Source organism: Puccinia triticina, chromosome 14A (genome assembly GCF_026914185.1).
Source record: "Puccinia triticina chromosome 14A, complete sequence".
Classification (NCBI taxonomy): Eukaryota; Fungi; Basidiomycota; class Pucciniomycetes; order Pucciniales; family Pucciniaceae; genus Puccinia; species Puccinia triticina.
Window position 1 is genome coordinate 1,389,618 of NC_070571.1, and position 72,089 is coordinate 1,461,706.

The following is a 72,089-nucleotide window of genomic DNA, read 5'->3' on the forward strand; positions in this document are numbered from 1 at the left end:
TATCTCAGCGCAGCATGGGAGTTCTTCCATGATATTGGAACCAAAATGTTCACATGCCCTCAAAGATTTATTGTGTACCTTGAATGACCACAAAAACCCCAAATGTAGCAGCCACAATGTGATCAGTTGCCAAATATCACTAATTTGGCAGTTTCTTGGTGTTTCTGCCACTATATCTCAGCGCAGCATGGGATTTTCCCCATGATATTGGTATAAAAATGATCAAATGGTCTCAAGGGATCATGGTGTACCTTGAATGACCTCAAAACCTCCAAATTTAGCAGCCACAATGTGATCAGTTGCCAAATATGACTAATTTGGTAGTTTCTTGGTGTTTCTGCCATTATATCTCAGCGCAGCGTGGGAGTTCTTCCATGATATTGGTACCAAAATGTTCACATTCCCTCAGAGATTCATTTTGTACCTTGAATGACCACAAAACCCCCAAATGTAGCAGCCACAATGTGATCAGTTGCCAAATATCACTAATTTGGTAGTTTCTTGGTGTTTCTGCCACTATATCTCAGCACACCATGGGAGTTCTTCCATGATATTGGTACCCAAATTTTCACATGCCCTCAAAGATTAATTGGGTACCTTGAATGACCACAAAACCCCCAAATGTAGCAGCCAAAATGTGATCATTTGCCAAATATCACTAATTTGGTAGTTTCTTGGTGTTTCTGCCACTATATCTCAGCACACCATGGGAGTTCTTCCATGATATTGGTACCCAAATTTTCACATGCCCTCAAAGATTCATTGGGTACCTTGAATGACCACAAAACCCCGAAATGTAGCAGCCACAATGTGATCAGTTGCCAAATATCACTAATTTGGTAGTTTCTTGGGGTTTCTGCCACTATATCTCAGCGCAGCATGGGAGTTCCTCCATGATATTAGTACAAAAATGATCAAATGGACTCAAGGGATCATGGTGTACCTTAAATGACCTCAAAACGTCCAAATGTAGCAGCCACAATGTGATCAGTTGCCAAATATCACTAATTTGCTAGTTTCTTGGTGATTCTGCCACTATATTTCAGCGCAGCATGGGATTTCTTCCATGATGTTCCTACAAAAATGTTCATATTCCCTCAAAGGGTCATTTTGTACCTTGAATGACCACAAAACCCCCAAATGTAGCAGCCACAATGTGATCAGTTGCCAAATATCACTAATTGGCTAGTTAATTGGTGTTTCTGCCACTATATCTCAGCGCAGCATGGGAGTTCTTCCATGATTTTGGAACCAAAATGTTCACATGCCCTGAAAGTTTTATTGTGTACCTTGAATAACCACAAAAACCCCAAATGTAGCAGCCACAATGTGATCAGTTGCCAAATATCACTAATTTGGCAGTTTCTTGGTGTTTCTGCCACTATATCTCAGCGCAGCATGGGATTTTCCCCATGATATTGGTATAAAAATGATCAAATGGTCTCAAGGGATCATGGTGTACCTTGAATGACCTCAAAACCTCCAAATTTAGCAGCCACGATGTGATCAGTTGCCAAATATGACTAATTTGGTAGTTTCTTGGTGTTTCTGCCATTATATCTCAGCGCAGCATGGGAGTTCCTCCATGATATTGGTACCAAAATGTTCACATGCCCTCAAAGACGCATTGTGTCCCTTGAATGACCACAAAACCTCCAACTGTAGGAGCCACAATGTGATCAGTTGCCAAATATCACTAATTTGGTAGTTTCTTGGTGTTTCTGCCACTATATCTCAGCGCAGCATGGGAGTTCTTCCATGATATTGGTACCAAGATGTTCACATGCCCTAAAGGATTCATTGGGTATCTTGAATGACCACAAAAACCCCAAATGTAGCAGCCACAATGTGATCAGTTGCCAAATATCACCAATGTGGTAGTTTCTTGGTGTTTCTGCCACTATATCTCAGCGCAGCATGGGAGTTCTTCCATGATATTGGGACCAAAATGTTCACATGCCCTCAAAGATTTATTGTGTACCTTGAATGACCACAAAAACCCCAAATGTAGCAGCCACAATGTGATCAGTTGCCAAATATCACTAATTTGGCAGTTTCTTGGTGTTTCTGCCACTATATTCCAGCGCAGCATGGGAGTTCTTCCATGATATTAGTACAAAAATGATCAAATGGACTCAAGGGATCATGGTGTACCTTAAATGACCTCAAAACGTCCAAATGTAGCAGCCACAATGTGATCAGTTGCCAAATATCACTAATTTGCCAGTTTCTTGGTGTTTCTGCCACTATATCTCAGCGCAGCATGGGAGTTCTTCCATGATATTTCTACAAAAATGTTCATATTCCCTCAAAGGTTCATTGTGTACCTTGAATGACCACAAAACCCCCAAATGTAGCAGCCACAATGTGATCAGTTGCCAAATATCACTAATTGGCTAGTTAATTGGTGTTTCTGCCACTATATCTCAGCGCAGCATGGGAGTTCTTCCATGATATTGGTACCAAAATGTTCACATGCCCTCAAAGATTTATTGTGTACCTTGAATGACCACAAAACCCCCAAATGTAGCAGCCACAATGTGATCAGTTGCCAGATATCACTAATTTGGCAGTTTCTTGGTGTTTCTGCCACTATATCTCAGCGCAGCATGGGATTTTCTCCATGATATTGGTATGAAAATGATCAAATGGCTTCAAGGGATCATTGTTTACCTTGAATGACCTCAAAACCTTCAAATGTAGCAGCCACAATGTAATCAGTTGCCAAATATGACTAATTTGGTAGTTTCTTGGTGTTCCTGCCACTATATCTCAGCGCAGTGTGGGAGTTCTTCCATGATATTGGTACAAAAATGACCAAATGGCCTCAACGGATCATGGTGTACCTCTAATGACCTCAAAACCTCCAAATGTAGCAACCACAATGTGATCAGTTGCCAAATATCACTGATTTGGTAGTTTCCTGGTGTTTCTCCCACTATATCTCAGTGCCGCGTGGGAGTTCTTCCATGATATAAGACACCTTACTCAAATCTGGTACAAATGTTAAATCAATCCCAGGCCTAGTAGAAATTTATGATATTGGATATGATGAGTCATATATACAAGCCATTAAATATGAACAAAATTGATGTAGCATGATATATTGAGACTGACTGTTTTTTTTTTTTTTTTTGGAAAGTAGATTTCAACACTTCTGCAAGGTTCAAGTGACAATAATTCATGCCTCCCCATTCCTCCTCCCCCCTTCCCCTCCCTGCCTGACTTAACAGACTATTTTTTCTCAGGAATAATTCATATGAGTATGTAAAAATGACCTATTTGATCTGGCAACAAAATGAAGCTTTTACTATGGTTGAAAACTAAGAAAGGAGGAAATCAAGAGAAAGAGAGATGATAGAAGGGTTATAATGTTGCAGGAAGGAAAAAAATTAAAGGGAAATTTCAAAAAAAAAAAAAAACGGACATACTTCGCGCACTGCGAAAAACACTTCGCGCACTGCACAGTGCGCGGATTCCCAAACACTTCGCGCACTGCGGGTAAAATACGCAACTTTTTGAAGATTTTTTTTGACCAATCAATAGACAGGCCTCTCATTGGCCTCTCTGAATTTTTTGGGAGTTTTTCGAAGCATTCTTCTATGTTAAAAAAAATCATTGAAAACCAGAAGAAATGTAGGATTTGGGCGCCTCAAAAACAAGGTTCCCATAGCCCAAAAATTTCAAATAATTTATTGAGTACTGAAACATGTAAGAACAGCTACTTCAGAAGTTTTCAGCCACTTTGTGCAAGCATACGGGTCTGAAAAATAACAAACTTCACCACATATTAGCACATTGCATCTAAATTATCCTGATTTTTCAGACCTGTATTCTTGCAAAAAGTGGCTAAAAACTTCTGAAGTAGGTGTTCTTGCATGTTTCATTACTCAATAAATGATTTGGAATTTTGGGGCTATGAGAACCTTGTTTTTTAGGCGCCCAAATCCTACATTTCTGCTGGTTTTTAATGATTTTTTTAACGTAGAAGAATGCTTCAAAAAACTCCCAAAAAATTCAGAGAGGCCAATGAGAAGCCTGTCTATTGATTGGTCAAAAAAAAACTTCAAAAAGTTGCGTATTTTACCCGCAGTGCGCGAAGTGTTTGGGAATTCGCGCACTGTGCAGTGCGCAAAGTGTTTTTCACAGTGCGCGAAGTATGTCCGAAAAAAAAATGATCAATATAATACGATCAATATATGCCATATTGATCAATATATGCCTTCCCAAATTCATCCATGTTTGTAGTGTATATCATCAAACCAGGAAAAGATGAAAGCTACCCAATACAAGAAGCTTGTGGAGTCGCTGGAGAATAACCAGCTCCCTGCAGGAAGAAGGGTCATTCTACCATCAACCTTCATAGGTGGTCCACGAAACATGACGGAGCTGTATTACGACGCGATGGGGATTTGCAACAAGTTCGGACCCCCTTCATTGTTCATCACTATGACAGCCAATCCTGCTTGGCCAGAAATCCTGGCTTGTATTCCGAAGGACGACAAGGCATTTGATCATCCGACGATCGTCGCACGAGTTTTCAACCTGAAAGTCAAGGCGCTCATTACGGAGCTTGTCACTAACCGCCGCTTGGGCCGAGTGCTGGCGTTCATCTACACAATAGAATTCCAGAAGAGGGGTTTGCCCCACCTCCACCTGATGTTGACGCTCGACGAGAAAGATCGTCCTATAACGCCGGAGGATGTTGATCTGCTTGTAACCGCCGAAGTTCCAGACCCTGAAGAGGAACCAGCACTGCACGCACTTGTTTCCCAGTTCATGCTACATGGACCGTGCAAAGGACGAGGATGCTGGTCTGGCAAAGGATGCAAACTGGGATTCCCGAAGCCTTTCACTCCTCGCACAGTGACCTTAGACGGTGCATACCCGGCTTACAAGAGAAGCAAAAGTTGTCACAGGATAACTAAATACTCCAACATGTTCGACAGTGGAGCTGTGGTTCCGTACAACAAATTCCTTACGTTGATGTTTGAGTGTCATATCAACGTCGAGATACCTGTGAACACGACTGCAATCAAGTACTTATATAAGTACATAACAAAAGGTCACGACAGAGCGTACATGGCCGGCAAAGTAGAGGACGAAACTAAAGCTTTCATTGATGCGAGGTATATCAGCCCTCCAGAAGGTGAGTTGATCGTGTCAATGTTAAGTCGAAGGGACGCTGATGAGCTCCTTTTAGCCTGTTGGCGTTTGTTTAAGTTCTCCTTGTCGGACCGCTCACCAGCAGTAACGCGTCTCGGGATTCACGACAAGAATGAGCAGTTAGTCTATTTCAAGTCAAGTGGGGGCGCTGAAGGTCAAGTAAACTCGGGTAGAGCGACCCAAACAACTCTGACGGGTTATATGAGATTGAACCGTGAAAACGCCATGGGTGCAGACAACCGGCCTGCAAGATTGCTTCTTTACGCTGATATCCCAACGTATTTCTGGTGGGATAAAGCGAAACGCGAATGGATTCCGCGGAAATCAAAAACTGACGCCGTAGGGCGAATTCACGCTGTATCATATCTGGCGGGAGAGAAGTTCTACCTGCGGGTTCTTTTGCTCCACGTCAAGGGAGCCACCTCATTCAGACATCTCAAGACGGTGAATGGTCGAAAACGGAAAACATATCGTCAAGCCTGCAATGACCTCGGCTTACTCGTTGACGATGTACTATACGACAGTGCGCTCTCGGAAGCTGCACGAGTACGTTCTGGGTACCAATTGACACAGATGTTTGCAATCATATGTGTGCATTCACCGCCTTCGGATCCAGCAAAACTTTTCGAGGATCACTTCGAAGAGTTCACTGACGACGCGGTTCGGCTGGATATGGCCAAAAGGGATAGTCGACAGCTCAGGCCTGAAGAACACCGCGTGTTGAGCCTGTTTCGCTTGGAAGGGATCATGGAAAGTATGAACAGTAACCTCGCGCAATGCGGGCTCAAGGTCGAAAAGGAAGACGAAATGGTTTTCGCTGAAATGAAAGCCGAGCGACTCCGACGACCAGACGGATTCGATGTCAGGTCTAAATTAATCAATAACGAGAACACCTTCAACTCCGAGCAGCGGACTATCTATCACAAAATCAGATCGTCTATCAGGACGAACAAAGGCAGACTTTTTTATCTTGACGGGCCTGGGGGAACCGGCAAGACTTATCTCCTCAACACACTCATATATTACTGCGAATGTGAAGGGTTTGGAAAAACAATCGTTGCGTCGTCAGGCGTCGCAGCTCTCCTGTTAAGAGGCGGTCAAACAGCACATTCGGCCTTCAAATTACCAATTGACGTTACAAAAGACACAGAAATCAATCTTCAAGCTGATACAGTCCTTGGGAGGGCGTTGATCAACTCGAAGTTCATCATTTGGGATGAAGTCGTTACAATTCACAAATATTGCATCGAAGCGGTCGATCGAACGTTGCGGAGTTTGTGCAACTCCACACATTCGTTTGGAGGAAAAACCGTTGTGTTTGCGGGTGATTTTCGCCAAATTTTGCTGGTGGTGAAGTTTGATGAATTCCCTAAATCTCACAAAGCAACGATCAAGTCTTCAAAGGTGTGGAAGAAAGTTGAAGAGTTACATCTTACTGAGAACATGCGATTAGCAACCGCGCTCTGCGGTAGTTTGGCAGCTCAGAATAAACTGTTTGTCAAGGCTTTGCTCAGCTTGGGGGAAGGGAAACATCAAAGAGACGACTTCGCAATTGTCAAGCTCAAATATATTCCAACCATATTTTGTGAAAAAGGACCACTGGGAACAAAGGCTCTCATTGAATTCGTATATGGCGGACTGTCGACCATTACGGACTCACCCCTGGAATGTCGACTCGAATGCTTCAACGAACGATGCATAATTGCCCCTCTCAACCGCGACGTCAAGGAACTGAACAATACGATATTGGAAGGTTTACTTGGAGACGAATCAATTCTCCGGTCCATAGACTCGCCGGATCCCGACGGCTTTAACAGTCTCCCGGAAGAGATTCTCAACAAGCTGTCCCCGCCCGGCCTGCCTGAACATGAGATTCGAGTCAAGGTGGGTATGCCAGTTGTTATTACACGAAACCTCCGGATCAACAGCGGTTTATGTAACAGTTCGAGAGTGCTCGTCACGGAAGTATCCACAAACTTCATTGCAGGGATCCTCATGTCTGGCTCACACCAGGGTGATGGCGTTATGCTTCCGCGGATAAAGTTGCACAATAAGGGAAGTCCTCGATCGGGTCAATCCTTTTTCCGCTACCAATTCCCCATCAGGCCTGCATTCGCTATGTCGGTCAACAAAAGCCAAGGGCAAACTTTGCGTCGTGTTGGTGTGTACCTGCAAACGGATGTGTTTGCCCATGGCCAACTATATGTTGCCCTTTCAAGAGTTTCGAACGTCGATGACCTCCTTGTCGCTAGACCTATTGGCCAAGATGGTAATATCAATGTTGTGCACAAGTCAATATTCAAGCTGAATGTATCAAGACGTGAGTGATCTGTGCGATTGCTGGTTGAAGCTGGGTAGGGTACCTCCATTTGTCTTCGCCTTGTTGACTTAGGAGTTGGTTTTGGTCTGCCGCAGCCAAGATTGTAGCTACTTCCGCGGGTATTTAATATGAAGGTAGATGACTCATCGTGACAAACGATCCAACGTAAGCCAATCGGCCCCGTCGTGAACATACGTAGGAGTCAACCGCTTGACATCTCTTTCTACTTCCCTGTTGACCTATCCTCACGTTGTGGTTCAGTTCTCTTGTCATATTTGACACCCCTGTCAAATCCCATAGGATCTGAATTCGTCAAGCGTTCATGTGAGCCATTGGTGGCGTGGGGGTGACGTGATATTTGATCTTATTGGCTCATTTTGGCTGTACACAGCTGGCCCCTAGATCAAATTTCATCGTCGAAGGGCTCAAGTTACTCGCTTTGTGCGACTCTTTAAATTGTATGACACTTGATCTGACGCGGGACCCACTGACAACGTGGCGGGGTTGACCGAATTTACTAATGCTCGTAGAATTTCTGGGGAGTCTTTCTGCTACTCTTTGGGTTAGCAATTGTTATTGCTAGATGCATCTCCACATGAATACCCTGGGTACTACATACGCCAGCCGTGTGCATAGCTGCAAGGTCATGTTTCGGCTTCGCAAAGCCTTTGGCGAGCATGTTACACAACTGCCTGCTCTTGTGCGGATGTGCCTAGCTGTTTCAGGAGATCGTGTATAATCATCTCGCAAAAGATGTTATCGTTTGATGGACCTGATGGTCAAACCGAGTGGCACTCTGGTGAGCAACGAACGGTGCGCATGTGCCGCATTCTTCAGCTTGGACCTAAGGTGGCGCGGGCCGCGGCTGCTCACCTCAACATCCGTGTATGAGCTTCATGAACTGATGCCCGATCAGGCCTGCTCACCCAACATCTTTCGAGCGATCTGCATGAACTGACGCGGCCCCTCATGAGCATGCAACCCACCCTGTGGTGCATCGGGGAGGAGAAGTTAACCCAATACCTGAATCGGAGGCCGTGTCACGCGGACCCCAGCAGCAAAGGTGTGCTGTGATCTTAGAACTGACGGACTTGAGCGGTTGCGAGGAAACGGAATACTGAGTTGTATGCGAATTGCAGTCATACATCCAGCGGATTGGTTGCAGGGGTGGTGACTCAATCGATGGACGCGCCGATCCGGACGGCGTGAATGTGGACTATGCGTTTTAGCTCATCACTTTAATATGTAATCCGCCGAGGACTGCGTTACCTGGCCACAACAAGGTTAGGTAAGCATCAACTGAACGGGTCCATAAGTGACCCGCGGTGGGTGGAAATGTGAAGTGATCCTTTCCTTATCTCCTACTTGGTCAGGTCACACTCAGTGTTATCTCAATCATCTCGAACCCAACTCAAGCTTAATAATATGGGAACTTCGTTTGAGTCTGGTCATATCGTGGTGACGTACAGCGACTTCCCAAGGACAGACCAATTGAATTTTGTCGGCGATTTTACCCCCATCACGAATGTAGGTTGACAACTATTTACCATGCGATGTCATATTGACCTTTGCTTCAGTTCGATAGTCCCATTGGTCAAGAAGAGGAAGTAGTTAATAGCCGCGCCAAGTGCGTCAATCAGACGAGCGGCAGATCATCTCAATTGGCGAGAACGTATACGTTAAACTTGGTTCCATGGATGTTCAAGGGTGTGAGCTTAGACGTCGGGACAGCTTATAGGGCATCGGGAAGGTTGGTAGGGGTCGATCGCGTTCCTGATTTCCACTACGAGACCGCGGTACCATTGCTCAGCCAGATGGACGACATGAACAGTACAAACTCACCTGTCTTCATCAATGCGACGGGGACTATTTGCGGCGTCAGAGCTTATCGGTCAATCTATCTCGACGAAGGCGTTATCAGCGAGATCACATTGGAGCACAAGGCAAGCATGGTTATTGTTAACATATCCATACTGGTGGCTGACTGTCCAGTACATTTTAGATACCTCCGTTCAAGAGCTTCATTGCTCGATATTTAGTGGACGAAAAGAATGTGAAGATTACATCTCGTGATATTTTCCAGTCACCTTGCCGAGCGTGGTTCGTGGGACAATTGGACGGAGTCAGTCCGATAACTGGGGAGATGATCATTAAGGTGAGACCCAACACTGGTAATAAATGCAAAGATGTTGACACTGGGTGTTAGGTCACTTCGGGCCGCATTCACGGGGGAAACTCGACTGGGGCGGAGCGTCAATTGTAACTTTCAGGTTACTGACTTCGTCTTGCCACCCATTGTCATTTTTATCTCACCGTTTGTTGAGAGCATACTCGGCGTCGCAGCACTTTCGAGCTTTCTAGGCTTTGTTTTGACTGGCTGGACTCATACAAAGAGTTCCTGTCAGAAAAGATGTCACTCACTTGTTTCGGAAGACAAATGTTCCCGCTTCTGTCTTCCGTTTCATAGTGTGAGTGATTCTCATTGGCTATGAGGTATCCAATTTTGGGTACCGGGGGTGTATGTTTTTCTGCAAAAACAAATTGGCTAGGGTTGGCAACGAGCGATATGGTTGAATTGCCGTCGTTTTTCCTACTGGCTTGGCGAAGTGCACCATTGGACACTGTTTCAGCTGTAACATCCAGTCGATGAAATTTGGAAATAGGGACGATGGTGATTCCACCTTTTTGAATAGTATATGGTGATGTTAGCTTCAAATGTTTACGGTTGTCATGCATGTAAGGCTGGTTTTGGGATTAGGCGCTGTCCAATATTGCTATTGGATTAGCTGAGCGCCGCACGGGTTCAATATGATATGTTGTGTCTTGGAATTGACAAGGCTCGCCTGTGCCGGTCGAGGCTTGTTGGGAAGGGCCGTGCCAACCAGGCGGTGATGACCACCACCCTGGTCCGGCTACGACTAAAACAGCCATTGATGTGTGGGCTGGCTCTAGGCGAAAACGCGATTGCATGTGTATATAAGGGTTGGAATTACTGTCTCATGAATAACCAACAGACCATTCCAACGAGACTGAACATCACACATTACAAATTCACCTGACATATGGATTTTATTCTGAACAATAACGCTATGGGCCTGGAGCTCGTCGAGGAGCTTGGTGCGGACGAATTGCACTTTCGTGTGGGCGTGAGGTTGGACAACAAGGTGAGGGGATAAACTGGATGATTGCGCCACTTGACTAACGTTGATACTTCTAGCATGATTGGAGTGGACCAGTAGGGGAGGCTTATCATTCGTATCTGGTCAAAATCAAGTTACAGAATCGACGTGGAGAAACATCTGACGGAGCCGGGAGAGATAACAATGTTAAGATAATCACGTTATCTGCCCCATGCCTGTGTGACTTCGGGAATAAGTTGACGCTCAACGATTGGTATACCATATGCGGTCGTATTGGGTCGGACTTCAACGGTATTATAGAATGGGTGTTCAATCCGCTGATGGCGAAAAGGTCAAGTCAGATTCAGTTGGCGTTGAATCCCGTGCCGCTTACCATTGCTGGTCGCGGATCGATTCGGCTTATCGAAGAAATTTGGGACCGGAATGTTGGCCAAATCGAGAATTATGAGGTCGTGGTTGAACACGTTGTTGGGGTGAGTAATTGGTAATGGAACAATAATTGTTTGCTGACATTTGCTCGTTAGGAAAACCCGTTTGGTATTGTAGTGAGGCTGGTTGTGGCGAGGGACAAGATGCCGCCGACTTTGGATGGGACTTATGTTCCTGGTTCGCGGATTGCCTTTCACGGGATACTGATTGACAGTGAAGATGGTGAGGAGGATATCAGAGTTCAGGTGAAGTTGTGTGTTACTCGACTTGGACATGCATCTGGGCTTACTGGGATTTGTTGGTAGGTAACTGGCTAGCGGGTTGGTTGGACACCGAGCTGTTGGAGGCCTGTGTTGATTGAAGGTTGAATCTCCGCATGGAATTTAAGCTGGCGGTGATTGTTGTGGGTCAAGGAAGGGTCGTCGAGCCGATCTTACATGGGAGGATAATTTGGCTTTCGTTAATTGATATATCATGTGATGGATCGGACGGGGGGGTATTGGTTAAATGGGCTCTACTCTCAAGGGGTGTTCTTCATGCGCGGGGATCTCGCTGGGGCGCGGTTAGGTCGATGACTTCACTGCCGACGCTGGCGTCTTGTCTTCCTCCGAGTTAGCAGGAAGACGTCTCCTGCGCGGCGGCATTGCGGGTTTTAGTGGACGCTGGGCGCCCACCGCTTTTGGTCGCAGGGGGAGCTAGACGAGATCTTGTCATGCTATTGGATTACATTGTTGTGAAATTTACATGAGTGGTTGGTCAAGAGATGTGTTGGGCTCAGAGTAAAAAACTCTTTGAAATTTTCTGGGCATCAAATGCATATTGCGTTGGAAGTGATATTTGGTGTCGAGTGCTCGTGGTTGGGTAGCGCTCGGAGGAGAATGCCGCGGGGACTGTCTTTCAGGGGTGGAGGTTGTTCAATGTGATGGGTCGCGGGTGGCGGTTCTCAAGGGATGGGGGGGTCGTTTTGGATTTTTTGTTTGTTTAGTCGAGCCCCCCTCGGGGCGCCAACTGGTGTGCACGGGTTGCCGTCGGCTGGGGTGTGTTTTCGGACTCGCTGTCGGCAGGCGCGGGCGGGCGGCGGCCGGCGAAGCCATCACTGTATGTTGTCTTGGTTGAGTATTGATTTTTTTTTGGGGGGGAGGGGGACTTGAACACGCAATTGGGGGAGGGAACCAACCTGGTTGGATCGATCGGCATGTTGGCGGAAACGAGCAGATCTTCTGTGCCTTCCCAGGTCGTCATGCTGGCGTAAGCGACGACGACGGGGTATTGGTAACGTAGGTATGCTTGGCAGGGGTGCCGGTGGTCGGCGCAATACACCATTGTTCGCGTGACTTTGACCTCTTCGCCGACTTGCCCATTGTCGATGACGAATCCTTGGAGTCGGTCCTCTGCGAATCCAGAAAATAGCAGACGAGTCCCTTTGTAGTAATTTTCTATGCTGCGTCCGGGGTTGGATACGGTGACGTCTTTGGTGAGCCGGAGTGGAGTGTCTTTGGTGAGGGTAATGGTGAGCTCGGGGATGTCTTGGGCGTGGACCGTATGTCGGGGAATCCGGTCTCTAATTGGTAATCCGCTGATTTCAGAGAGCGGGATTGCGCTGACCGTTGATGGTGTGCCGGGGTTGAGGCATGCGATGGCGGAATTCAGTATCCAGACGTCGCGCTGTTTGCAACAGAAGACGCCTCGCTGCGCCAGATAGTCTCGGAGGCGCCAACGGATGTCTATGGTCGTTGTCGTTGGGACGTCGCCGTAAACACGGCGAATAACCGTTTGGTGTGAAGGCAATAGCCATAGACCATGATCGGAGTGTGGGGCAGGCCTGGTGGGGTTGGGGCGTTCCATTCTGGGAGGGGGGATTCGACGGGGGGGCTTGGGTACGCGTGGGGGGGGATAGGCTAGGTCTTGCGGGCCGAGGGTTATTCCCTGGCGGGCGGTGGGGGGAGCGGGCGTGGCGGTTGGGTGGGGGGGTGGGGATCCAGAGGGCGTGGTTCCCTTGTGGGGGCTCGCGTACTGGCTTGCCGTTGGTGTTGCGGGCTGATCGCTGCCGGTTTGCCCTTGTCGTCTGGGCGGGGGGGGGGGGGGCCTGTGCGGGCGGCGTTTGAGAGCGGTGTGGCATGTGGGGGAGGTTTGCTGAGGGAGGCGCTGCCACGGGGCGGGGCGTTGGGTGCCCTGGGAGGAGAGCGTTGGTCCTGCTGGTGGGGGCACGTGGTGTGATAACACGTGTGAGTCTCTGAAGCCGGGGCTTTGGGGGCTGAGCCTTTGGAAGTGCGGCGGCGAAGCCGCCTTGGGCGCTAGTGCATGCATAAATCATAAAATCATAAAAATATTTTGGTGAGGAAATTTTGTATTACATAATCAGACAGTCATATCCCCGGCAAAAAAGATTTTATGATTTTATGATTTATGCATGCATAAAATTATGCAAACCAACTTTGAACACCATAATTATACTATTACACTGACATTGACATACTGCCTGTTCAATTGAGGTAAAGATTTATACAGCCAAAACTTGTACAAATATGTGGGGCTTGTCAAAACGGCTGGAAGCTCTAAGTTTCTGGTATGAAGTGCATGAAGTTTGTGTTTGATCATTGAATACAACATATTGAATGTTTAATTCAGGCAAGGGTTTGAACAGCTTTAAATTAAGCAAATCTGAATGTCTGGCCAAACACATTGTGAGCTCTGTCTCCTAAAAAGACTCCATTTTTTTGCCAGAAGAATCTGCTTGATACCAAAAAGATATAAACTCACAGTAAAATTACTTTTGATCACATAAATATATTCATCACACCTGTACAAATAATTTCTCAGACTAATGATCAATGTGTAATTTCATTGGTTTCAACCAGATTGCATTCTGGATCATCTTATTCTTGCAAGTAGGAATCCAATCCATGGAAAATATAATTGGTGATTACATTTTTCCTTTCCTAAATTCTGAAATTAACTTGCATTCTGATATGATAAAGAAAAAAAAGCAAACTGTGGTAAAACAGGCAAAGATGTTACAATATTCAATTCAATTGCCAAAATTGCAGATAAAGCACATGATCCAGAGTTTTCATTTCCCAAAACCACAGAAGATGGACTGAAGGATTATATGGAATCAGTGGAATGGTTTTATAAAACAGGCAGTGTTTTCCCAGAAATTGGTAAGTCAAATGAATGTTCTAATTTAAATTACTCAGCCAAGATATCTTGATTTGTTAATATTGTAACATTTCCTATTCATGTTTGAACTTTAATATGAAATTAAAATCAATTCAATTGTTCAGATAGTTCTTTTGGGCATGATTTTATTACCATGAAGAAAAGCTTGGCCAAAACAAGGTCTTACTTCTTTGAAGGGATTGAACCAGAATATTGGAAAAGTGCTGAGGTGAAAAGTGGATTCTTAGCAAGTATTGAAAAGCTGGAATCATTCAGCACACTAATTGGTAAAAGAGTGATGCATAGAATAAAAAAAATTGAAAACAGGAATGAAATCACCCTTCAAATGCAAAGCTTTATTGAACATGATGAACTTACTAGATGTTCAAAAAAACCATTTCAAGACAGCAAAATGGATCCAGATGTAGTTGAAGCAATGTTTTCTGATGAGCTAAAATTTCAGAGTGTAAACTTGATTGATCTGTTCTATCAGATTGAGTCTTTTAAAGAAAATGGTGAACCATATTCTTTTGTGAATCACAGCATTGCTTTAACACTCCAAAACAATATATTTGAAATTCTCAACTATATGTACAGGCAAGAAATTATATCTAAGCAAAGTTTAAAGAATTTTTATGAAAAGACAGATATCATAGGGATTGCTGTTACCTGTATGTATTCAAGATATTTATCCAAGCATCAAATTCTTCAGGAGTTCACAGGATCTCAAATTGTTCAAGGACATTTCCCAGGAATGGATGATTTATCACATTTCAGGAGCTTCTTTGAAGGTATGATAAAAAGCTCTAATTTTTAGTCAAGAAAACCTTGCTGATTTTCATTCTTCCCTAATATGATGTTTTCTCAAAAAAGTTCTTGAGGGAAGAAATCTTAGATACTTAAAATTCCAATACATCAAGGAGGTTGTAAAGGGAAAATTTTGCACTCATGTCTGGCAACATGATGTGCCATGGTATCCATTGGTGGCAACTGATTTTCTATTTGAAAAGTTGGAAGAATTGGAATCAATAGAGGTATCAGGATCATCTACTTTTAATGAGAATGCAAGCTTTGTTTCAATAAAAAAACACATTCAACACTTATTCAATGCATTCCAGCATGATGGGAATTTTGGATGGGATTCACAGAAAAGGATTGCTGCTTGTCATTTTATTGAATTTATTCAAGACACATATCATGTAGATGTTCTTGAACTTGAAAAAGGACCATTTCTCAATATGAAATTAACTTTGATGTCATCCAGCATCCAGTTGATTCATGGGTTGGGAAATATGATCAGGTACTTGAATCATAGATTTTATGAAATTATTAATGGTTTCAGATCCCTTAAAGATCAAGAGAAAATTGCAAAGATCAAAGAATACTGTGGAGAAATCTTGAAGTTTTCAAATTATTTTCACCGCCTAACTTCTAAAAACAGGCAAATCTTCTTCCAGACTGATTTGGGGATGGAACAATATTCACAGATTTCTGAAGTTGAAGAACTGATTGAGATGATTGAAAACAAAATCAAAGGGTACAATGATGAGATGAAAAAGAAAATAGAAGAAGACAAGCTCTCAGAACCTTTCCTGCAGCTGTTTTTTTCTACTATCTACAAAAACAAAAATTCTGAATAAAGTTCCAAAAAATTGCAAATCTTTTCATGTTAAAATTTTGTTTTATTCAATTTTGATAGTTTCTTTTAATTGTAGGCTAATCTAGTCTATACTATCATTTTTTTACACGGAACTAGTCCTATCCCTCAAAAATCATATCACTGAAGTTAGATTTTAAGATATTTTCCAGCTCGTATCCTTTTCCTCGTATATAGATATTAGGGGGGTTCACGTTAGCCTGATTTTGAAATCAGTCTAAAAACCTTGCTAAAAATTGATGTCTGCTCATGCAGGTCTATGCAAGGAATAGAGTTCTCAGCAAGACCTCCCCTGTAAAGGCCTTGCTGAAGGGAATGCTTATGCAGTATTTTTTTTTAAGTTTATGCAGGAAGCGTGCATGAGATTTGAAACCATCCGTGACCAGCAGCCAAAATCAGGCTAACGTGAACCCCCCTTTTGTTTTCTATCAGCTTCAAACAACCAAATCAATCATCTCTAGATCATCCATACTGGATGACTTCCCGTGGGCTAAAAAGCCAGATCTGTCAGGCCAGGTTAAACCTTACTGGCTGGTGAGAACTTGATCTCAATCACTTTTCACCAGCCAGTAAGGTTTATATCTGTGAAATTTTAGTCTGTACGGGGGGCGTAGATCCTACGGGAAGTCTTCCTAGCTTACTATGAAGATTGGAAATCAATTGCTGCTTATGATATGAATCTTACCTTGCTTAAATACGCTGTATAAACTGATTACTTAGATAATACTGTCCAATTATAAGCTGGCTGACAGAAAATGATCAGTTCTTCAATCAAGAACCAGCTCAGAATTTTTTGTTGCGCATACATAAGTCTCTCCTTTGGATGGTCCCCACAGGGACAGTGTCCCCGGTTCACAATTGAAATTTACAAAACTTTACAACAAACTTTACATTTATCAAAAAAATTGTCGAATTGCCCTGATTGGAGGACTTCCCGTCAATCTGGGAACTCAGATTTTTCCAGATTTTGCGGGGAAATCTTGGCTCGATCTTACCAGATCCTAGATCTGCCTAGATTTCCCTGCGAAATCTGGGAAAATCTGGGTTTCCAGATCGGCGGGAAGTCCTCCATTGATCAGGATTACCTGCTGTTGTGCATCTTACCAAATTTTATAATTCTGTTCAATCCCCTGGGCAGATGACGAGGCCCCGCCGGGGCAGGCCCAGATGGATCCACATGACCCCGCTGCATCGCTCGGCTTGGTCTTGCATTGGCTCAGCTCGACGATGGACGAAGTTGAACTCCAAGATATCTTTGCCATCTCGCGCCGCGCATATGCCCAACCGTGGACCAGAGGCAGGAAGGCGCTTTCGGCCGTCCTCAAACAGCTCCCAAGCGCCAAAATGTACTGGCCGACTGGAGAAGAAAGCTCACGTGGATATATACTGCATGTCGATCGAGCGGAAATATCCACTCCTCAAGAACGCGTTTGGCTTTTCGGTTGGTTTTAACTTACCGGTATTCATACCAGGGCAGGATGAGTAAGTAGATGCACATTGTTCGGAACAATCCGGCCCGACAGCATAGAGACCTCCTTTTGTCATCAACCAGCCGATAAATACTACTACCGTAACATATTGACGTTTGCGCCTGATGGAACGATCTTTGGTGGCTACTCCATGTTACCCGGAGACTGGGACGATGGCATTGGCAGTACAACGGTCGATTACTTCTACAGGAACTTACTCGGACGGACTCCAGCTGGATATCGACTGATCAGCGATGTCGGATTACCCAACACATCGAAGGAACTCCGAAACCGCATCCTAGCCCCGATCCAAGGACGCAGCCAGCTACCGGACCCACCGCGCGTAATATGTCGCATCAGGCCGTTCAATGAACAAGTCCAATCAGCTCAGCATGTTGCAAAATGGAGCAAACACTTCATCCTAGACTCCTTCGAGAGGCTCAGACAACCGTTGCGCATGGATGAACGTGAACTGCAGGCTGAGATTTGGCAAACTGCGGCTCGTTTGCACAAATTCCGCTGGCGCTTGGCCCAGACTCGTCGGACCCAGGTCATCTATCAATCGGTTTGGAACGAAAACTGGCTCCCAGAGGTTGGGCTTGACCAGAGTGCGATTTGTGAAATTGAACCGCCCTGCCGCGTCCGTCGATATTATCACGCTCAAGAATGGTTCTAATTCTATCAGTCTTATTAAAGCTTGCTTTAAGTGTGTTTACATATAGTCTTCGCTGAATAAATCGCCGAGTGAACTACCTTCCTGCTTTCTACCATTGCTATTTGCGTGTCAGATTGTATTATTGTTCAACAGAAGGCTCTCGACTCCTGCGCACGTACATACTTATAGTGGGCATGGGTTGTGTCAACAAAAGCCATGCAGAAAATCCAAATTTCGGCTAATCAGTTTCAAAAGCTGTTTAAGGACTAGGAGAGGCATGCTCTTGTGTAGCAGACCAAACTCACAGCTTCCGCCTCTCCATATCCAGCATTCATAAAAATTTGAGTTGGTGTGACATCGAGTCATTCGCTGTTATTGACAGGTCTAAATACCAAAGGCACAAGTGTCGACAAAACATCACTTCCACTTCCCCGTTTTGTGCTGCGGCCCGGCCACGATGAGCTTAAAGCTTTTTGCCTGACCATGGGTTGATGTTCATGCTTCAAGCTCGACAAAACGTTGCTTTGGTAGCTTATTAACAACTCGGACTTTCTCCGCAGAAATTAGTAGCCACAATGAAGCTTCCAAAATTCTCCCTCAAGCTGCTTTTGATCACTTTCAGCAGCTTGATATTTCTTGGGGTATGTAATCCAATCAGGCATTCTCTATGAATCACATCTCAGATTTATGTAAGCTGGTTCAAGTTGAATTTTTTTTCCTTGTTCCCAATAGATTTCACATGCAGCTATGTTGCCGGGCTCAAGCCTAACAGAGGCAGTCAATGGTGCAAAAGTTGAAAAAGTAATTGTAGAGCCCAACCTCATACTTTCAAGTTCTACCAAGACAGATGCAGAAATGGTAAGCCTATTGACTCTGCTTATGCTATCAGAAATTGCTTCCTATTCCAAGAAACAAGACATATTTGCTAGAGTAGCATCTTGCTGCCTTTGTGGTTGATTTTCTTGATGAATGAATGGTTTTTGAAGCCAAAATGTGCAATTTGTCTAAGCAAAATGACCAGCAAAAGTAAGAATTGGACTTTGCCTTGTTGTGGCCACTGCTTCCATCTGGTTTGTGTGGGTAAATGGCTTGAGATAAAACCTTGCTGTCCGCGTTGTCTAAAAAAACACATTGTAAGTCTCAGCCCATTCTTTCAGTCACTGCTTCCTACTTTAGGGATTCACAACAAAAAACAATTAAATGATCTCCATTGTTTTTCCATATTGACTGATTTTTATGATGGGCTTTCCAGCCAACATGTGGATCTTGTCAAAGTTTCATAAAAGGGAGAGATGAAGAGCTAAAACTGAGTCGTTGCAAGCACAGCTTTCACCATGGTGTTGAGTTGTCAGTTAGTCTGCCACCATGATGTATCACCACAGTATGGAGGGCTGTTGGATCGACCCATGAGCACTACCAACCAACCACCCAGCTGGCAGCCACAAGCGTCTGTAGCCTAGTTGGTAAAGGCAGCACTCTAGTATGTGTCTCAGCATAGCTGAGGTCGTGAGTTCGACTCTCACCAGACACATCTTCATTTTACAGTCTCTACAGGTTATGAGCCCAGAGCTACCTGAGCGCTACTCGCTTACAATAGAGACTTGATGAATTTGTGAATGCTTACTTGTAAGACCACACAAACCCCTATAAGCCTACATCTAGATCACGGGTTCAATCCCTACACTGATCATCTTTCCCGGGTCTCATTCCCACTCTCTCTTGGGGTCAATCCCCACTTCCCATCATGTAGCAAGGGGGGGTGTTGAGTTGTCAGTTAGTCTGCTACCATGATGTATCACCACAGTATGGAGGGCTGTCGGATCGACCCATGAGCACTACCAACCAACCACCCAGCTGGCAGCCACAAGCGTCTGTAGCCTAGTTGGTAAAGGCAGCACTCTAGTATGTGTCTCAGCATAGCTGAGGTCGTGAGTTTGACTCTCACCAGACACATCTTCATTTTACAGTCTCTACACATGGTTGTATGGATAAGTGGATTGGGATCCACGGAAAATGTCCAACTTGCAACGAGGAATATCCTGAATTGAAAAATGTAAGCCTATTCACTCTGAGTCTGATGCTTCAAAAATTTCTTCCTATTTCTAAGAGTCAAGAAATATATTATTTTATTTCCTTGCCATTTCTCCTAGTTGATCATTACTAATGGATGATGAGTTTGGTAGTCAATGTGTGATTTTTGTGAAGGTGAAATATCTATTGAAAATGACAACATGAATTTAGAGCGTTGCAGCCACTGCTTTCACCACAGGCAAGGTGAACAACTGTTCTCATCAAATTTGTCCATAGATTGGATATATTGGACCATATGCTGCACCATATTAGCCTGGTTTGAATCAGCTTTTTAACACTCTTTTTAACACATTGATCATTACAATTTTCCAACTTTTTCAAACTGCTTTTATTATTATGAAACCCATGTTTATGATAGACTAGAGTTCAAGACATGCAATTTCAGAGGAATTGACTGCACCCCAGTCAGTGATATCAGCTCAAAAGTAATTGATTTTTTTTTATCAAGGCAACTAAACTGTTTTACCCTCAGGTCTCAACCCCCTCCCCCACACACTACATAAATTAAATGCTTGTAGACATAATTTCTCCAAGAAGCTGTGCAATTTTCTGATCCCAGGATGCCAAAACTGTAGGACAAAGTCATTCCAAAAAATACAAAAATTTTCCAAGGTAGTTAAAGCAGTGGCAGTCGAATCACCTTTCCAAAATCTTACAATAACCAAGTCTGCTTGCTGCAATGCAGTTGCATTTTTCATGCCTATGGTTGCAGGAAATCTTGATTAAGGGTTTTCAAAGTTGAACTGCATATATCCGTAGTCATATTCATAAGTAAGTTTTTCCAATATATATATATATATATACCCCCCAACCCCCAGTACTACCTGCCACACGAATACAATATCCATAAACAAGGACCCAATCCAAGTGAAATTGGGAATAATCCTTCATCCTTGACATCTCCAATAATACCATAATAGAGACCAAAAATCACTCACCACTGAGCTGAGATGGCAGCTCTCTGCCATAGTTACATACACTTGCCACACTGCTTTGGATTCTCAACAATGATACCCTCTCAAAACTCATCTTTTTCCAATTATATTATTCTTTCTGAGCTATATAAAAAAAACAATCCCCAGGTTTACATTCACAAAATATTGCTTATCTTAAAAAAAACCCACCCATTCCCCTGTAGTCTTGTGGGAGGAGCAAGCAAGATGTAACAGAGATGATTGGAAAATAACTTTTCCACAATTTGGACAAACTTCTGAATCTGAACTGCCCTTCATCTCCATTTACACGCAATTAATGAGGTCCTTGTTTTCTGGAGGTTTTCAGTTGACAAGGAGGCCAAGCAGTTCTACAAAGAAAATAGTGATGAGTTCAAGTCCGACTAGAGCAAGCCAGGCAGGTTTGAGTCCAAGCAACAAGTCCTGGGTTTAAGCAACAAATGGGTCATAATATTCAGGATGTAAACGGTGTAAGACTCAAAAGTGGTTGTGAAACCCTTTTGCTGAATGGAGAAGGGGATGATGGAGGTGCAAACTCTGCCCTTCTTACTATCAGATAACAAGACCCACCAAGCTAAGCTTGGCAAGTTTTAATCAAGTGATAGGTCTGGTCTAGTTCCAGATGAAGTTGTTCGATGACAGGTATGTGAGATTTGAGAGTGAGTTCAGTAGTTATTTGCAAATATAAGGGTTGTAGTGATGTGTGAAGGTGATGGTAAGTGTGAAGGGTGGTATGTAAATAACTGGGGAATACTGAGCTGAGGGAAAAACAACTGGGGGGGAGAGAGCTCCTTATATAGACAAATGTGAGGGATTTTAGCTACAAGGGGGACCCTGGATGAGGGATTTTAGCTGGTGGGCTGCATACAAGTGGTGTCAGAAGATACTAAATACAGGCAGAAAGTGGGGTGAGAAATGAAAGATGAGGTCATACTATGCAAGGAGTGCATAAACAAAGCAGGGAAATGTCAAATACAGGGTTACCTCATGCAAGGGGTGCATGAGTGGTGTCAGACTAATGCAAGGAGTGCAGAAATGGGGTCAGAAGACTGCATGCAGCTGCAAGGGGGTGCATAAATGAAGCGGGGACATGTCAAATACAGAAGAAATGGGGTTCGTCCCCTGCATATGCAGTGGAGATAAGAGGGATAGAAAAGAGTATGTGTTTGGCTGGGGCTGAGTATGCGTATACCTGGGAAAGGTGACTTGAGGGGTGTGACAGGTTAATGACTGAGGCTGGCCGTGTCCATGAGGGTCCAAGAGGGTGTAACTTCCAATCCTGCGGGGTTCCAGTGATGCTTCCAGTGGCAACTAGGGGTAAAATTGGCCGTGGAATCCATTTATGAGGTCTATTTGGTGGTATCTTGAGGACTAGGGTGAGTAAATATATTTATGAGAAAAAACTTTTGATTTTTCACTTTTCCGTCTACCACAACGGGTCGGGTTTGGGGCAAAAAACAGCGCCCAAACCCAACCCAAAATTTAGCGTGGGTTGGGTCGGGTCGGGGCAGATTTTAAAATATGCTGCCCAAACCCAACCCAATGTCATACTATTTTGGGTTGGGTCCGGGGCGGGTTGGTTTGGGTCTCGGGTCGACCCGACCTCATAGGCGCCAAAAGCCCCCAATTTGACTGTTGGAGGCGTCATAGTCAGGTCGCAGGCTGACCCAATTAGGAAATAGGCTGCCCAAACCCAACCCAACAATTTTTCAAGTTGGGTTGGGTTGGGTTTGGGTCATGTCATTTTCTTCAAGAATGTGCCCGAACCCAACCCAAAACCCGACGGGTCTTGGGTCGGCTTTGGGTTGGCCGCCCGATTATCATCCTGAAGTCATATCCTGCAAGTGGCATGGAATGGAATTGGACAGCAGGTATGTGTGTTAGCTGAAGATGTATACAATTTCTGTAGGTAACTGACATGTATCTTACCCTCCCCACAATCCTCAGATTTCAGGCCTAGAACAAAAGTTTTGGACTGCTCTGGCCCAGAGAAAACAAACATGACAGGGGATCTTGGATGAGGCTGAGAAGCTTGAATGTAGCCTGGGTGTTGTGGAACTTCTCATGGCAGGGAGATGAGCTTGTAGGGGAATAAGTGCTTGAAAGGCTGCCCTCCTTTAACTCTGGGAGAATGTAACACAAAGAAAAATATAGATGTGGCACTTTCTAATCTTTCTTGGTTTTGCTACTTCAAAATACCTTTTTGATCAATGAGCTCTTATGGCGCAGCTCAAAGAGAAATGAGTATTAATGGTTATAAGGGAGTTCAATTTGAATTTATCTTTAATTTAACATTTGAATTATCAATTCAATTTATCAGGGTGATGAATGCTAGTAATTTATATTATTACTATCTAATGCAAGCATGGGGAGAAAGAGTACCCAAAATGGCCTTCTTTTATAGACAAAAGAACCAATATCAGACTAATTTTTAATCTAAGAAGATTAACAACTCTGAGATGAAATTGTAGTCACATATATGTCTTGGCTTTTCTGTATGTACAGCAATGTCAGAAAATCTTGCGGACAGCTTTTGGACCACTGATTTCAGCCTCAAAGCCTGTATGGATCCTGTACGTCAGGAATGCCATCAGAAGAAAAAACACCAGGGGAGATATGTTCCCACTCCCCAGGGAGTGCCAGAGCTGAATTTTATGTGAGTTTTGGTAGGATGTGAGCCTGATGTGGATTAGTGACTCATCCCCAAAATAGTAAATTGGATGGAGAAGTTAGTGAAAAGTCAGTCACAATTGATTTGGAAGTCAACACAATGTTGTGTAGAATTCTTTTGTTTTCTATGTACAACTGTAGGAAGAAATATGATGAAATGATATTTCACCAAAGTCCAACTCATCAATTTCTCCTGTCTACTGATTTTCAAGGATAGCAAAGCAAAATTCTTATTCTCAAAAGTAATTCCTCCAAAAAAATGGGTTTCTTGTAATTCACATTATATGCCCAGATGTACAAAATTAAACTAAAAGTCGACTTGGTATTATTGGGTTTAGATTTTTGGAATGTGGTAATGTTGCAGTCATTGAAATTGAAACCCATTTTCTTGGAAATGCGGGAATTAATTTGAATTTGGCTGATAAAAATGACAAAAAACTGTTTTAATAGGGTGAAAGTCTGAGTTAAGTCAAGGTTGGATTGCGGTGCCAATTCACTTTGGCCATATATCCTGTCCTCCTCACAAAAATGATCTAGTGAATTTTGTATTTTTTTGCTTTTCAAAATTCACATGTGCACATGCAAGTTAACCTTTTTGCACTTTGCTAATAGTCACCCTGATGTGCGCGCGTACATTGAGGTGGAAATATCACAGGATGGGCCTTTCACAGCCACATGAAAAGTAAAAAATTTGTTTTGAGACACCAATTGTCCCCCTGATTTACGCGAGTACATGAGGGGGAGAAAATCACAGGCTGGGCCTTTCACATCTCCATGGAAAGGACACACTGGTCATGGAGCCAAGAAAGGACTATATTCTGGATGAGTTCTGGATGAATTATAGATGAGTTTTGGATGATTTTTTGGCAAGTTATGGTTTATTTCAGGATGATTTCCAACTAATTTCCACGCTGACTTCAAGTCTTGTTCATACCTATTCACTATTGCTTTACCAAAGGCCTCCAGCACAGTTATGGAAAAAATTTACGGTAAGGCACTCCCTGGGGAGTGGGAACATATCTCCCCTGGTGAAACTAGTTTCTTTGTTTTCCACTTTGGGGCCTTGAGGGCCCCGCCATTGGATTCCTGGATTGATTTTACCTTGATCCGGCCCTTTGCGGCTCCTGCCTCCCTCGCCCCTTGCCCGGTCCGGCACCCATGTCAAGCAAAACCAGCCGCTGTGAGAATAAAGGCTGTTTTGTTGGTAGAAATTTCGGCTAAACGCCCTCTTCAAGAATATATGTGTCTGGGCTGTGTGATTATTGGTGTCTTGGCTCCGCACTGCTACTATGTGCTAGCCTTCAGCGCTCCTCACTGAGCCTGATCTATACCTTAATAATCCACAAGTGAATAAAGCTCCGCACTCTGCAAGCACAGAATCCGCAAGTAATCCCGTAAGTAAAGATAAGGTCACGTAAAACTCTCCTAATACTCTAGCACGTCTGTAAGTGTAAGTACAATGATGAGTAGTCCAATAGATTAGATGATAGAAAAGAAGAGAGAAGAGAAACAGTGAGCCTCCACCCCCGTCCTTCCCTCCACGTGCATTGCGGTTCCCACCCAATCCCGCAGATCCAACACTTTCCCGCACTAGTCCTTGAGCTCCGCCCGCTTTCTGCACGTCATTGTCTCAGACTCCGCTCCTCTCCAACGTTTGACCTCCCACCGTCCTCTGTCTAGCCGCCGCCAGTCAGTCTCTCACCACCGCCTCCACCCCAGTTCCACCCGCTTCAGCTGCTGACGCGCCGCTGCAACCAGTCCATGTGTGTAGTCCGCCGCAGTCAAGTCCTGTCTCTTTTCTCCGGTCCTAATACCCAATCCAAAATCCACAATCCACGATCCGCAATCGGCAATCTGCGAGACGTGCATTCCATCCACGATCCGCAATCGGCAATCTGCGAGACGTGCATTCCATCCACGCGTGACTTTCCGTAAGCTTTCTTAGCGCGCTTTCTGACATCATCCTCAGTGCTTATGTCACTGGAATGAACTCTGCCTGAGCCTCTCTGTGCATTCCCGCCCGCGCTATCTCTGAGTGGACATTCTACCACGCATGCCCATATAAATCATCACACCCGCCCCAGTTTTGAAGTCCTGCCCCCAGGATCTTCCCACACATCCGTCTGCTCCCACACTCAAGCACATCCTTTCCCACTCATTGTTCTCCGTCGCCATGGAAGCTTGCAATTGCTGCATGAGACTCGTCCTCCCTTGTGTCTACTCCCGCGCCGGTCGCGCCTGTAACAACTGCCAAGACTCAAAATGCCGCTGCTCCGCTTTCACACCCAAATCAGGAGGTTCTTGCAAACTCCGCGACTCACAAAACCACCCACCACCTTCTGGATCGCGAAGTTCTTGTGTGGGACGTTCCCCGTCCGTCATCTTGGTCAGTTCCCGCACCAAGTTGCCTTCCGCACACAGTGAAGACCTAATGACGCCTCCGCCTGTCCAAAAAAAGTGCGCAAGTGCCAAGGAATACGTCTGCAAGGCCAAAGAATGGGCCAACAAGCACGGCTTCAACAAACGTCTCAACCGTCCCCAAGCACCCTCCTTGTCTTCCGCTGCTGGGCTGTCTACCACCCGCTCAAAGTGACCCTTGGCGGACTTCCCAGAACAATCTCCAAAGTATTGGACGGTTTCTCATCTTGTCTGCTTAGTCATGTGTATCTAGTTATAGTCCCATGTTGTCCGCAGTCGTAGTTTGAACCATAAGTAGTGTACTTAAAATTTGTGTCTATTCTACTAGTTCCCCTTTTCCTTAACACTCCTCAACTGTTCACCTACTCACTGTCCTCAGGTCCGTTTCATTTCTTTTCTCTCCCGGTTCCTATTCTGTTCTCATGTTGTGTCTTTTCATCTTAGGTTTGCCTCTTTGCTGCTTGTTGTCACCACTCTGCTTGTGTCTAACGCGCACCTCATCCAAAAAGGTGTGCCTAAGTAATTCAACACTCTTCAACTGTTCACCTACTCACAGTCCTCAGGTTTGCCTCTTTGCTGCTTGTTGTCACCGCTCTGCTTGTGTCTAACACGCACCTCATTTTCAAAGGTTTGCCTCTTCGCTGCTTGTTGTCAGCTCTGATTGTGTCTAACGCGCACCTCATCCACAAAGACTTTTTGTCTTATACAAAGCGCCTGTGCCCAGCTGCTCCTCAAACCCTGGGCCTTGCTGCTTGCTTTTCTGCTTGACCGCGAGACCCGTTGCCAATCTTACTATCCCCCAAGCCCACGTTTCCGCAAGCGCCAGGTATGTAACTTTTCTGATCCGCTAACCGTGCCTTTGCTAAAGCTGGACTTTCTGCACCAGCCACCCCAGCTAAGGGCACCGAGATGACCCTGGACACTCCTTCTCATACTCCGTCCGGTTCACCGCCCAGTTCGCCCCAGACCACACCACATGCAGAGATCCCGCAAGCCCGAGCTTCTTCGATCCATATGCTGGAGTCCATGAACCCGCCTTGCCTTCCAGCCAATACCAATTGAGTAGCACCTCGCCTCCTTGCTCCTCCGTGCGCTGCCACCCCGGCTGTATTCTCGAATCCCAACACTCTGCATCCGCGTGATTGAGCCCAATCCGTGCCGACCCACATGCTGCCTCTGAACCGCCCCATCAATCATGGTGTGGTGATAAATTGCCAGGTTGAGGAAATTTCCCGCAGCTTACACAACACCTTTCCCAACAATCCCATCTGGGAGGATACGGTATTTCACACTACTGCCGTACTCAAATACCTGGACACCTTCCACGGAATGTACCACGACCTACTTCACCTTACTGCCCTTGTGGTATGCTTTATGGTTACCCCTCTAGTCCGTTTCAAAATTTCCTTTTTTTCTCATATGTACACTCACAAATCACCCAATATGGCAACACCACTAGATTCTACGGCCAAAACTACACAGGACACCATGGGCAACACACCTTAAAACCCCTCTGGATCACAAGTTACAACCCCTTCAAGACACCATCATTCAGTTACATACACACAAAACACCATACTCAGGTCATGTAATCCGTTACATGAACCACACTTACCCAGGACATGTAATCCGTTACATGGACCACCCTGACAGCTTGTCTAAACCTTTACATATACTTTACCTCATCAGCTGCACTCATTTCATTGTGCTATGCACATGTCATGCAGTGTTATGCACACTTGATGCAGGCTTATGCAGTCTTATGCAGGTGCATGCAGACTAGTGTAATAAGGGCTGCAGTCTGACAGTTGACAGATGACATCATGCAGGTGTCAAGATAGCAAAAACCCCTGATGCAGCTTGCAGATGACATCATTTGACGGGCCAAGCCAGCTAAAACATCTTACCTCCTATTTATCACTAGCTAAATTCCCTCATATGAAATCATGACCTCATGTGACCTGTCAACCACCAGCCAAAATACCTCATTGTAGTCTTCAGGGCAGCTAAAACCCCTCATTCTCTTGTTCCCCTGGAGCTAAAATGTCTCACTCTTTTCTATTTAAGGAGGCTCTCTTCCCCCCAGTTGTAATTTCTCTCAGCAAACTACTTGCACTCAGCTTAGCCCATAACAGTACAATACTTGCTCACTCTACAGTATTAGCCCCACTCTATATTGTGGTTTTACACCCTTACATACAAATTACATCCTCATTACAACACTTACACATCAGCTACATCACCATAACCCTTAAGCCACCTGTTCAAAGTAGGCTATCTTTTGATACACCTCCACTATCACTACATAAACCCTCCAATCGTAGATTGGGGGGCGTGTTTTAGTGTCTAGTGCTAAGTGACCCAGGAAAGGCAGAGGAAACCTCATTCATCCCTTTCCGCACTCAGCAAAAGGTTCTCAGGAACACTTTTGAGCTTTACAAGGGAGTCCCCAACGTTATAGGTGATTTCTATTTTGAACACGTGGCTTAACATATCTCTAACCACTGTTGCAAATTTTAGAAGTACTCTTAGTGAATCTAAATTGGTTGGTGGCAGGAAAACTTACCTGTTTGTGAGGATTTTATCTGAATTGCTAAGAAATCAAGAACCAGACTAAAGACATGGAGTTAGATGAGAAAACATGAGACAAGAACAAATATAAGAAGAGAGCAATTTACCACCACAGGATAGAGAGAGTATATGTGAGCCGCGGCTCCCGCGAGCTCACAGAGAGGTTCACAGGAGTATCACCGACCGACATCGACCACCGACTTAGTCCCCAGCTCTCGCTATCCTAGTTCGGCAGGGAAGTACTGAGACTTCCCCCAAACTAGGTGAGCAAGACCTTTCCTTCTTTTCCGTTTCCCTCTCTCTCTCTTTCAATTTGTATTTCGAGGAAAGTACTGAGACTTCCCCCGAACTAGTGCCCCTTTGCAATTCACACAGAGGTTCTAGAACGTTGTGCCTTCGCCCTTTGTCCCCTTAGCCCACTCAGTGAAGTACCCCAAATCTGGGCGCTTACACTTTTTTTCTTCTCGAACCTCCAATTCGACACCCTCGACCCCCTCGCTTCGCCTCGCTTCGCTTCGTTTTGCTTTAGACCTGCTCCCACTCTTCGCACCCAGCAAAACCCAAACCCTTTGTGCCCCCCCTTGTCTCCGACTAATAGGTCTCTCATGTCCACGAGGAGAACCACCTCATCCGATCAACTTCACCCACCGACAGACACCGAAGCTCTCCTCCGGGCAGCAAACAAGGCAAAACGAACGGCGGCAGCGGCAGCAAGAGCAGCCAAATCAGCAGAGCTTGTAGAAACAGCAGCCTCCAGAGAGGCTTCCTTGAGCCGCACCCAACCAATTCCGGCGCCCCATCATCTCGAGACCAACTCGTGCCTGGCTTTGCTTTCAGTCTCTTTAACGCTCCCTCCAGCAATAGGCTTCCCAAACAGTCCAGCAACCTCCTTCTTCTCGGCTGATAGCAACATTCCCCCAGTAGTTAAAGCTTGGTCGCCAATTGGCCCGGAATCGATTAGACCCCCTCCCCCGCCTCCAGGACCTTTCAACCCACTACTTTCCACACTCCCAGCACTCCCACCTCCAGCGAAAGTAGCAGACACGAGAAGCCCACCAGACCCCTCCACAAACCGCTCCGCCAGTTCCATCCCTCCCACGCCAACCGCTCTAGAGAAGATGTCGGCAAACGCAGGAGATAATCCTGTCAAAGAGACACCCCCAGGAGCACCGACCCAGAACCTCAGCACGGGCGTCGACGCACTGGGGCTAATTGCGGAGATGCAACGTATGTCCCTGCAAATCCAACAGGCTAGCTTGGACGCGCAGAGAGCAGCGGAACAAAGGGCAGTAGCAGCACAAGAAGCAGCGGACGAGCGGGCAAAAGTGGACGCCGAACAATTGGCAAGAATGGAGGAGGCCTTCATCCGATCGTCTGCGAAAAGAGAGTCGTCTCAAACCCCAGCCACAGCCCCAAAAGACGACCATGTAGATCTCCGACGTTTTCGTACTTCTGACGGCCCCGCCTACACCGGCCCGTTCCAAGAAACGGAGCCATTCCTGTCGTGGATCAACAGCTTACAAATTTTCTTCGACACAAAAACGATATCTCTGGATGACGACAAGATCAAAATCACCGGGACATTAATCAAAGAAACCAACCTACTTTCCTTCTATTCGAACTAAGCAAAGAATTATCTGGGAAGACCTTGGAAGGACTTCAAGGAAGCACTTTTCGAGACGGCGATTCCAGTTCGTTGGCGTCACTCGCTCAAAACAAAGATCCGTGGATTGAAAATGGAAAACACGGAGACTTTCACTCAGTTCGAAACGCGCGCTTGAACACTCCAGCAAATGGTCAACTTTGACTGCGAATCCCCAGTTATCTTGGACCTCAGTCTTGCGGAATGGATGACCATCGGCCTCCCGGAGGAACTGCAAGGCGACGTACAAAAATTTGAGTTGCTCGAAGCGGAGCCCTTCGAATACAACCGCTTCGGGAAGCGTGTCCGAACATTCTACAAGGCCCTGCCAAAACGCCTACCACCATTGAACCGAGGCAAGCCGCTGAACTCCCAGGCAAGTGCAACCACTCAAGCATCCTCAGATGGAAAACCAACCGGACGGATGTCGGATGAGTTACGTTGGAGGATCCATTTGTATTTGGATTCGTTAGGACGCTGTCACTGGTGCAGGGAACACTGTGGTTCACCAAATGGCGCCTGCTCGGCCCCCCGCGACAAAAATCGAGTCAATGTCCCTGACAGTTGGGTTACTCCGGTCAAACCGTCTAACTACTCGGCCCCACAAGCGTGGAGCTCTTCGAAAGGTCCATCTAACCGTCCCCCCAACACCAGCGCCGGTCGAGCAACCTCTCGCCCAGCGGGTGTGGCCAGCGTATCCGACGATCAAGACGACCTATACCCAGAAATGGAAAAAGCAGCGACGGCGGCAATTGATGAACTCGACTCGGCCATAGCTCAAGGCTATGGGGAGGACGAGGACTTGATCACCGAGGAAACGGAAGCCGCCGCAGTCCAACACTTCGACAACATGCAGACTAGCTTTGCCTCTTCGCTCTCATCCCTCATCGATAGCACCATCCTAGGACAGGACGCGGGGTATGTGAGACATTCCCCTAGGATCCACAAGAACCTACAGCTCCTCCATAAAGGAAGAAGCTTATGTAGGAAAATCCTAACAGTGCGGATAACGAGACAAGTGATTAGGCCGAGATTGAAACTCCTCACGCTCCCCACCTCAATACTCGCCAGAGACCGGCCCCCGAGCCCAATACTCTCACCCTCTACCAATTCCCCACTCTTCCTAATCCCGTTTCATTCCCACGATCACTCTCCAATTTTTTTCATTTGTACCCCCTCGACTGAACCCCCTTCCAAGAAGTCTGTCAACCCTCTCAACGTCGGATCACATGGACAGACCAAGACTGAGTGATCCTCGCAACATTCAAAGATGAAATCGAGCCCTGCTTCGCACAGTCCACCGACTCCCCTTCCCCCGACACCCATTATCACTCCCCACCGCGCTAAACAATTCAAGGACCGTCCATTCACGCTTCGCCAATTGCCCCTCCAGGCGAGCTTGTTCTATAGAGGGGGAGAATGTGAGCCGCGGCTCCCGCGAGCTCACAGAGAGGTTCACAGGAGTATCACCGACCGACATCAACCACCGACTTAGTCCCCAGCTCTCGCTATCCTAGTTTGGCAGGGAAGTACTGAGACTTCCCCCGAACTAGGTGAGCAAGACCTTTCCTTCTTTTCCATTTCCCTCTCTCTCTCTCTTTCAATTTGTATTTCGAGGGAAGTACTGAGACTTCCCCCGAACTAGTGCCCCTTTGCAATTCACACAGAGGTTCTAGAACGTCGTGCCTTTGCCCTTCGTCCCCTTAGCCCACTCAGTGAAGTACCCCAAATCTGGGCGCTTACAGTATAAGACAACCAAAGGACTAAATAAAGAAGGTGAACAAGGAACAAGGACACTGGAAATAAGAAAGGAAGGAGTTGAGACAATTAGCCGAGATGGGAAGGATTGAGGCTGAGGTGCTTTTCTCACCAAATTGGAGAGTTGAGCCGTTCTTGATGAGCAGTCGAATCAAGGTCAAATGAGAGTAGCTTTTGATCTTGATCTTGAGCAATGTTGAGGATTGAGATGAGAGTTACGACAAATTCAATGTAGAAAGCTGAGGATAAAGTTTTGAGGAAGCGGTGGAGTTGATGAGGAGATGAGGAGTCAGGAAGGGATGAAGAAGGAGCGGACTCGGGAATCTCGGGGAGCGAGCGCTGAAAACATGGACAACAGAAAGAGATTCTACTGTCTCTGTCGCATGGCTATCACACAGGTGTCTAACGGCAAGCAGAATTCAACACTGTTACATTAAAGTGAAGAAACATGTCTCTGTCAAGACACTTTCTGATATCATTATAACAATCAGTCCTTAACATATTCCTAGTAGAACTCCGGATTAATTAGTTAAATACTTGAAAAATCATTTATAAGGTCAGGAGACAAGGACCAATTAGAAATGATGTATTTGTTGTGAGCGTTTAGAATATATATTTTAACTACCAGGTGGTAGCTGGCATAGACTCACTGCGGACCGATTTTAGTTGTGATAATCCTCTGCGCATCTGAATATTTGAACAACGTATCATACTATTTAGTTTTTTTAGTATTATTATTAGTTTAGTATAGTATAACCCCCCCAACTCGCCCTGGAAGAAACCCAGAGATCAAACCCCTTAAGACAACTACTAGCAAATATTGAACGACTCATCTAACATAAAGGATCAGAAATCAGTTAAAACTCAGACATGGCTTTTCCACAGAATGAAGACTTGGAAAACATCCTACCAACAAACAATCCAAATCCACTCGGACTATTCAATGGAACTCAAAACAGTCAGAACACTAGAATGAATGTTGATCCACCACCTCCACCACCTATGTCTCACACTTGAACAAGGACCTATTGTGGACGGCTGGCCAACAATAGAACTACTCAAGAAAACACTCAGACTCACCCTCCTGGAACATATGGCTTACCTCAAGACCCCCAAGTAAACAACCCAACCAGGATAGAACCTAAAAGAAAAGTGACAATTATCAAAGTGGCAAACTTATTATTCAATGGCGAAAACTTCAAGGAATTTCTGGACTGATTTGAACTGGCGGCGGAATTTTATGGAGCAGAAGGATATGACATGGTTTGACAGATTTGCAGCTTTGTTGGACCTGAAGACTTGAAACAAGAACTGGAATTGATGGACGGATACGAACAACGGGACTGGAACATTCTTAGGTGTAGCATGAAGGAAATATGGGGTGACACCCATGCAAAAATTTGATTCACCATTTGGGACCTGTAAAACTTTGTGGAAGAACAGACAAAGGCTGGTGGACCTAAAGGATTCAAAGAATGCAAAAACTACAAATCCAAAATTTTATTAATAACAAAGTATTTGGTTGCTAATGAGCACATTAGAGACCAACAAGACATTTCTCACCTGTTTTTTATGACTTTTTCAAAAGAATTACAGAAATCAATCAAACACACAAATCCTATCTTTCCCCATCATGGGCCCCTGGCCCTCTGTTGAGGATGTTTGCGGAGTGGACAATACCGCTGAAGCGGTAGCAAAATTGTTGGCGGGGTTGGCGGGGTTCCATTCAGGTTGCAGAGGGGCGGGATTCCAATCGGGGTGAGGAGTGCTATCTACGGGGAAAACAAGCTTTCCAGCCGCCTCAGGGAGTATGCATGAGGGTTGAGGGTAGTCTATCAAATTCACATTGCAGGGGCAGTAAAACACACACCCCCTTGTCACAAATCCTAGCTTTCCCCTCCATGGGCCCTTGGCCCTCTGTTGAGGATGTTTTTGGAGTGGACAAAACTGCGGAGGCAGTTGCAATGTTGGAGTGGTTGGAGCAGAAGGTGTGGGTGGTCCAGTCAATTTGGTGTCCGTGTTTGCGGATCCATGGCATCCCAAGGATGCCGTTGTACGTGTCTTTCAGTCGGGTGATGATGAATTTTGATGGGCGGGGTTCTTCATTCAGGGTCAGGTCAATCTTATACGCCGCTTGGGATGTGGATCCATCAAATCCCAAGACAGTCCGCTTTGAGGCGGTGGCCTTGCAGAGTAATCCCACCGCGGCGGCGTAGGATTCACTCAACACATTGTGGGTTGCTCCGGAATCAATGAGGAAGGAGGCAGGGGGCAATGAGGTCTGGGGTGTGGCTCTGGGAGTTGTGATGGTGCAAGAGATGAAACATCGGGGCTCAATTTCATTTCTGTTTAAAGTTTGACTAGCACCAATACTACAAGACAACTCTGCCGCGCTCAGGAAAGCACAAACTTCATTCCTGAGCACCTCCATTTTTTGAAGAGTCGGCCTGGCCTTTTCCGCATATATCTGCTGGTCCACCTCCCCCCATTGCCGCCATCCCTTCCACTAGTTGGCAAATCTGATCCTCCATTGCCGCAATCCTGGCATTCCCGCGGCCTTTTCCCTTCTTAGTCAGACAGTTGCGGGAAATATGGCCCTGTAATCCGCATTGGAAACAGAGGCCTTCCCGCATCATCCGGGCCTTCTCAGAGTTGGAGGGTCGGCCATTTAACGCCAATAGGTCCATGGCGTCGGGGTCAATCTTCTGTTTGGTCGGCGTTGTTCTGGTCTCCGCTCCACTCATTGCCGTGTCAAGCTCCAGTGCTAAGCTACTAACCTTGTTAATAGTTGCCAATGCGGTGCGGGGACCAATGAGACCCATCTGGATGTCCCGCTTCAGGCCCTGGCAATACTGGCTGATCAGGGTGGGGATTTCCCATCCCGCTGCAGAAGCATCTGGATGAAGGAGTGGGTGTAGTCTGCCACGGACCCGGTCTGCTTCAGCGCTTGGAGGGCTTGTTCCGCCTTTGCCTTCTTTTGCGGGTCAAAATACATGCCCTGGAAGGCCGCCGTGAACTCCACGGAGGTCAGGGTGGGCAGGTCCGCTGCTGCCTGGTCGAGGAACGGGGCGGCCCATACGCTCGTGGTTCCGGTCATTTACAAGGACACAAATAGGATTTGTGTTGCATCAGTCAGGAACAAGGCCTTGTTCAAGGTCATATCAAAAATGGGTAGGTACGGTACGGTTATTGTTAACGTACCAATATTGTAACGGTTTTCCTCTTGTTATTGTTACCGTTAACCGTAACAGAAGTGCTTTAAGATATCACACACCCAGGATGTTCAAGCTTTGACATCCGTTACAATATCTGCCTGCACGGAGGGGCAGATATCGGACTATATATGATCCAGAGGGGGCCATTTGCCCCTCTTTATCCCGTTAACCAGTGGTTAATGCGTTACGCAAGTAACACACCAAAAAAATCAGGCCCGTTAAGATACGGGCCTGGGGTTAAAACTGGTTGTTACTAGTGCACTAACGCCTGAGCGTAGTAACGGCAAGTGTTACGCTACACGGATAACGGCGGTTATTGTAGCATATTGTAACTACCCACCGCTGGTCATATAGATGCTGACCTGGCGGGCAAACCTCTCTGCCGCCGCTCCCCGTTTGCCATTAAACTTGTTGGGTTGGGCAACCTTGGGGGCCTTGGTTGCAACTAACTCCGCTCCGGTGGTCGGTAGGGGGAGGGGTGGGTTCTGAGTGCAGAGTGCGTCCTCCAACTTGGCCTTGGCCTGGCGGCATTTTTTCTCCTCTTCATTGGCCTTCTTGGTGATGTCGGCCAGTTGTTGTTGGAGTTTGGCGGCTTTGGAGGCATCCATTGTATAGCTGATACCAAGGCTTGGGTGTGATGTTGGAGCGGGATATTCAAGGTTTCTAAGAGCGGAGTGCGGGATATTCAAGGTTTCGGAGTCGGGATATTAAAGGTTTTGGAGGTGGAACAATATGGTTTCTGTTGGTCTGTTGGGTTCTTAATCTTTGTCTCTGTGAAGTAGATCCTGCAATATGTTATGGTCTGTTCTAGGGAGAGGAAGATGGAGTCTGGGGTCTGGATCCAATATGGTAGATTGCAGGATGAGGAAAAGGCTTGGATCTCCAGCCTCTTTAACCTTGAGTATGGTCCGTGACATGTACATGTAGTCTATGTACATGTGAGTCTACGCTGCAGAGCCCGGGCTATGGCTCATAACACCTTTCTGGCCACATCATATCTCATTGGGTGATCCAGATTTGAGGGAAAAGAAATGCACAAGATCATGGAGTTTCTTTCCACAGATTGTTGAAAAATTTTTGGGGTCTTGAATTAGAGATGGCCCCATGGGACCCGGGTACCCTTGCAGGACCAGGGTACCGGGTTGTTTTTTCTGAAAAACAGACACCTGGTACCGCCTGACAGGGTACCGGCGGTACCTTATGGGGGTACCAGGGGTGGGGGCGTACTCGACAAGTCCCACAGGTGCCCGAGGACGGCGTTGCGGGCGACTTTGTGTGTTCCGGCGAGGCCGGGGGTCTTGAATGCCAGGCTGGAGAGCCCGGCGGCTTTCAGCGAGGGGTGGGGCAGGGGCGAGGGGGCGTTGGTGCGGGCAAGGAGGCCGGCGATCGGCGAGGGTGTGGCTGATTGGCTCGCGGCTGTTGGCGGGGACGGCGAGGGTGACGGAGGCGTAGTCGCCGAGGATGAGGCTCAGCGGGGCAGGGAAGACAAGCGAACGAGTCCTCTGCAGGCAGGGGCCCTGGTCAGAGCTGGGAATCCACTGACAACGCCGCCAGGGGACACCCAGCTCCACAACGCCCTGGCCGGAAGACAACGCCGCCTTGACCGACCGGGGTGAGGTACCAGGTACCAAAGTGGAGATCAGGAAGGAGTTGGTTGGCTTGGGAGGGCAAGGTCCCAACTTCCCCGTCTGGCTGGCTGCGCGGGTGCGGGAGGCGGGTACCCGGGTACGCACCCGTTTTTTCACCAAAAGCGGACACCCAACACCGCATCCGGCACCGCCTGGCGGGTGCGCGGCGGGTACCTGAAGGCATTCCCTAGCCAACGGTACACCGGCGGTACACCCGGGTGTCTTCAGTTTTTTACCCCCAAAGCAGGCACCTGGTACCGCACCTGGTACCTCTGGGCTGGTGCGCCGGAGCACCAGAGGGTACCCTCCAGGCGGTACCAGGCACCCCCAAACCAGTACCGCGAGGCCATCTCTATCTTGAATGTCCTTCAAAGTCTTTTTTTTGTGACCAACTTGTGCCCAGCTTTTTTGTGTATGACATATCTTGCACTGTACAGAATCCAAAACCCACAAAGTTAAAATTGTGATTGCAGGTTAAATTTACCTCTAAATTTTTGTTGAATTCAATTTTGAACCCCCCCCCCCCCCCCGAATTGTGATTTGGGTGTATTTCAGGATTCTGCATTTGTGTAAATTCTATGCTACATACATAAGTGCTGTAAAATTATAACAAAAATTCACAATGTGAACAGGGCCCAGCTTAAAAAAAGCCACTCAAACAAAGGTTCCAGGAGACCCCACACAGAGCACTTTCCATACTCTATGCTGTGTTACACTATATATACTACTGCCTAAACTGTACTACCACCTATAAACTGTACTACCACCTATAAACTGTACTGCCACCTATAAACTGTACTACCACCTATAAAATGTATTACCACCTATAAACTGTGCTATGCTATGCTAATTCCTCTACTTTTTGTGTTTTTTTCTTTATCTTTTTTGGTTGGGAACTATTCAATTCATTTGTAATGAGCTTTACGTTTGCTTAATCCTTTTCTCTCTTGAATTATCACCATATTTGTCCACTCCTTTTGGGGAACATCCACAATTTGTGACACTGCTAAATGAAGGATGTTATCCAGGGGGAAGAGGTCAACAACTCCCAAAAAACAGAAGGGAAAATATGGAAAATAAATGAAAAGAATTGGGTGGACAACTCCCAAATTTCTGCATAATTTGCCAGAATACCTGACCCAAAAAGGGGTCTTTTTGGATCCTGGGGAGGGTTTGGCCGCGGGTCCATGGGACGTAAACCAACTTTGGGAATTGTTTCCACAAGCATCTCTTATAAAGATGAAACATAACTTTCCAAAATGGTAAGATTATTTTTTGTTAAATGTTGAAGGGGAAGAATATATTCAAAGAAAACAAATATACATCTTGGGAAAAATGTGAAATCCCCTAAACAAAATGCTACAGGTTCAAAGTCCCAGCTTGATTGGAGCTCTCTGGGGAATTGTCTGGAAGAAATGCTTTGCTGATGATCTTTGCAGCAATCAAATCAATGTGAACAGTATAACAAGAGGATCCAGCCTAATTAGCTTCAGTACATAAATTTGGGAGATATTCAAACATGCCACTTACCTCAAGAATCATTTTCTGCCTAAGATAAGGCATGTTTTTGGCAGTAAAATCAAACATTGGCTCCTGTGCATCTTGATGGATTGAGTTTTGACTCAGGCTATGCATGAATTGACAAACAAATACACCACAATCAGAGCTGTTTGATTGTAATGGAACTTCCTGCTTTTGTTAATTGAATATAAAATGATTGGATGAGTGATCAGTATAAACTTGCAGAAAGTGAGCTCAGTAAAAATTTTAAATAACAGACAGGCTGGTAATCCGTCCACTGAGCCAGGTCTGCATTGTCACTATTTTTTGTTTGATACTCATCTTTGTAATACCTCCGTAGCTTCTAAAAAATAATTCAAGTTGATTAAACACTGTTTTCTTTTCCATTATTTTTTGTTCTACTTTTTGAACAGGAATTTCACATACCAAAAGAACTTTAGAATTGGATCCGCCTAGGCTATCATAATATTCAAACCTTTTCTGTTGAATATTGATCACACCAAGAACCCAATGTAAATTTGAAAGATTGATGGGAAATAATATCAAGTCTTTTTGAAATAGATTAATCTACAAATCATTGTTAGATAATCATATGGATTCCAATTTTTATGAGCAAGGAAATCCAACACAAAAACAAATTGTAAGCAGTTAAAATCTGTTCATTGATGGTTTATTGAACTATTTGAAATTGTATTTATACTGACCTTGCGAGTCCACCTTTGAACATTCTGATGGCCACCAAGATCAAATTGGCTCATGAAAAAGCTAGAAAAACAATGCACATCTAATGCTTTCAAGGATCTTTGATTTTGAGACTGTAGATTAATCAAGGAGCCATAATAATTAATAATCTCGTCATTGATCCATTGAGCTGGCAATGATAAAATCTGAAGCTCTTTAATTCCGCAACTAGCACCCGGCAGATCATAGATTGTTTCATTATTTGGTCTCAATGCTTTGTCCACCTGTGAATTACAAATTCCATGACTTGAATCAGCTATTCAACTCATTCTCAGAAGGCATACATGAATTGACAGAGGTCAGGCAGATTACAGACAATGAGTTGTTGGGCTGGTGTTAAAGATGTCGGCCATTGCCTCTGGTGGGGTTTCGTCCTGGAATTGATTTGTGACAGGTGCAGTTGTCCAAAATGACTGGATAGCAGATCCAATCCTTGACTGCAAAAATATTTGGATGCAGATCGGTTGCTTGCTCCCTGCTGTTTCCAATAAGATCATGAGAAGATTTACACACCTGGATGAAGTTACAGCATGGTTTTTGTCTATGGGGAAATCCGTGGTTGGGTTCAATAACTGAAATGCGAGCTGAAAATATAAGCCACCCACGAGGATGTCAGGAAAACGTAATTGTAAGAGACTTACGGATTGAGATGGGGCTCTAGGTGAACCTGCCTTCACGTATGATCTAGTCCTTGATTTGGAGGATAACATGTCGATTGGATCGTCCGATTCATCGTCCTCGTCATTCATTCCTGCTGGAAATTCAGGTGTTGGTGTTAGCTGTCCACAAGGTCCTGAAGGTTCGGACTGACGAACTGGGTGGCGGGTTCTGGAAGGCCATTGGTTCTACTCAGTGCTGGTTTGGCGCCGACCGACTGTGTAGTTGACAGAATATGGTTCAGGCCACAATCAAGTGGCAGCGGCCACTGGTGGGCCATCATCTCGGTTCGTTGTCTGGTCGTCGGTTGATAAGAACCCGCATATACATGCATAACTCCTGTCTCGGCTGGGGTCCAGGGCCCAGGGCCCAGGGCAGGCCAGGGCCTGCACAAAATCACACAACGCTTCATGAGACTGCATGCGTATGTAAATGCGTGATATATGTATGGTCAATCTATTTGCATCTGCTGCCCTTACAATGAGGAAGAGAAGAATCTTTGGTACAACTTTATGCCCGGGAGCTTGTTTTGATTATTCTTAGATCGAAAGGCACTCCCAACTTACATTGACAACTGCTAGATGAAAACATGACTTGACACAAAACACAAGTAAATGATAGACAAAGACGCAAAGCGAATCAGGGATGATGGCCACGGTTTGTACAACGGCAACACGAATCAGGCAATATCTGGGAGAAAACATGAGGGAAAAGGGGGGAAATGCTTAGTTTTTAGTTCGACTGATTTACACTGATGATGATCAAAAGAAAGCATCATGGATATTCAGGCTAAAGCAAACGACCATGATGACGAATCCGGCAACGACAAGAGCGAATGAGAGTTTCCTCAAGAGGACGAGCTGGTGAGGCGCAATCAAGTCGTCGACCTGCTGACGCTCATGCAAGATGTCAGGACAACCTTCGGTTGCCTCTTGCTCCGTCGTCTGCTGATGATCAAAGTAGCGATCTAGCTGTGGGTTGGTGGTGAGATCTGGGCTTGATGGTAGTCCAATTGGAAACAACTTGCGAAAGAATAAACCTGGTAGGATGTATGAAATCGTGGTGCTACCGGTTGAGCCTACAAATCCAAGAACCTTTGTTTTTGTGTAACCGAGAAGAAAAGCAGAAAGATGTGTCAACTTGAATGATTCTCTTTTTTCGGGAGAAGAAAAGTGCAACACAATCAAATAAGGGACCAACAGTTTCTAATCTTTCAACATTGACCGCGATGAGAAAGCTTCCTAATAGGAGAAAGGCTGTGATGCCGACATAAAGCTTTACAGATATCGGTTCATCTCCCAAATGCATATCTTCGTCTCCGACTTCTACCGAATCTTGAACATCTTCACGTTCAAGATCCTGACTGGTAGTAGCAAGGGGGGCATGGTGGATTTCTGGGGAAGACTCTTGACTATGTTTGTGATTCAGGACTTTGATGAGTGAGCTCCGACAGGGGAATAGCTGTAAGGGATATGAGAATAATACTAGAATCGAGATCGTTAATCTTGAGATCGAGATGAAAATTGAGCTTTCATAATCCGAGATCAAGTTCGAAGAAACCTTTCATTTGATTGAGGGGAGTTGATTGAGTTCAAGTTTCAGTTCGGTTCTTTCAAATCTATGGAATTTATGTATGATTGTCGGTGTGAAGCGAAATTATCTACCTTTGACCCGAATGTTAGGTATCCTAAGACTCCAACAATTTCATATGTTCCGACGGCGCTCCCGATGCATGTGAGTAAAACTGTCTTCATTTGACGGGGCGAGTTCTGTTTGATGATCAACAAAAAGGAGTGTGTGTTTACGTTCAGTTTGATAATCAAGCAGGAAAAGAAAACTGCGTGGCTTAAAATCGTGACGATAGAGTTCAGGAGGGGTACTGACGTCGACCATTTCATTGTGAACTGAAAATATATTTTGAGCGCACGTATAACTGTCGGAGGAAGAACGTTAATCCCAAGCAAAGTGGAGTAAGCTAGTTCCAATAATCAGTGATTTTTTTTAAATGCAAAAGTGAAGATTCAAGGGGAGACCACTATGGAAAAAGTGATATATACCTATACGTACGCAAAAACAAAGAGTGGCAGAGCGGTGAGGAAGGAAGGATCGAGCTTGATCCAATGAATTTCGGCCCCAGAAGACTTCGAAGGCAATGGATCGGATGAAAAACAAAACTTGAAGATGACGACAATGATCAAGTTGAAGACACCGATTAGAGCGACGTAAGAGATGTGCCTGAGAGAATCTAGGGTCGGTAGGAACGAGACTGGGACGAGAACGAGCATTGATAGTGTGATCCATAACCTTCGGTCAAGAAGCCAAAGCGTATTTTCAGTGTTTTCATCAGTCAATAACAAGGAGCTTGTTGATTTAAAACTTAAGATGACCTGAGGAAAAAATCAAGGTTTCAAGCCGTTGGTATCGTGAACAAACGCATATAATGGAAAACAAGCGGAGAAAAGGGGCTGACCTGGGGCATTAATTTACCGAAGATCAAGAGATACGATATCGAGACTCCAAAGCATTTGATAGCGATAGCCAGGTCAAATAGGGTTGACGCCTGTGGATAGGTGAGTTTGGAGATTGAGGAAAAGGATGCAGTCCGTTGGGGAATCGCCGGATGGGCAGCGCATAGCGACAGTAGATATAGTCCTAGATAGGCCATCGAGCCACATATGATGACTGTGGTGAAGCCGATGATGAGGCCTCCCTGTGCAAAACCATGGGCCATGGCTAACATCCCAGTGCCCTATGATCAATCCAAAAAACAAAAAAACAATCAGCTTGAGGGTCCCATCCCCCAGAGAAAATGCGAGTACTTACAAGAATCGTGTTCGACAGATTAGCCACACACGAAAGGAATGAAGCTGTTCCAATCTTCGGCCGGTTGTAATGATCCATGGTCGGTTTGATGATGCTGGTGGTAGTTTGGTGGGGCCACTGTCTGAAGACTGCAGCTGAAGGCAAGCCGCCTGTCGACAACAACTCACATGTCACATGACAGCTTGACATGTTACAGAGATGTATGCTACCCCGCAATGACAAATTGTACGTAAACGCATATTTATATACATACATGTGAAGCTTATAGAGAGTTTAAATACATACAGGAGTCACTCCAAAGTGCCTGTGAAAGCCACACTGGCAGTTTGAATCTGTTTGAATCCATCCAAAGAGCCACGATGGATCACACCAGTTTACCACCACTTGACCACAAGCAACCACACCACGAGCTTCAACCACCCCCACAATCGAATTCGACCTGGCTCAATCGAAAGACGCTATCGATCCTCGTCGCCTTCATTCTATACATATCCATCTACCGCCCCAAATTCCCATCATCCCATGACGTCCAAAACAACCTCGAGAACAGCAACCTTCCTCTCGAATTCTTCGACCTGAGCTCACTGTCTGGGTTTTTCATCCAGGACGAATATCACCGGGACCCTCGGGGATTTCGTATCTACCATCCCAAGTCCTCGTTTGGTCTGATCGATCATCGGTCGCCGGATCGATGGATTCGGTTCAAGCAACAAATTGAACTCCTCAGTAAGAACAGGTCAGTACATGTCTCTTCAAAATAGGCATTCGCCTTGCACCCGTTACGCACAGACTCTGACGGCCGGAGTCAACTACCTAGCCCGAGGCATGTCAAGCATAAAGGTATATAATCATCACGCCTGCACTAATCATGTTTAGCAAGCAAACTTTTCCTTGCAAGAACGAGCGCTGAAGCCTTGGTCATTGGGGGATCCCTTTCAGTGATCTTTATCGCCAGACATGGCCAAGGATTTCACAACCTGGCAGAGTCCAAGTATGGAACCCCTATGTGGGATTGTTATTGGTTAGCATGTACTGTCTTGGCAAATTTCAAGATAGCCCGTTGACATAGCTTCTCGTGATTCGGTTGGTAGGTCTGAGAAGACGACGGATGGCAAACTTGTTTGGGTATGCAACGGCCTTATTCCCTGCTTGGCAAGGCCAGAAAAACTTGCAAATATTTATCTGTACTTTACCAATCAAAATTTTCTATTCTGGACATTTGGGTGTAGGGACCAGACGCCAGGTTGAGTAGTCTTGGGAAGGCTGAAGCTCGGGTTGCTGAACAGGCTTGGACAAGAGAACTAGCCAACCACGTGCCCCTTCCCGAAATCTTTATCTCCTCGCCATTAAGGTTTGTTCCCCCTTTTCCGCTTTGTGTTTGACTTCTGGGGAATCAGTCACACAAATACCCATCCGAGAGGCTAGCCTTTCTATGTCAAGTCGATCGGATTGACGTCCTGCATTTACCTTAACACAGTCGGGCTATCGAAACCATGCTCATCACCGGGGTGTGGAAACACGCCACAAACCACTCGGACCATACTAACCAGCCGCATCCACAGATCGTTGTTACAGAAAATTTGAGAGAGAATATTGGTTCAGCTTCTTTCTTAATTTTCTTGCTGAGACCAGATCGAGATGTATTTTCCTGCAATTGACACTATTCTTTGATTTCGCATCTGTCCACAGGTTTGCATACTTGTGATCGGCGAAGATCGAAACAAAGCATCTCTATCGATTTCCCAGTCGTCGAATTTGAGAACGGATTTAATGATCAAGACTTGCTGTGGACTAAAGACTTCCAGGTATGTCGCATTACAGCCACACTGCAAAGCAAACACGCGTTTTCTTGTACATGATAATGACTTAATCTCAGCGTTACAATTTTTGAATCTGTATCCGGGTGGAATCGATCAAGGAAACCGATAAGCAATTAGACATTCGAATCAAAGCAGCCCTAACAAGGATTTTCCTAGACTCGAAGACTTCGAACCTCACCTGTAAGAGACGCGCCGATGAAAAAAATAAAAGAAAAAAATGAATTCAAATGGGTGGAATTGGAAGAAGGAAAAGGAGCTGACAGCTACGCATTGGTGTGTTTCTCACTTTAGATATTTCAATTACAGCTCACTCCGGAGTAATTTCGTCGTTATTGAGAGTTCTCGGTCATCGACCATGGCCGACTGAGGCAAGTCCCTGTCATCTAAGAAAGCCTGCGCTATGTGTCGATTGCGAATGGTTCACGTCTTGTTTCTGCTCTATCTGACTGGACGTTTTTATCATAGACGGGTGGGATGATTCCCTTGGTCGTTCGTGCGACGCCCAAGAAAACACCCACTCGGCCTCCTAACCCTGGGCCTAGTGCTACCAAGCCCGCTTGTCCGGTGTCTTTTTGAAGCGCTCTGTTTGGTTTCCTGGGTACGTTCACCACTTAGGACAATTAACCCGGAGGGTTTTTGTCCACTTCCACATCAACGATCATCCAATGGTCTTTGGCAAGAAGTAAGAAAAGCCACTCATAGTTTCTGGGCAGACATTATCATGTTTTTGTTTCATTTCTCGCATGTTGTTGAAGGGTTGACGGAAGAGGAAGGCCATTTAGTTTTTATTTGTAGTATATCATGCATGTATCGTTTGTACGAACGCTTTTTTCTTCTTCTCAATGATGATGACGGAGATTGATTACATCGGAGCGACTCACGCTTGATCAGCCCCACCCGCTGAAACTGCCACACGCCGTTTTGTTTCGTATGTCAATGTATCAATTATAAGCAACACGTTTTGATGTGTGTGGTGTGTCCATAAAAGATGCTCGATATTGCGATGCTGAGTGTGTGCGTTTTTGCTTAGATTGGTGGTTTATTTGATTCTTTCCTTTTCTTCTTCCACAGTAGATGATGTTCAACACATGAAATGTTACCCAGTTTGGATATCTTCAAGAACAGCATTCCAAGAAGAGAAAGTGATGTCGAGCGTGGTGTTGGAAATGTGAGCTCTTGTGAGAGAAGTGCAACAGCTGAACTAGAAGGGCAGTCGGAGTCCGTCACAAGGCCATGGCACGCGCAATTTACTAATGCGATTTTTGTCACATCCGAGCTTTTTTATCTTACACTGCTAGAGATTGCTAGTCTGGCGAAGTTGCGGACAGGAGTCCACCCCGATGCGTCTATCCAACGGACAGCCGGAACAGGCAGCTCACCTCGGGCGCTTGATTATTCGGATTCCGACGCCGTACATGGACTCATGATGCCGAACTTCTGAAGCGCAACTTGGGGCACAGCCGACCGCGATGGCAGGCCGTCTCTTGCAATGGCCGTACCCGGCGATTCTCTGAGGTTGGACGCCAAAGCCGTCTTTCATGGAGGCACTCAGCAGCATTACAGAACGCAAGCCAATTTCGACGGAAAAGGTATACTCGGCCACGGGCCGGCTGGTTATGGAAACCCCATCACCGCTGAGGGAAACGTTAGGGCAACAAACTCACAACAAGCATTGGAAAAGTAAAACCGCCCGGTCATGCTCTTCGTCAATGCTGCCTAGCATATATCTAGACCATTCACAACGTACACACCCTTGTCCCCCACTCGCTTTTCAGTACCTCATTGCCTCACCCTTCTCCCATCTTTCCATATTCTACTTAGCTTACTACCGCACCCAATCTCCACTTGAGATGTCACGAGCTTGTGCTCGCTGTTGCGAAAAAGAAGTTACTTGTACCTGGAAAAAAGCCAGAAAATCCAAGAAAGACGGCCAACCTTGTGACCGCTGCATCAAGGCGCGACAACCATGCGACGTCTTCGGTAGGATTTTCTCTCTTCACTCCTCAGTTTCTTTTGATCTGATTGAAAGGGTCGATTTATGATGGAATCTTTCTCCAGTGTATTCATCCGACCACACTCCCTCCGCGGATGAACGTCCCGCCACCTCGGAGTCGGAGTCAGCGAAAGAAACCTCCGATGTCACTCAAAGTTCATCTCCCCCAACTCATCAAGCGGGTCCATCAAACCCTCGGGCGCGCGCACGGCGGAGCAGTCGCCGTCAGTCGACTTCTCAGGCGGCTGAAGAAGGTCTGAGACCTTCCAGTGTGGCTTCTCACTCCAGGCGGGAACGGCCTCAGCACGAAAGATCAGAAGAAGAGCGTGCAGCCTACCAAGAATCATTGCGTGCTTTGTTACGCGATTGCAGTGCCTTAGTACCTACGACCAAGGAGGAAAAAATGCGACGTTCCAAACGACCCGGTCAACCACTTGAACAGGATCAAGCTCGTCAAAAACTGGCCAAGACATACCGCACGCGATCTCAAATGGCTCCAATACCACTTCGGGGCCCGCAACCTCTGCCAGCTGGCGTAAAACCAGAGCGACCTCAGGCCCAAGGATCCAGTCGGCCCTCAGGTCAACCAGCTGCTGGGCCCTCCCGGCCTGCAACGAGCAAATTGCCACCCGCAGAGAGCAGTAGTTCACCATCTCGCGAGCCTGCCTTCCAGCCACCCCGGCCTGCCATTAAGAGTAAAATACCCAAGTCCAAGGTGGCGAAACCAGATCTTGAACCCCACACCCAGAAACACACCTCTCACCAGCCAGCCCCTGGTCCATCTCAGCCTGCAGTGTATCACAACTTGCCCAAGTTTAGAAAATTGAAGTCGTCATCTCACCTGCCAGCCCCTCGTCCCCGTCACACCCAGTCTGCAATTCAGACTTTCAGATCAGCTGCCCCCATGCCACCTGCTCCTCCTCCTTCCCTTCACTTTGTGCTCGGATCCGTGCCAGCGCTCCCAGGATGGAATTGGGAGCATGAGTATGAAACTTCTCCAACACCCCTCACACTTCGCAGGCCTGCTCGCCCTCCTGCTGCCATGCCTTCTGTGCCAAATCCTCCAGGACCAACTCGCGGACGCTACCCGGCAAATTCTTCATCACCTCTCTCTGTTTTCGGACATGGTGTTCCGCCTACCGGTGTTACCGTACGCCGACCGCCGCAACAGGTCCCACCACAATCTCCGGAGCCCGTTATCGAGACTTCTCCATCGCCTATCCCAGTACGCAGACCGCGTGGATCTCGTCGTCCGACTACTACTACCACGCCCATCGACAGCCCCCCTGTCCTTCAAAATCAGCCAAGCGTTTCCAACCCCAGACCGCCGTCTCCTCGAGGACCTGAAGTAGCGAATGTCCTCCACCCTCAGACAACCACTTCCATGGTTGGTCGTGCGGATGGCGCAGAGATAAGTCAGCCCGCAGAGCCTCCTCTTCCTCATCCAAACCTTCCCGAAGAGGGTCAGCCCACTGGAGACCCTGGAACTCCAGCATTTGTGGCCCGCTTCAATAGACCTGCTGTTAACGACCCAGCAGCTGGTGAGCTCAGAAGAACCCACAGAGTCATCCCCGAGTCACTGGTTCAAGCAACCTATGAGAGAATCCACCGTACACTCGGAGAACTCTTTCGGCTTAATCCTGCCCAGTCCATTGAGGAGCGTAATGACCGAATCGCCGCTCTTCGGTACATCTTCGACGAGTTTCATGTTCTAACAAGCTCATCTTTCGATGCCCTATGTGATGATTGATTGAGATGCTAATTAAAGCATCTACTCTAAATCAACTCATTTCAAACCATCATAGAAATTTTCCATCGAGGAAGTTTGGGCAAATAGACCACTCAAAAAATCGCATCTTTGATCCGAACTTTTCTTCGGTAGAATTCTGCAACCTTGCTTTATAAGTTTACTTCCGACCCTTTTCTCTATTATTCTTATCTTATTGCATCTTGTATATAGCACCCGGAGATTTACTCATAGACATTTTCATAATGACCCGCCATCATTGATATATACATATTTATTTATTTATTTATTTGTCCGCTCTACTATGCCGATTTATCAAGAGTTGGTGAGGTGCACGCGATAATTGAATTCACAGTCATGAGATCAAGAATGTCTTGAAAGCCCTTAGCTGGTTGGGGGTGTAGGGCCAAACCCCAGCTGCGAGCATCTGCTGGCGAGAGCCATGCGCGAGGCTTATCGCTTGGAAGTCAAAGCTCGCGTGAGGGCATCTCTGTTTTTGATACGGTCTTCAGAAGAGTTGGTGAGGTGCACGCGATAATTGAATTCACAGTCATGAGATCAAGAATGTCTTGAAAGCCCTAAGCTGGTTGGGGGTGTAGGGCCAAACCCCAGCTGCGAGCATCTGCTGGCGAGAGCCATGCGCGAGGCTTATCGCTTGGAAGTCAAAGCTCGCGTGAGGGCATCTCTGTTTTTGATACGGTCTTCAGCAAACCATTTTTTATTCATTCTAAAAATAGTAATGATTGGATGACTTCCTGTTGAGATCTGTGGACCTCCCAGAAGTGATCTAGAGCCCAAAAAACTAGCTTTCCCTGCAAAAATCTAGATTTTTTGGGTCTAAACCGACATCTGCGGGGGTCCCAGATTGCATGGGAAGTCCTCCAATGTTTTCTCAAAATAATCTTAAAATTTGGGTCATCTGGCATAATTGAAATCTCAATTTTGTAACATAGATTTGAAGCATGTCAAGTAAACTTGTTAAAGTAACAGGATAAATCAGTAGCATCCACATCAACATATTCAACCAGCTTGTTAACTGGAAGAAATGATTTTGTTGAAGTATCTGATTGACTAGCAAAACATGGAACTGAAAAACTTGAAAGAGGTGATCCTAAGTTGCTTATTTGCAAAAAGTAAATTGTGTAGAGTCTGTTGATCAGACACTTTTAAATGGCTTTCCAAATGGCAATCAAAGGTTCAATGTTCCAATGAGATTTATCAATGTGTAGATCTATTTGGTCCCAAATCAATTTTTTATCATCAGTTTCTCCAGATGGGTTTGCATTCTTCAGGAAACCCAGCTGTTTTCCAATTGGTTTGAAGGAAATAGGACCGGATCCGGGTTCGGGATTGATCTGGTTTGATCTGGAAACAGGCCGGATAGTGAAAAGCGGCCCAAAAGTGGGGTTTATGCGGTTAACCTTCAGAAAACACCCTAAAATCAGGCCTTTTCTTGGGGAATACCCGCCAAGTGCCCCTCTCATCGGGGGTTTCCTGGGGGTAAGCCCAATCAAATTAGCACCTCTCTTGGGGAATGCCGCTTGGTTTTGTACCTGTTTCAGATCTGCAGAGAACTGGTCAGATCCCGGATATAACCAGGGTGAGGGTGCGGGATAGGTGATATCCGGCTCCAAGGTACCGGATCGGAACCTTCATTGTTACAACCAATTGCTAGTAATTCAGATGTGGTTTCAATTTCATCTTGTTGACATTACATGCCAGCACATGGAAAGACAGAAATTTTACAATGTATGGGCTGATCATGATTCTGTGTTCTGATTGGTCCCAAAGTTTTTTTTTTGTCTAAACTGTTTTTCCCAATTTCTGGCAAGCTGTTGATGCAAGTTAGGGTGTTCAAAGTTGACTTGCATAAAATCATAACACCATAAAATCATAAAATTCTAAGCTGAAAAAATATGTTGCACCCAAGCACTCAAATTAGAGCAACATTTCTAGAATGGTACATATGAAATCATCACTTGAAAGTTTTATGATTTTATGATTTTATGCATTGAAAATTTTATGATTTCAACTTTGAAAACCCTTAGTGTATGGTGAATTTCTGAAATGGTGTTGGGTTGTGAAATTTGCACTTGTGAATTCCTTCCTAATTCAACATGGCGGGCACAATATTTGGATTGATAAACACCTTACAAGCCATGAGTAGCACAATGCCAGCCAACAAAGCGGTCATCAACACTTTCATCATATTGTATAGACAGGCCAGCATCCTTTCTCAGCATTTGGGAGATGTGATGCAATGAAAATTGGGGGTGGTGCATGTTATCATGTGAAGGTAGGTGCTAGTGAGTTATATGAATATAAATATGTACAATCTACTGTTTTGACAACTATGTTTTTAGACTACAGGAGCACTGGAGGACTTCCCTTCTGAAATAGAGCCCAAAAAGCTAGATTTCCCTGAAAACATCTAGACTCTTGGGTCTGAAGCGGCATATGCAAGGGTCCCAGATTGCACAGGAAGTAATCAACTGACCCAACCTCTGGGCCAACAATCCAAAATCAAAGAATTTCAGATGCCAACCTGACTGTAATTTGGCAGACCTCAAAGCAGCAATGGAAAGTTACTGAAAGTTAGTCAACTTTCAACTGGTGATATCTCATGATGAGATATCACCAGATGTAAGAAAAATTTTCAAACACAATCTGAGTATGTCAAAATATCCTTTGAATTTGGTTTATGATATCCAACACCATTTTTTGAACATAGAATTGATAAAATATTTTTAATTTGTAATCTTGTGACCAAGTTTCAGTCACTGATAACTTAGATATCAAAAAGGCAAAACTGTTGAGATAGGGTAGCAGTATCCTTATAGTGTGGTATGATGTTCTATATAAACCCACAAATCAGCCTGTATTGTGTATCTATATATTCTAGTTGTTTTCTTTGCTTTTCTTCTTCCTCACTGAATGATAATTATATTTTGACTCACTGTGCTCAGACCATGTCCTCAAAACTGTAAGAGCCATTTATTTACTCTTCACTGGAAGACACTTGAGAACTTTGAAGAGGATCTGAAGGTTCAAGGGGCCAAGATTTAAGAAGGAGGGGGACTACACAGGACCAAATTTCCTGGAGAGAAGTTTCTAGAACCTAGACTTGAATTGCTAGCTCAGTAGAAGAATCAGTATTCTTCCAACAGTGGGCCGCTACGCTAAACTACGCTGTTTTAGCCCTAACGTTTAGCGTAGCAGCAGAAAGCGCTGGCCTTTTTTGAATAGCGTTAGCGCGCTGTTAGCGCCGCTACGTTACGCTAATTTTCAGCGGCGCTATGCGTGCTTAGCGTTAGCGCCATTGCGCAAATCTTCGCTAACGCTGCGCTAAAAGCTAAAATAGCTTTGCACCCTGGGCGCGTAGCGTTAGCGCAGATGCGCGCGATTGCGCTAAAGCTACGCTAAAAAATAGCGCATTTGCGCTGCGCTACGCTACACTAACAGCTATGGTTAGCGTAGCTGACCCACTGTTGATTCTTCTCTCTATATAAAATTGAGATCCAGAGGAAAACAAAGAAGCAACGGTGAAACAGATGCGATACGATGCAATATTGCACATTTATCGGTATCGCATTGTTGGGGCGATGCACCATGTTGCTAATCTGCTGTATCGCATCGCATCGCTTGATCGATACAGCGAGAAAACCTCGCATCGCATTGTAGAGACGATGCGATGCGATGCGGGCAATATATGCGGAGATATACCGATAAATATCGGTATCGCATCTATTGGCATCACATCAGTTAAACCGATGCACATCCAACGAAAAGCCTGTATCGCAACGCTCAAGCGATGCGCTTTGAACGATGCATATCGCATCCGCCTTCCAAGAGAATGTGATTCGATGCACAGTATCGGGCGGTATCGTTGATGCAATATGGCCCGATATCGATGCGCACATTGTATCTGTTTCACCGTTGAAAGAAGAGATCAGAAAAGAAGAAAAAAAGTAAAAGGCTTACCTAGCGCACTAGAAGAATCAGTATTCTTCTCTACTGAGCTAGGAGGAAGGCGGGACGGTTGAAACTAAGTACTGAGTCGTGATTGCTTATATAATCTTCGGTGATTGATTTGTGAAAATTGTGAGACAAGACAAGCAGGCTTCACAAACACCTTGTCAAATCTGTATTAGTACTTGCGTCACCTAAGTTACACTCAAAAGAAACTGAAAGAGGATCACTAAATTAAGCACAAGCATGTTGATAATTTTTTTCAAATAATGGGGTAGATCAGACAGATTGATGTCAATATGGTTATCCCTCTTGTGAATTGGTAGCCACTATTTTGCTGTAGTATCTGATTGAGTAACAAAATATAATATTGAAAAACTTGAAAGAGGGTATTTGAAGTTTCTTATTTATAAAAATCAATTCATATAAGGTCTTCTGATCTGTCATTTCAAGCCACTTTTGAATTATTTTCCAAACTGCAAGCAAAGGGTCACCTTTCCACTTGGAGTCATCAATGTATAGGTCTTTTTGGTTGCAAATCTGGTTTGTATCCTGAATTCTTTCAGATGGTATTGTGATCTTCAGGAAACCCAAAATTCTTCCAATTGGTCCAAAGAGATTAATTGCTTCTTTAATGAGAGGTGAATTTGTTTTTTGAAGCTTCCCATGAGATGGTATTTGATCTGATTTGACAACAATGGAGGTTATCATTTCTGAATAAAACAGAAATAGGAGAAAGTATTTTTCAATATCTTCACTTTGATACCTGCGTTCAGGTTTGAAACTGTTCAAATTCAACTCAAGTTGTGTTTTTTCTTCCCAGAATTTTAACCAGGAAACCTTTGATGATAAAACTATATCAATTGATTCCTTTGTCAACATTTTTCTCTTTGCATCTTTAGATCTTCTCTGATGAAGCAATGCAAGTTTACTTAAACCTTTGGGAGCTTTGAAGTCCCTGTGATAACTGGGAGAGATGAATGTATCATAAGCTTTTACTGGATCACTTTCATCTATTAAAAGTTCTTCTCCGGGAAAACCTCCAATCATAGAAAATATTTTCTTCAGTTTCAGATCTTGTTGCAATGCACTTGGTACTTGAAATACTCTGGAATCAAATCTGAAGGATATGAGCAGTACTTCCCGTTTAATAGGCCAGAATGGTTGTGGATATCTATCACAATTGGTGGATGTAAATGCTTTTGGGGGGCATTTGATTATCTTTGGGATGATGCATTCATGTCTCCCATGCGTCTGTGAACTGATTATTCTGGAAGGAGAACTCCCTATCCCCAATATCACATGTTCCTGATCTTTTTCTGCTGAGTTGATGTGCTCCAAATTTAACTCAAATCTGTTTCCAACATGATTTGAGAGATTATTGAAATCCACTAGGGGTAGATTCAGATTGAAAACTGGTCTTTTTTTGGTAGAAGAATGATGATGGATCTCATGATCTTCTTTTCTCTTGCTTTCTTTGCTACTTGCGGAAGAAGGCAAGAATTTTTCAGGTTGAAGATTTGCATTTTCACCAATTCCTAGTACTTCACCTGTGTGTTTGTTGGCATCTCGCTGAACTTCCCCGCAAGCACATGGAAGGACCGCAAGCTTAAGCGGAAAGGGCCAATCATGATTCTGGGTACCGAATGTTGGAAGCGAGGAGCGTTTGTGTGCTTCCATTTTTTCCTCTGATTTCTGGGAAGCGGTCGGTGCAAGTGTAGGGAAAAGTTCTGAATTAATGCCGGGATGCGAAATTGGCACTTGAGAAGCGTCCAGATGATTCGTTTTCAGATTCAACATGGTAGGCACATTCGGCTCGATATACACATGATTTAAATCAAAGGCATTGCAAGGCATGAGAAGCAGAAGGCCTGCCAGGATTAAAAAAGCGATCATGCACATTTTTCTCATCTCCTCACCGTAGACGCGAGAGACCAGCATCCTCTACAATGAGCACGCGTTGAAGAGGTAGTGCGGCAACTAACGGGCCATCAGCTATTTAAGATTTCAGGATTTCTCAACCTGAAGCGGAAAGATAACGGTCGGAACTTGTTTGAATTCGTGAACCCGCAATATGCCCACTGAAGGGTCAGCACGATTGAAACTCCAATCAAAACCTGACAAACCACATCGCAAATGCTGGACAACCAAGGGGTGCATCTGCAGTTAGACGGATATGAATGAAGTCTCTGTAGTCCTCTGTAGTCTCCTCCGCTTGGTTAAGCCACAACCAAGAAGACTGTGACCTGTGTACACCATGGCAGTAAGAGAACTTGCTTGATGCATACCAATCGAAGTGAAATTGCGATGAGATGTTTCCGGCTCTGGATGGACCGGCTATGCATGTACCTGCTTGAAGGTTTGAACTTCGGGTCTGGTGCCCCGGAGCCGGATATCACCTGCGCGCCAAATCAGAAGGGAGGACAGACTGGAGGACTTCCCGTGGGCATTTAGAGAGCTTTAGATGCCTCTCTAAATCCTAAATTAACACAACTATGTGCACATGAAAAAGATGAATCGCAGGGTTAGGAAAACATTTCCTTTTGAACAAAAATCAACAACATGCAAATAGAAATCTACAGGGCTCTCAGACCCAAAGGGAAGTCCTGCACTGAGTTTGAACAAATATGCATGTACACCAAGGGTGCACTAAAAGTTTTTGGATGTGGTCTGAAAATAATCCGCTGGTTTGTGGAAATATTATGAGGAAAATAGGGAAAGATATTTTCAAAGCCCCTTTGTAAATATTTCCTCCCATTTTTATTATTGAAATCAAACTTTTCTCCGATTTCTGTGGGAAACCAATTTCCTAAATTTCTGGAAAATATTTCAGAAACCACTCAGAGTGGTTTCTGAGATATTCTCAAAATATCTCAAATGCGGATGCTGTGACTCGTTCCTGGCGACGTCCGTACTGAATGAGCTGGAAAATATTTCGAAGCCGGATTCAATCCGGCTTCAGAATATCTTTTTGCACCTGTGGTGTACTATCACCTTATAGATTATTCGGGGGGCGGGGGACTCGGCGCGGCGAAGGCGCCTCTGAAGGCTTGTGAAAAGCAATCACCCCGGGCAAACCGGGGTCATGACAGGCATAGTACAGGTTGCACAGTCCTGCATGTCACATAAAAAATTCCCGCGCCCTGTGTCATGCATCATTTGCAGGACTGGCTTTCATGTATGTGAACTGTAGCTGAAAGGTCTGTGAAAGCCTCTGCACAGTTACTGTGCATGTGACATGTTGGAGATGTGAGCTGCATGTCATGATCCGGACAGCTTGTCATGTATATGTGACAGGACCTGCATGACCTGACATGCATACAGGACCATGGAACCTGTACAGCTCTCATGACCCCAATTTGCCCGGGGTGAATGGCCGAGAGCTGCGGCTTTTTGTGTTTTTTTTTTTGGCGTCAAAGGCGGGACTTGGGACTATTTTCCCACAACTGAACTGAGAGACTCAGATCTCCCAATGAGCTTTTGCAGGTGATTTTTTGCCTGTCCAATTTTGACCCTGTTCCCAAAGGGCCACGTGCGTGCCCTTTGGACCATGAGACTTGTCTTGCTCTTCCCTATCTTTTGCTGCTTCACACCTTCCTGGAGGTCCAAGAATTCTTGTCCCATGACCCCTTGAAATTACTATTTTTGAAGTATCTTCAGGGTATTCTGAGCTATATCATGTGAATGTATTGAACTAGCTGGGGAAAAGATTACAGTGTTCAATTCAATGCGCAGGAACCAAGCTTTGTTTTAAATGGCTTGGCTAAGGCTGTGACCCAAACTGGCTCCCCAGTTCTTGCTCTGACTGCGGGGAAGAGAGTTTGGGACAACCCTCTTACAAACCCCAAAGCCCCAGGGCTTGGGAAGACTGTATACAGAACTGGGGCATGGCAGGGTGAAAAAAGTGTCTACTTGGGTTGTTTTTTTGTGCTTTGTTCATATTAAAATGGCTGAACAGCTATGGGAAATCTTGGTATTGTTCTTCAGACAGAAAAAAAAAGTTGAAAATTCCAAAAGTTGTTTGATATTTTGATTAGGTCAATTTAAGGTGAATGGGTGAGATCCTTGGGATTGAACAATCAAAAACCTCTGAGCTGCAATAAGTTGAGTAATCAGCCCAAATACAGTAAAATCAGGCTACTGGACCATGGTGTATCCAGGCCAAAAAAAGTTCTTCACTTTGCGCTACATTGCACATCACATAGTAAAAGCCTTTCACCATTGGTCTGACTGTCAGTGTGGGAGATTTATAGAATAAAATTGGCTAAGTCCAAAGGCGGGAGAAAAAAGTGCCTCCACCAAAGGGACTTAAACAGTATCCAAGTCTATTAATAGACAAAATTTACAAAAAAAAGACAGGGTTTTCCCCACAAGGCAACAAATCACAAAAAAATTGAAAGGTTTTCCCCACAAGGCAACAAATCACAAAAAAATTGAAAGGTTTTCCCCACTAAAGTAACAGACTAAATTACATTGAAAATGGACAAAAATTCTTGACCAGCAACCTAGCCCATCACCAGCCAAAGCTGCTGCGCCCAGGCCCACATTGCCACCCAACTCACCGGGAGGGACAAACAACATGTAGGGGAACCTGCAGTGCAATGGCAGAATGAATAATGGGGGGCCAGCTCTTTAACCTCCCAGGATGTGCAAATGCATATGCAGCAGCAGGAGAGCGTGAGACACACCGCCAGCTGGAATTACAGCAAAAACAGATGCGCCTGGGGGAAAATGGACTGGTCAGAGGTCATCTTTATATATCCACGTACTGGCCATACAGTTTGACCTGCACTTGGCACCAACAACACCAACACCATGGGGACAACACAAACACCACCGCCACAACAACAGATCCACCGCCATGGAACCAACACCAGATTCTCATTGATCTTCTGTTGGCTGGTTCTCCGCAGAAGACAATTGTTATGTCCCAGGTACTCAAACACTGCTTCCACTCTATTTGCGCTGTGGTAAGACCAATCAAAACCAAAACCCTTGAAAATATGTTAAAATACATTTTACATACATTGAATTCATGTACACACCATCAAAAAGCATGGATTAATCTAGTTTAAAAGTTATGAGGCTATTACATACAAAATACACAAGAACTGTTTATCTTAATGTGCTCAAAAGCGCTGAACACCCTTGAAATCACATGTATACAATTTGTTGAGTTATGGTTCTCAGGTTTTCTTTGTTCTTTTTCTGCTTTACACATTTCATCCACATGTTACACCTAGTTTCACATGTATGTAGTATACCTGGGCCCAGCGGACGTGGAAGGACTCTTTCCTCATCCTTCCACTACCATCTCCACTCGACCCGCATCGTGTCCGCTGGTCTCAGCTCTGTCTAGCTCATCAGGTTATGAGCCCAGAGCTACCTGAGCGCTACTTGCTTATAACAGAGACTTGATGAATTTGTGAATGCTTACTTGTAAGACCACGCAAACCCCTATAAGCCTACATCTAGATCACGGGTTCAATCCCTACACTGATCATCTTTCCTGGGTCTCATTCCCACTCTCTCTTGGGTTCAATCCCCACTTCCCATCATGTAGCAAGGGGGGGTGTTGAGTTGTCAGTTAGTCTGCTACCATGATGTATCACCACAGTATGGAGGGCTGTCGGATCGACCCATGAGCACTACCAACCAACCACCCAGCTGGCAGCCACAAGCGTCTGTAGCCTAGTTGGTAAAGGCAGCACTCTAGTATGTGTCTCAGCATAGCTGAGGTTGTGAGTTCGACTCTCACCAGACACATCTTCATTTTACAGTCTCTACACAATTTTGTTTTCACACAGTGTTTCTTTTATCACAAATACACTTAGAAATTTCTCATATCTTGGCAATCACCTTTAAATGGCCAAGTTTTCCCCAATAGGAACTTTCCCCACACAGATTTTCAATCACATGTAGCAAATCACTTCTTAGACTTAATTTTCCTTCCCAATTAGTCCAAGCCAAGTGATCATAACCCAAAAGGGTAATTGTTTTCATTACATATGTAAATCTTTCCCAACTGGTACATTTATTTCACATTACATTGAACAGCTTTCCCCATTAGTACATTTATTTCACTACATTGTAAATCACTCTCAGCAAGGGTGGGCCGTTACGTTACCCGTAATTGGGAACGTAACTGTAACGTAACTTTTAAAGTTACGTTACCCAGTAGTTACAGATACCTTGATTTTAGTTACAATATCTGCCACAGAAAAAGGGCTGTTTATTTTCTAGTTACGTTACCCAGAAGCTTTCAACAAAATGGGTTACGTCACAGTTTTGCCCAAATTTGGGTAACTTTGCCATAACTTTCCAGGAGAAATGACTATTTGTGGGTTTTTTTGTTCAATATGAGTACGTATTGGGCTCAAGTTGATGTAAAACAGCCACTGATGCCAGTTTCTGCCCAGGGTGTCAGGTCAAAATAGGTGCACAGTGAGGATTGAACCCGCAACCTGCATGTTGCAAAACATACAAGCGGCAAGCACTAACCATTATCACCACCTGCAAATGGGTGTGGTTTTCTCCGCAGCCACACCCAGTGGTTTTCCAACTGAACTCGCGCGGCCCCCGGGAACCATCATTCGGGGTAAACATAACTCGCCCGGGCCGGTCATCTGGCTGGTCACATGACGACCAGCCAAGTTGTACAGCTTGATGAACGGCGAGCCGCGGGTCATCAGGACGCACCGATGACCGGACAGCTGGGTGGTCATCAAGGTATACATGCCTCAATGACTGGTCAGACGGCTGGTCGTCAAGGCAGACAGCTCAATGACTGGAGCCGGCCGGTCATCAAGACGGTAGACACTCGATGACCGGCCATCTAATCGGTCATTAAGGCACAGATACAACTCGATCACCGGCCAGCTGGCTGGTCATCGAGGTGTCCTTGATGTCAAGGTACATGTACCTTGATGACCAGCCATCTGAGCAGTCATCGAGGTATACACCTCAATGACCGGCCAACTGGCTGGCCATCAACATATGTACCTCGATGACCAGCCAGCCGGCTGGTCTTCGAGGTATGAATGTACCTTGATGAACCGACCCGAGCTGGCCGGTCATCAAGGTGTATGCCTTAATGGCCGGTTGGCTCCGGTCATCAATGATCAAGGCCTTGATGACCGGCCGGCTCCGGTCATCAATGATCCAGCCTTGATGACAGGGATGATCAAGGTGTATGCCTTGACGACCGGCCTGCTCTGGTCATCAAGGTGCCTGTATACCTCGACGACCAGCCAGCTGACCGGTCATCGAGGTACAATTTTGATGGCCAGCCAGTTGGCCGGTCATTGAGGTGTATACCTTGATGACTGGTCAGACGGCTGGCCATCGAGGTATACATGTACCTCGATGACCGGAGCCAGCCGGTCATCAAGGACACTTCAATGACCAGCCAGCTGGCCGGTCTGAGGTGATCGAGGTGTATCCTTGATGACCGGTCATTGATCAGTGTCTGCCTTCTTGATGACCGGCCGGCTCCGGTCATCGAGCTGTCTGCCTTGATGACCAGCCGTCTGACCAGTCATTGAGGCATGTATAGCTCGATGACCGGCCAGCTGTCCGGTCATCGGTGTGTCCTGATGACCCGCGGCTGTCCGGTCATCGGTGTGTCCTGATGACCCGCGGCTCGCCGGTCATCAAGTTGCACAACTTGGCTGGTCGTCATTTGACCAGCCAGATGAACGGCCCGGGTGAGTTATGTGTATCATCACCCCGAATGATGGTTTCCGGGGGCCGCACGAGTTTTCCGGGGGCCGCACGAGTTCCGAGGGAAAACCACTGGCTGTGGCTGCGGAGAAAACCACACCCATTTGCAGGTGGTGTATGCTAAATTCATTATTCAAATGAACCATTTTTTGAGAATATTGAACAAAAAATGTCCACCCCAAAAAAGTTACGTTATCCAAAACCTCCAAAACTCAAAAATAACAAAAGTTACTTTACGTTACGTTACTCAAAAAAAATGTTACGTTACCCAAATGGCTAATTTGGATAACTAAAAAAAAGTTACGGTATCCAATTAGCCCTCCGTAACGTACCGTAACGTAACTGCCCACCCTTGCTCTCAGGCGTGATTTTTCCTATAAAAGGAGGCCTCTTTTGCTCCTTCTTGTTTTCTTTCCCCCTCATTCTTGCATTAGTGAATGAAAATTGATATCATTCAGCAGACATCACTTCAAAAATTGCCCCCTTCCAACATTGTCTTATAAAATTGCCCCTTATCAAATATTGCCTCAACTTCTCACTTTGACTCGAAAATCTGACTTATTAATTTAAGTTCAGGAATCTCCCAGAGTACTCATCACGCCAAACTCTTCTAAATTATAACATTACATCCAAATTACATATTACAAGGTTTAAATAGTAACAAGATTTACATAGCTAAATTCAGGAAGATTGCGCCACACTTAAATAAATAGTGTATCTCCTAGAGCTTAATTACAGGAGGGCAGCCCTTCAAGCACCCGTGTAAACTGTCAAATCCTTGATATTTTGCATATCCCCTCCAAGCTCTGCTTACGCCCTGCGTGAGAGTTCCACAGCGCCCACATCGCCACCCACTACCACCAGACCATTGCCAATATCACCACCCCAGCCCCTGCCTGAGCCTTGCCCATCATCCCCCTCCTCTACCAGCCACAACAGGAACAGCAACAGACCCCAGGGAAACAGCTCCCCCCAGTACCAATTTCTCCACAGACACCAAACAGCTGCCCTCTTCGCACCAGTATGTCTGAAGGGATTTTGAATGAAGACCGCCGCACGAAGAAAGCACAGAGATGAGCATTTAGGCTCAAGAAGGGAAAATGAGGGGATGAGAGCTCACCGGATTGGCTCGGATTGGAGGCGCGGATAATGAAGAAGAAGAAACAAGGAGGTTTGATTACTGTGTCTAGGCTGGGTTGATATAGACTATGTACACAGGATCAAGTTGTGGGTTTGAGACTGAAATGAATATGCATAGAAGGCGATGGAATCAGATGGAAATCGGGGAGAGATTGGTGACAATCAAGGAATCACAAGCAGAGCAAGCACGCACAAGGAAACACAGTAGTTGGAAAGCTGATTGGGCTAATCTGTACAGGGATCAAGGTCACATGGCTAGTGAGACAGGAGCATGACCAAACTAAAAGGGAGCATCAGTTGTGGCAGGCATAAGATGAGATGAGAATGACAACCAAGAGCTCTGGGAAGACAATGAGGCAGATGGAAGAGATAGAAATCCAACAATGTCCACCCATCCAGTGCAACAGCCACACCCATCCAGAAACCCCATCAACAGCCCAGGACAACAACTTTCTTGGATACAGGCGCTTCACTGCCTTTGCCACAACCATTGCTGGCCCATACGTCCTCTCCCAAAAACTCTCCAACTGCATAAACCTAGCACAATACAAGAAAAACTCTAGAAACTGCCAGCAGTTGACATGTGGCATACTCCAGGGTAACTGCCATTGTAACTCCACATGATTACATCATGCCCTTTCATGCACAGTCACTGCGCACATTGCACAGTGACTGTGCATTCACCCTTGGTTGAAATAAACTTTGAGAAAGGCTTGAGTATCACCTCAATCTTCCTTTGAGCTTCTGCATCTCAACTGCTAGCAGTTTCCAGAGTTTTTCTTGTAGTGGCATCTACCCTTGTGCACTTATTGGATCTTTCACTTCATTTTCATTTATTTAGCTTGGGGATGTGTTTGACCGGATGCCCTACCCTTGCTAGAAGTCTGAATAAAATATTCCTGAAGGACTCGCTGTGGTGGCAACATATAACAGAAAGGTCAATAATTTGAAAGAGGATATTGACTCTCAGTATTACTGATGTCTCAAAGGACCCACCGATTCCAATTATTGAGATCATGTGACATTTTTTTTAGGTGTTAAAGCTAACCTGACTACAGATACTACCAGAGAATTCAACCACTGATAAAATTGAGTCTTCCTGGCAGCAACAATGGCAAGTTACGTTAACCAGTTTGCCTAGGTGTGTTTTAGTTATCCAGTCCTCTGGGGTGTGAAATCCACATAAATTGAATCTGTGGGTGTCAAAAGAAAGGCTGAATGTTGATTAACAGTATGGTCCCACTTTTTTTCCAAGATACTCCAATTTTTGATGTTGAAATATCATTTATGTGACCAAAAATCAGTTATCTGGGTAACTTAGACCAGATAACTGATATTTGGTCACAAAAGCGTTATTTTAACATCAAAAATAGGATTTCCTTGGAATAAATTGGGGTCCATATTTTTAAGCAACATAAAACCTTTCTCTTGACACCCGCAGATTCAATTTATGTTGGATTTCACACCACCTAGGACTGGATAACTAAATCACACCTAGCCAAACTGGATAACGTAACTTCCCATCATTGCTGGCAGGCACCCTTGCCTTTTCGCAAAAATTCTAACTCACAGCCGTTAAATCTAGGTCTAGAATCAAGTCCTTGCTGTTCAACGGGTAAGGCGCTCAAGAAAGCAGTCAATCAGGCGGCCAAGTTGAGAGAAAAATCATTTTATTTACTTGGGGGTGGGGTATTGCGACTGACCTGCTTGTTGTTGTTTTGTCTGTTCTGCACAAGCAGCAGTTATGAAGTCCCGCCAGGCCCAACAAGCGATCAGCAAGAATAGCACGAGCAAATTATCTCGCTGCGGGAGTAGGGCAGGATGTAACCAGGTTTGCCTGGAGAAGAAGGATGGTTCTGAGCCGAGGGAACCTGCGGTAGCCGTTGCACCTAACCCTTTCGCGGTGCTTGGCGTAGACACCTCTAGCACCGGCCAGGACAGTGGACCGGGTAGACTGTCTTGTAAACCACAGCTGGATCAAGAGAAGGGAATCGGCCAAGAAGAAACCTTGCGCCGCGTACTCTACCATTGCCCCGCGACACTACGACAACAGGCGAGAAGGAAATAGAAAAAGCCGCGCCCGGGCCGGCTGAGGTGGCGGACCACTATGCACAGAGAGCTGTGATGGTCCCAGTTGTTGAGTTCTTCCATAGGTGCTCGGTCGCCAAAGCGCTTGCCTACTTCAATCCTTGAGAGGGGACTGTCAACGTCAAGGTGGAGGAAAAGTATGATGGGTTGACAGTGAAGAAGGAGATCAAAACGGGCCGGACGCTTATCAATAAGGAAACCATCATGAAGGGATTTGGCCCGGTGATTGAGTTGGTGGGGTGACTGTCAACCAGCTCTTTTTTTCTTTCCTGGCTAGGGACTGATCTGATTTGTGATATATAGTTTGGGATAAACTTATAAGTTCACAGAAAGGTTGGTCAAGGTTGCTGGTGTTGCGGAGCCTGGCTTCAAGCAACGGTGGGCCACTACGCTAAACTACACTATTTTAGCCCCAAAGTTTAGTGTAGCGGCAAAATGCGCAGGCCGTTTTTGAATGGGTCAGCCTAAATGCACTCCAAAAAAATCCCAAAAGCACTCCAAAAGTGAGTGCATGGAGTGTGCACTCCAATGATTGTTGGAGTACAGACTAGAGTACTCCAAGTCAATTGGAGTGCAGAACAGGGGACTCAAGACTCTTTGGAGTGCAGCACAAAGAACTCCAGTGGCCAGGAAATGTAATGAGTGCCCATGAGTCTCACTCCATCAGATTGGAGTGCATTCCCCCAGCACTCCATTCCTGATATTTCTCCTCCTCAAAAGGGGAGTGCAGTACTGTGCACTCCAGCCAGAGCTGGAGTGCCTACAACTTCAACCAGGCTATGTACAAACACACCCCACTCGATCCTCCTGGTATCCATGACCGGTACAGACCGGCATTGAGCGGATTAACATCTCCCCTCAATGACCGGTGTAGGACTCGTGTGGGACACTAAATATAATTTGGTGAAATATCCGCTGAGGGGGAAATAAATTGCTTAATAGGTTGAAAGGCTATTACAACTTACGGGTGGTTTGAAAGACCTGCCCCTCTAATAATACTATGCAAATATCTAAGAGTCTTGTAATCAATATTTATAAAGATATGGCTGATTCCAAGATAGATCTTACTTTCATATAGTAATCTCTATCAGACCTAGATCACTTGATTCAACAGGCTAGCAAATCTGTTATAACTTCTTCGCACGCAGGTAATATACTTACTTTGTTATACTCGTACTACACGTTACTAATATGCTGCTTAACTTGAATTTGTTGTTGTGTTATGATTGGTTCTACTACTGCCGACACACTTATACCACTACTAAACTTCTACGGTACTTGTACTAATCACTAATACCGCTAATAACCACTGCTGAATAAACTAACTAACCACTTGTGACCAAACCTCTGTAGGCTGATTGTGACACTAACTAACTACCATAACTAACTAACCACTGTGACCAAACCTCTGTAGGCTGATGGGGAAAAGTCTGATGAGGGGAGAAAGGGCCTCCTTATATATTGAAGGGTGAGGGATTTTTGCTCCAGGGAAGCTCCTCATGAGGGATTATTGCTGCAGGGGATCTCAACTACACAGCCTCTCATGCATGTACTGCGCTGCATGTACAAACAACGAGGGGTTTATGCTGCAGGAGACACTCAACTACACAGCATCTGCATGCGTGTGCTTCACTGCCTTACAAACAATGAGGGATTTATGCTGCAGGAGACGCCTCCTGTACATCTTATCTACCTGCATATGATGTGCTTCATGTACAAACAATGAGATATTTATGCTGCAGGAGACACTTCCTGTACAGCTTATCTGCCTGCATATGCTGTGCTACATTTACAAACAATGAGGGATTTATGCTGCGGGAGACACTTCCTGTACAGCTTATCTACCTGCATATGCTGTACTATGCGTACAAACAATGAGGGATATATACTGCATGAGGCGCTTGAGCTACACAGCACTTTCATGCATGTACTGCGCTGCATGATGTCATGTGTTGCTATGCAACCAAGCCATCTTCCATCCTCTTCCACACACTCTGCATCCATTGTCTAACCTGTTCCACTTCCAATGTTGGGGGTCAAGGCCTCTCCTCCCCTCTTGCTCCTTCTTCCCTTCTTCCCCCGCACTATATTACACACTCCCTCCACTATAATACCTCTGCAATGAGCTTTTGGCATTGTCACGCATATGGAACACCACACCGGTCTGTACCGGACCGCTGGTCATTGAGGGAAATCACACCTCTTGATGACCAGTCTGTGCCGGTCATCGAGGGGAGTAACATCTCCTCTTGATGACCGGTCTGTGCCGGTCACCGAGGGGACTCACACCTCTCAATGACCGGCGTGGACCGGTCACACCTCCCGATGACCAGCACAGACCGGTCATCGAGGTGAGTCACATTTCTCGATGACCGGTCAGACCGGTCATCAAGGGTAATAACACCTCTCAATGACCGGTGTGTACCAGTCATCAAGGGGAGGTGCTACTCTTGATGACCGGTCGGTCTGTCCGGTCATCGAGAGATGTTACTCCAATTGATGACCGGCACAGACCGGTCATCAAGAGATGTGACTCACCTCGATGACCGGTCTGACCGGTCATCGAGAGGCGTGAGTCCTCTCAATGACCCCTCTGTGCCGGTCATTGGGAGGTGTGAGTCCTCTCAATGACCGGTCATCACCGGTCATCGAGAGGTGTGAGTCCCCCCGATGACCGGCCTGTGCCGGTCATCGAGGGGAGTAGCACCTCCTCTCGATGACCGGTCAGACCAACCGGTCATCGAGAGTAGCACCTCCCCTCGATGACTGGTACACACCGGTCATCGAGAGGTGTTATTACCCTCAATGACCAGTCTGACTGGTCATCAAGGGATGTGACTCACCTCAATGACCGGTCATCACCGGTCATCGAGAGGTGTTGTTACCCTCGATGACCGGACTGACCGATCATCGAGAGGTGTGAGCCCTCTCGATGACCGGACTGACCGATCATCGAGAGGTGTGAGTCCTCTCAATGACCGGACTGTGCCGGTCATCGGGAGGTGTGACTGATGACCGGTGTGGAACTACTCAAAGGGGAGAATAGAGCTTGGAAGGGAAATGGATAGCAACAATAGTACTAATGTAAGCTATGCAAGGGTGCTGATGAGGCTTCCTTCCTGACTAATGCTGAGGGGATGAGAGTAACACTAAGAAAAGGAAGAAAAGGTGTGGCTGATTTCTGCTTGATCTTAGGAGCTAGTACTATGAGCTTAACTACTGACTACTGAGGGTAAGAGAGTTGGAGCAATGGTTGAAGGGGGGGGGAAAGCAATGGGCAATGGTTCAATGGCAATGGGTTGATGAGAATGGGCACTTATAATTTCTGTATCTAAAATTATCTATCAATTCTGCATGAGGTACAAGTGAGGGGGGGGAAGACAGTTCTTATAGTAAGGAGGGATGAGCACAGACAGTGGAGGCATTCTGGCTATGGGAATAAAGGAATGTACAAATGGGGAAGAGTGATGTGAGCCTGAGTCTCTATAGTGACAGCAGGACACAAGAAATGGGGGACAACAGTTTGATTTCTTGGGATAAAGAAAATACAACTGTAAGAGAAAAAGAGAAAGAGAGAGAAAGAAACCAAGCAGGATAAGATAGAAGAGAAGTACTAGGTTATTCTAGTGGGAATGCACGTCCACTGGCAATGCTACTCTTCAGAAGAGTGCTGCTAATCTGTGCTAGAAGTGCTACAGCTTCCTCTCAGGAGGGTATCTGGATTAGATAAGTTTAATCCAGCCACAGTTTTTTAGACTTCTCTCTGGACAGTCAAGGTTCTTAATGGGAAACCTGAGGGACAGCCCTGCAACCTAGATTTTGAGGCAAAGGCCAAGTGATTATAAGGGACAGCCCTGTGATCAAGATAGAGGCAAAGGCCTGTAGAATTGAAGGGACAGCCCTGTGATCAAGGAGGAGGCAAAGCAAGAAGAAAAGGCAGATCAAGCAAGACACAGAGTTGTACCTCTGAGATAATCAAGGTTCAGTGAAAGAGGTTACTTACTGTCAATATCCTAGGCGCCTGTGACGGTAGGTATACTGGGAGTAGAGTAGGCTCTTTGGTGGTGATCCTGGGGTTATCTGGGTGGTGGTTCTGGTGTGCTGAAGTCTGTAGATCCGCCTCAGGCAAGGGGGATCCTGACTACGAAAATTTTCACAGTTTGCTTATGTAATTTACATATGTACATGTGGTTTGGCGCGCCTGGTAGCGCTGACACGTCACAACTGTGCAAGGGCGCCATAACTCAGTAACTCAGGGAAGGAGTATAGTTACAAGGAATTTATAAGTTGTAACTAGGGTTAAAATTGCATGAGGAAACAGAATATGAAGTCAAAACAAGGTTATCTCTTAAGATGAAAAAGATATAAAGTAATTTATATGTAACAAAGGTAGAACAGGCAGCTTTTAGGTCAGCTGTGATGACTCTAAGGCTGACATTCCCTACCACCAAAAGGGTTGGATTTCTGTAAGAAATTAAACCACAGGGTTAGACCTCTTGTCACTTCTGAATTTCCTGAGAAGGATAGCAGAGTCTGGGATGTCTTTCTCAAGGAGCCATTCATCATGATCAGCACTCATACCTTTGTATCTAGCTAAGTACATCATAACATCTCTGTTTTCCACTCTCAATCTCTTGTCTCTGAGAATCTTTTGTATGACTTTACTCTGAGGGGTTTTATCCATAGGGGGAATGACAACTTTGACTTTTTGTCTCAAAGGGAACTTGTCTGGATTGGGGTCCTTGTATGGTTTCACCAAGCTGACAGGAAATGTGGGATGTTTCCTGCTAAACTCTTCAGTAAGTATCACTTCTACAGCATTCTTCCCATGTAAAGCTTTCACAAGGAATGGTCCAGTGAAGGAGTCTTTCATCTTCTTAGGGCCAGACAGGTTGTTGAAGTTTGCTGTGGATATTAGGACTTTATCACCAACTTTAAAAGATGGTTCTTTGTGACTCTTGTCCCATCTTTCTTTGTTGTAGGATGTGGCTTCTGTTATGCATTGCTCAGCATGTCTTCTGGCTTTCTCAAAGATCTTTCCATAAGCAAGAGCAGTAGGATGAATGTCTACAGAGTCTTGCTTCAAGAAATTTCTGGGAAGGTTTGGGATCCAGCCTTTTTCCAGGATGGCAGGAGGTTTTCCAGTGGTTGAATGTATGCTGGTGCAGTAAGCTAACTCAAGGATTGGTAGAAGTGAAACCCAATCATGAGTGTAACCATCATTGTCTTTGAATTCTAGACCATATGCACAAAACCTCCTGATCATATCTTCAAGTGTTTGAATCATCCTCTCAGCTAATCCATCAGTCTGAGGGTGGTAAGCAGTGGAGAAGGAGAGTTTTGTTCCCAGCATACTATGTAAACCAGTCCAGAATTCAGATGTGAACTTAGGGTCTCTATCAGAGATGATGATTCTGGGGATGCCAGTCCTAGGCATTACTCTGTTCCAAAACAGTATGGCAGTGTCCATAGCAGAGTCATCCTTGAAGCAGGGTACAAATATAGGGGTCTTAGAGTATCTGTCCACTATTACCAGACAAGCATTGAAACTAGCTGCTCCTCCAGGGGACAAAGAAGTTACCCAATCCATGTTAATAACATCCCATGGTTTTGAAGGTTCCTCAATTTTCATGAGCAGTCCAAATCTTTTGCCTGTGGCTTTATTTGCTTTCTGGCATCTATCACAGGAAGAGCAGTATTCACCAGTGTCTTGTTTCCAGTTAGCCCACCAAGCAGTATCAGCTACTTTTTCTAAAGTCCTGTCTTCAGAAAGATGACCTGAGTAGACACTGTCATGGCATTCATGCAAGATGGTGTTGATACTTTCTTTGTCAGCTAGGACTAGGACAGAGTTGTGTTTCTCTCTAAAGTAGATGAGGCCATCAAATATAGAGAATCTCCCTTCATCATATAGCTTTCTCCAAGGATCTTGTAAGGAATTTTTCAGCTGGGCATCTTTAGCATCTTTCAACAAAAGTTCAGACAATATAGTAGTGTTCTTGTCTTGCTTGTAGCCTTCTCTCACTGAGTCAAAGAACTCATTCTTGAAAGTAGAGACATGTATGCCCATGATGGGGAATCTATCATCATCCTTGTCTTCTGGGTCATAAGCAGGGTTACTAGGATCATTTGGCAAAGCCCATCTGCTCAGTCCATCAGCATTCTTGTGAATATTCCCATCTCTGTGGATTATGGTCATATTGCCTCTGTATTCCTGAATAGCAATCTGCCACCTGAGCATATGTCTATTGGGAGTCTTCATGTTCAGTAGTGATCTCAAAGCTGTGCAGTCTGTTACAACATGAAAGACACTGCCATCTAAGTAGTAATGGAGTTTTTCCAGGGCCCAGACCAGACATAAGCATTCAAGTTGACTAGCACCATATCTTGTTTCACTGTCTTTCAGTTGTCTGGATATGAAAACAATGGGTCCTTCTTTTCTCACTCCATCAATGACTTGGACTTGATGTAAAGCAGCACCTAGACCAGTCATGCTAGCATCTACATATAGTGTGAAGGGATGGGCCCAGTCAGGAAACAGTAGCAATGGAGCTGTGGTCAGTTTCTCTTTTAACAAGTTGTAGGCTACTATTCTATGATGAGTCATCTCATATATGACATCAATCCTTGTCAGTTCAGTCAGAGGTTTTGCTATCTCTGCAAACTTCTCAATGTGTTGTCTGTAGTAGCCAGCAAAACCAAGAAATGATTGCATTTCTTTCCTACTACTAGGTACAGGTTTTTGGAGAACAGCAGCTACTTTATTCTGGTCTATTCCTATGGTAATACCAGACACAAGATGACCTAGAGCTTTGATCTGATCAAATCCAAAGTTACACTTCTTCAAGGAGATTTTCATGTTCATGTTGATAACAACTTTCAAGATCCTGTCTATCCTATTGAGGTGTTCCTCCCAAGTGTTGGACATAATGATGATATCATCAATGTAGATAATGACCCACTTCTCATCAATTTCTTTTCTGAATTCAATGTCCATCATTCTCTGGAAATGGGAGGGGGCATTCTTGATCCCAAAGGGCATTCTCAGGTACTCATAGATTCCTTTGTGCATAATAATCCTGAGTAGATGTCTGGAATCTTCTGCAATGACATTCTGGTGAAAACCTTTGAGTACATCCATGCTAGTCAGGTACTTAGCTTTAGCCAGGTTGTTCAGAGTCTCACTGATCTTAGGAATGGGATACCTGTCTGAAGCAGTATAGGAATTCAAAGCTCTGAAGTCTCCTACCATTCTGGACTTTCCATTGTGCCAGGCAATGATCACAGGAGTAGTGATCTCAACTACCTCATTATGACCAACTTTTCTTAGAACATTCAGGTTTACTAGCTCTTCAATGTGTTGCTCAAGAGCTTCTCTGCTTTTGGGGCTGGCAGGATAAGGAGGTCTTCTGAGGAGAGGAGGGTAGGGTCTCTCAGTTGTCAACTTGATATGGACTTCATGACCCTTAATGGCACCAAGGGGCTGATTGGTGTTGGAGAAGGCAAGGTTGTTATTGTAGAGGACTTCAAATAGCTTCTCCTTTTGCTCAATAGTCAACTTATCACTGAATTTGGCTTCACAGAGTTCTTCTGTAATAAATTTTTGCAGTTGAGGATGGGACTTCTTTACAGCAGAGATTTCATTAGAAGGGCTCATTTTCTCCAGATGATGAGACTTAAAGCTGAATTTCTTCCTCTTGTTCTCATTTCCAATGGTAAAGAATCTCTCTTTGCTGTTTGTGATGTCAAAGCCATAAAGAGACATGTAATCATTTCCAAGGATAAGATAGTTAATTCTTGCATTTTTCATGACTACAAATTCTGCTAGAATTCTAATAGAACCTTTAGTGTGAGGAAAAATTAAGGCCATTTCTATTATGCCCATTGGCTGTAATTGGTCACTACAGCTGTGAAATTTAGCATGGTTAATTGGCATGAGCTTGTTTTCCCATTCTGGTAATATAGAGTCTAGAAATTTGTTGCTGATGATTGAGCAAGAAGCTCCACTATCAAGAAGACATGATTGTTCTCTGGATTCAATGAGGATAGTAGTAAGATTTGCTTTTCCAGTAAGATGAGCTTTTCCTCTATCAGGCTTACATTTCATCAGTCCAGCATCTTCTATGTGGGAAGACTGGCAGGATTTGTCCCAGGTCTGAGGTTGATGAGTTTCAGCTTGAATTTCAGCAATGGAGAAGTCTTGGTTTATCTCACACTCTACAGCATGTGCTCCAAAGTCAAAATCAACTAAGGGATCATAATTGGCACCATTTCCATTGTCCATGGCAAGAATCATGTGATTGGTTCTATGATTCTCTTCTTCTTCATCTAGTTCTGATTCAGATTTATGTGGTTCACCTTGATCTTCTCCATTGTCACTCTTGGGATCATCATCATCATCCATTCCTACATTATTGATCCTGTTCTTCTTCTTAGGGCATTCCCTGGAGAAGTGGCCAGTTTGTTTACAGAAATGGCATATAAGTTTTTCTTTCTCAGGGGCAGAGACAGGATTCTTTTTGGTAGAGGAGTCAGTTGGCTTATCAGTTTTCTCAGGGGCAGGATTACTTCTCCATTGGGATCTGTTTGGAGTGTTATAATTGTTTGTCACAGGCTTGTTCCTTTTCATGACTCTGTCTATGACCTCTTCAGCAATTATAACCATGTCCTCAAAACTCATTTCAGTGGCATCTCTTTTGTATCTGCTTTTAATAGCATGCTCAAGGTTTGGAGGGCACTGCTTTAAGATCTTCTCACAAATAAGATACTGACTGAGTTCAGGTTGATAAGCTTTCAGTCTTTCTCTCTGATTACCAAACCATTTGTGGATTTTCCTCCCATCATAGGTGAAGTGATCATTCTCAAACTCTTGTTGCATTTTCCATTTCCAGTTCTCAGTGCCAAACTTATTTCTGATGGCATTCTTC

General features: G+C 45.2%; 5 protein-coding genes across 5 annotated transcripts; 3 read left to right on the forward strand and 2 right to left on the reverse strand.

The window, feature by feature from the left end:
* Positions 1-17,038: 17,038 nt before the first annotated feature.
* On the forward strand, positions 17,039-18,016 carry PtA15_14A97 (uncharacterized protein; the record flags this gene model as incomplete). The annotated part of the gene is made up of 2 exons (XM_053163270.1): positions 17,039-17,246; positions 17,424-18,016. The coding sequence occupies 2 exons, from the start codon at positions 17,039-17,041 to the stop codon at positions 18,014-18,016; spliced, it is 801 nt and encodes a 266-aa protein (XP_053026771.1).
* A 20,284-nt stretch (positions 18,017-38,300) lies between these two features.
* Positions 38,301-40,043, reverse strand: PtA15_14A99 (uncharacterized protein; the record flags this gene model as incomplete). Its single annotated transcript, XM_053163271.1, has 9 exons — positions 38,301-38,372; positions 38,472-38,630; positions 38,722-38,805; positions 38,889-39,029; positions 39,167-39,427; positions 39,520-39,640; positions 39,717-39,775; positions 39,845-39,957; positions 40,019-40,043. The coding sequence occupies 9 exons, from the start codon at positions 40,041-40,043 to the stop codon at positions 38,301-38,303; spliced, it is 1,035 nt and encodes a 344-aa protein (XP_053026772.1).
* Positions 40,044-40,621: 578 nt separating this feature from the next.
* Positions 40,622-42,872, reverse strand: PtA15_14A100 (uncharacterized protein; the record flags this gene model as incomplete). Its single annotated transcript, XM_053162782.1, has 7 exons — positions 40,622-40,954; positions 41,061-41,420; positions 41,525-41,629; positions 41,745-41,793; positions 41,928-42,247; positions 42,331-42,609; positions 42,684-42,872. The coding sequence occupies 7 exons, from the start codon at positions 42,870-42,872 to the stop codon at positions 40,622-40,624; spliced, it is 1,635 nt and encodes a 544-aa protein (XP_053026773.1).
* A 170-nt stretch (positions 42,873-43,042) lies between these two features.
* Positions 43,043-45,079, forward strand: PtA15_14A101 (uncharacterized protein; the record flags this gene model as incomplete). The annotated part of the gene is made up of 10 exons (XM_053162783.1): positions 43,043-43,419; positions 43,501-43,523; positions 43,623-43,704; positions 43,775-43,808; positions 43,913-44,034; positions 44,161-44,279; positions 44,373-44,488; positions 44,602-44,683; positions 44,795-44,871; positions 44,969-45,079. 10 exons carry the CDS (start codon positions 43,043-43,045, stop codon positions 45,077-45,079), a joined length of 1,143 nt encoding a protein of 380 aa, XP_053026774.1.
* Positions 45,080-45,992: 913 nt separating this feature from the next.
* On the forward strand, positions 45,993-48,246 carry PtA15_14A102 (uncharacterized protein; the record flags this gene model as incomplete). Its single annotated transcript, XM_053162784.1, has 3 exons — positions 45,993-46,148; positions 46,279-46,483; positions 46,562-48,246. The coding sequence occupies 3 exons, from the start codon at positions 45,993-45,995 to the stop codon at positions 48,244-48,246; spliced, it is 2,046 nt and encodes a 681-aa protein (XP_053026775.1).
* Positions 48,247-72,089: the final 23,843 nt, after the last annotated feature.